The 69,099-nt window shown below is 51.3% G+C and overlaps 3 protein-coding genes across 10 annotated transcripts; 1 reads left to right on the top strand and 2 right to left on the bottom strand.

The window, feature by feature from the left end:
• Positions 1 to 888: 888 nt before the first annotated feature.
• Positions 889 to 4,444, bottom strand: RPL28 (ribosomal protein L28). The gene is made up of 5 exons (XM_029585444.1): positions 4,315 to 4,444; positions 2,431 to 2,521; positions 1,864 to 1,987; positions 1,424 to 1,542; positions 889 to 1,023 (listed from the first exon to the last, which is right to left on the bottom strand). Exons 2-5 carry the CDS (start codon positions 2,509 to 2,511, stop codon positions 934 to 936), a joined length of 414 nt encoding a protein of 137 aa, XP_029441304.1. The 5' UTR covers positions 2,512 to 2,521; positions 4,315 to 4,444; the 3' UTR covers positions 889 to 933.
• Positions 4,445 to 30,906: 26,462 nt separating this feature from the next.
• On the top strand, positions 30,907 to 63,782 carry LOC115080708 (soluble scavenger receptor cysteine-rich domain-containing protein SSC5D-like). Of its 6 annotated transcripts, XM_029585072.1 has the most exons (12): positions 30,907 to 31,200; positions 31,393 to 31,490; positions 34,095 to 34,170; positions 35,183 to 35,209; positions 36,218 to 36,535; positions 36,965 to 37,243; positions 40,027 to 40,062; positions 42,193 to 42,252; positions 43,011 to 43,082; positions 59,662 to 59,697; positions 60,744 to 60,875; positions 62,231 to 63,782. In XM_029585072.1, the coding sequence occupies exons 3-12, from the start codon at positions 34,146 to 34,148 to the stop codon at positions 62,644 to 62,646; spliced, it is 1,401 nt and encodes a 466-aa protein (XP_029440932.1). In that variant the 5' UTR covers positions 30,907 to 31,200; positions 31,393 to 31,490; positions 34,095 to 34,145; the 3' UTR covers positions 62,647 to 63,782. The 6 variants fall into 6 exon arrangements, with proteins under 6 accessions (XP_029440932.1, XP_029440931.1, XP_029440934.1 ...); XM_029585071.1 differs by lacking the exon at positions 31,393 to 31,490; XM_029585074.1 differs by lacking the exon at positions 35,183 to 35,209.
• LOC115080707 (flt3-interacting zinc finger protein 1-like) lies at positions 63,168 to 68,854 on the bottom strand. 3 transcript variants are annotated; one of them, XM_029585068.1, is made up of 2 exons: positions 68,689 to 68,854; positions 63,168 to 65,607 (listed from the first exon to the last, which is right to left on the bottom strand). In XM_029585068.1, the coding sequence occupies exon 2, from the start codon at positions 65,546 to 65,548 to the stop codon at positions 64,070 to 64,072; it is 1,479 nt and encodes a 492-aa protein (XP_029440928.1). In that variant the 5' UTR covers positions 65,549 to 65,607; positions 68,689 to 68,854; the 3' UTR covers positions 63,168 to 64,069. The 3 variants fall into 3 exon arrangements, with proteins under 3 accessions (XP_029440928.1, XP_029440927.1, XP_029440929.1); XM_029585067.1 differs by having other exon boundaries at positions 68,479 to 68,853; XM_029585069.1 differs by having other exon boundaries at positions 68,765 to 68,790.
• Between the last annotated feature and the right edge of the window lie 245 nt (positions 68,855 to 69,099).

Below are 69,099 nucleotides of genomic sequence, written 5' to 3'. Positions count from 1 at the left end.
AGGTTCTCCCCCCCCCCCCCTGAAAAAAGCCTCGTTCCAAAGGGGGATGGCAAACCTTGACCTGTATTATGTGCCTCCAACAGGCCTCACTCACATGGTAACACTGCTGGACACCCAAGTTTGACTTCTGTTTAGTTTTCAATCAAAAAATAAACTTCTCCCCCACACCCCAAACCACTCTGTTTTTGCTTGTACAGATTAGTGTGTGTATGTCCTGCAAATTAAGAAAAAAATACATCTGCCATTTCTAATCCTGGTTCTCCCCCTCTTCAACCGGTCACTTGTTGATGAGCTCAGCACTTGCTTAGTAACAGAGAATAATGGACAGCAAAGCGCCGACAGCAACTCGGCCACTTCTGCCCTAAAAACCGGCCGCGGGACGGGATGTGGGATGGGAGCGGTGCAACTAATGCCATCACCCCAAACACGATGGAGGAGACCGTACGAAGCCAACTGCACCCCGGTAAATCTGGACAGGATTCCTACTTCCCCACCCTCTCTTCCCAGGAATGGCAGCCAAGGGGGCTGAAGATTAACTCCACACATACACCCGAAAAACCATCTCGTCACCCAGTGCTTGCGTCTGACCTCCTCCCCCACCCCCCACAACCTCATCCCAAGGGCTACCAGATGGCTACAGGCAGAGCAGGCAAGGACCAAGGCTCTGTGATGAGCATCCCCAGAGAGAACAGGGACTGTTGGGAGAGGAAAACAAATGGGAAAGGGAACAGAGCGGAAGGATAAAGCGGGCAGAGGGGAGCTGGAAAGGGGGATGAGCAGCTAAAGCAGCAGGGGGGGACACTTCTGACGGCGCAAGGCGGCAGCGACCCCCCCAAGTTTCTACAATGAGGGCTGTGGAAATGTGGATAAACCCAACCGGAGACCATGGACTGGTACAACACTTTTATTACCAATACATTCAACGGGTAAGGTTTAGGTGGTCTTGGCAGCCCTCGTGCGCTTCTTCTTCACCAAGACGGGCTTCTGGCTCCTCAGGATGGCACTGGCACGTCGCAGAGCCGCCTAGATGTAAAAAAGAAAAAAAAAAAACACGCGCACAGGTGAGTTACCCGAGCACCGGGGTGGGGGATCCTGCTCGTGCCTTGATTAGTGACAGAACCCCACGCAGCATTATTAAAAAAAAACAAAAAACCCAGCAGCGCACGTCCCTTGAAAGATAAGGCTCCCCGAGGGAGGGAGCCAGGGTTACCACCTATCACTCCTCTCCCCCTCCTCGCCATTTACGGCAGCCAGGGAGCGTGCTCTGGAAACACCACTGCCAAGCCGAATTCTTTTCCAACAACCACCATGTCGGGACGCTGGGGGCAGGAAGGTTCCACTTTTCTACCCAAATAGGCTTATTCGCAAAGGGAGACAGAAATGAGTTATTGGGGGGGGGGGGGGGGGGGGGGGAGAGCCTTACCATGCGCATGTCTCTGCGATAGTTATTCTTTCGAATGATGTGACGCAGGCTGCTCAGGGTGGCCCGGGCATTCTTGTTGATGGTGATTTTCTCGTAGGACGTGGCCGGTTTGCGCTGACCTAAGGAGGGAGGGACAGGGTGGCGGGAGTGACAGCATCAACACAGCTTATTCACAAAAACTCAGTGGGCTAGGTAAGCACAAGTGACTCTCCCCATCCCTCCAGGCCCATTTCATATTTAAAGTTATCTTACACCTCAGAATGGTTGAATGAACTGAGCTATGGTCTCCCAACATGGCAACCGCAACTACCACCAATGATCTCCGCTGGAATTGGGGAGCCACGTCAAAACCCTTCCTCTCTGCTCTTTGAAAAGCCAAAGTTATACTACAGAGGCCTTGTCCCCGCTCTCTTGCTTAACACTCTCTCCCTGCCACCCACCTGCCCGCTTCTTCAGTATCACGACAACGCCTTTGCCGTCAGCGGCTGGCTCCACACCAACTGTCTTGCGATGGATGAGTCCATTGTAGCGGAACGAGTTCCGGGACTTCAGGTTGTTGGGTTCCTTTGAAGGACAGAACAGAAAAGGGGAGAGCGATGAGGACAGACACAAAAAAAAAAAAAATCAACACTGGTTTGTGAATCTGTTGGGAGGGGGTGGATGGGCTCAGAGACCACTAGCGGGAGAAGTACATGGCTGTAAATCAGTCACAATTCGGGTTTCCATCCCCGAACGGTAAAGACAACCGGACTCGGTAGCCACCATGCATGTCTCCAAAGGGGACATGGTGCCAGCCATTACGCAATGGTGACCTCTACTGGGGCTAGTGAAGCATGCAATGATGCCAGATTCCTGAGGGAATCATGGCCTGGGCCTTTTAGCCGGCGGTCTATTCCAGCATTGGGAGAGAGGTAATCCACGGGGGGGCCGCAATAAGAGGGCAATGCAGCAGGTTCAGCTGACAGCCCAAAAAGGCTGCGGGGCCATCAAAAGCCACTATGACTTACGGTGCTGTACACCTGTTTGTTCCTTTTAATCAGGAAGCTGGAACAGTTCCGAACGATCATCCACTGGAGATGGGCAGACATCGTCAGGCACCTGAGGAAGACACAACATCCCACCCCCATGACATCAATGGTAGAAATGGATCAGAATTGTCTCAGGAAACATCTCAGAAATGGATAAAGCTCATTCTAGGGGGGTGGGAAGATGGTATTGTGTCTAATCTGAGGTGGCCAACTGACCATTTGGCCGGGGGAGGGGAGGGGGGGGGCCAGGACAGGGAGAGGTAGCACAATATAATTATGAACAATTACAAGCCCTGTGGTGGTGACACCCCTTGCACAGGTTTCCTTACTAACAGGAAGCCAGACCACCACAGGACCTGTGAGCATATGCTGGCTCTCAGAGACCTTGCTGCTTTTTAATTGCCATGGGCAGAAGGTGAAGTGAGGGAAGGGGGTGTATGCCTGGAAGGGGGAGTGGGGTTCCTCTAACTTCAGCAGACCTATAGGTGGTGGTTAAAAACAAAAAATCACCAAGACTGAATCCTTGGCGTTGCCAGGTTGAAAAGGAGTAAACCCAGAGCTGGACCTGCCAGTCTTTACAAACTGCAGCCAGATGGCAAGGCTGGTAGCCGGGCAGAGGAGAAGAGCTCAAGCAGGGTCCCTATCTGCCAAAACACATACTGCATAATCAGCCATATTTCTGTTGCTCCACAAACTGCAATGTGGCCCAATAGTCTGGGACTACACTCAAGGCCCACCTCCCTGGGCTGCTTTTAAAGCTCAAACCCTCACTCTTCCCCATCACAACCATGTTATGTTAACCAGATCCGTTCATTTCACAATGTTTCTCGTTTGGCTTTTGGAAGGCCCGGATAGGATTGTAAGCTGAGAGGCTGTTGCAGTGCTATGGAAATGATAAAGTAGTGAGCAGCAGATGGCACATTACTGCAGGATCATCATAGGATTCCCATCAAATCACAATGCCAAGTATGTGCAACCATGGGAAATTGATTTGCAAATTACTTTTAGAAGCCTTTGGTGGAGACAATTTACCACAAAACGTTTATATGGGGGGGGGGGGGGCAGAGAAATATTAGAAAAATAAAAACCAGGAACTCAACTCTGGCCTACGATAGTTAAAATACACCTGGGCAAGCATCCAACGGATTAACCGCATGCCCGGATAGAAGGACTCAGCTGGAGTGCCACTAATTATTTGTTATAGGATGGCCCAACTCGCCCGAGCCAGCCCTGGCTTTACCCCCGTCCCCATGGTGCGTGCCTGGAGTTGCAGCTCTGATGGTCTAAAGGATTAAAAAAAAATAATTTCATGGGACGATCAGAACTACAACGCCCAGCAGGCAACCCGGATGGGGGGAGGGTTAAAAAAAATAAAACATCTGGACCAGGCCAGCGTGTTTGGGGAGACCTGGATGTGAGCTGGCAAGCCCGACTGCTTAGTCTATTTTTTTTTCTATAAATTTCAGGCATACCGCTGCTTTTCGGGGGCTGGTGGCGTTTTTACACTACATCGCGTTACAGGAGAGCGGGGGGGGGGGATGTCTGGAATTATTATTTTTTTAAATAAAGGAAGAGGGTATCTGGAGTCTAAGTAATCGGAAAATCTGAAAAGCGGAATAGAAAAAAAAATGAATACAACAAAACATGTAATAATAATCTATGATCTATTATTATAGGTTAGCGCACAGCCTCTTATAGTGTCACAGGACTACGCGTGCTGCGCTATACGACGCCTCGCTCTCCCGGGACCGGAATAACGCCGGGCACACGCGGCAGCGTCTGAAGCCCCGACTCCCGGGAAGGGCAGAGGCCTCCACCCGGTCGTCCCCTCCCTTCCCCCGGGGGGGAGCTCCCACATGTTACCTCTCCGCCGCTGCCGAGAAGAGGAAAGAAAGAGGGAAGAGGAAGGGCCGCGCCGCCCTTTACACATCCGCTTCCGGTCCCCGCCTCTTCCGATTCCGCCCACCATATTAAGTGAGGGAAAGGGGGCGGGTGAAGGGGCGTCCACTGAGCTGGCCGGTGGTGAAAACCTGCTTGGCGGCCATCTTGAGGAAGGGCATCTGTAGCGTCAGGTGGCCATTTTGAGTAGGCTGGGCGCGAGGCTGTGGGAGGTGAGTGCTGGGGCAGAAGCCAGGCCCTGGAGTGAAGCCGAAGAGGCGGCCATCTTGGAATTGAGCAGGATTTGACAGCAGTGAGCATCTTGACGAGTTCCCAAACCCCTATCATTTTCACGTGGTCTAAGGTGGCTTGGATGCATGGATTTGTAGTTCTCACTTTTCTACCCTGGGTACTGATGCAAACCTCAATTAAAAAAAAAAACTGTACGTTAAAAATTCAGCACACAACTTTAACGCACAAGCCAATATATGGGGGGCCAATGCAACACAGTCAGGCCAATACTGTAAGGTGCATTCAGCTGAGTGCACTGTTTAACCCGTTGTTGGATGCTTGTTTTCGACATGCATCCATTACCCCTTATACTGTAAGGGGTTTAGCGGGTCAAAAACGCACATCCAACCCCCACCAAAACTAATAGTGCTCATCACAAGGGCAGGCGCTAATTTCTGAGTAGCTGGAAAAAGTGTATGGAAAAGCAGAAAATACTGCTTTTCTGAACACCCTCCAACTTAATATCATAGCAATATTAAGTCAGAGGAACCAAAAGGTTAATAAAAAAATACTGCCGGCAAGTCAGGTGAGGAAAACACATGCTCAATTTTAGGAGCATCCATTTTCCAAACCCATAGCGGTCAGGCTATTGCCCCTAGCACCTCCTTTTTAGCATGACCCCTCATTTAAATACAGGATCACATGCTCAGGAGAGGTGGCTGGGCTCATGTCACTTGCTTGCCCTTTTCCCACACACTTTACAGAATTGGCCTGAGTGTGCTCAGTCGAGCGCGCTATTTAACTTGTGGTTGGACGCGGGTTTTAGGCATGTGTCCACAATCCCTTATTCTATAAGGGGATTAGCACGTCCAAAACGCATGTCCAACCTCCCCCCGCGAAGCTAATAGCGCTCATCACATGCAAATGAACGTTGGTGAGGCTATTAGCTATTTTCCCCCAATTAAAAAAAATGTGCCTGATGCACATTTTTACCCTCAGAAATTAACGCCTGCCCAGAGCAGGCGTTAATTTCTGAGCAGCCCAAAAAGTGTACAGAAAAGTATGTCCTCCGATTTAATATTGTGGCGATATTAAGTCAGAGGAACAAAAAGGACTAGAATTGGTTTTTTGTTTTTTTTTTGAGCATCCGTTGACAGCCACCTCTCCCGGGCACCCGCTGCCAAGGAGACGCTAGGGGCGCACATTTGTCCTTAGTGTCTCCTTGGCTGCGCAACCCCTCATTTAATGCTTTCTGCACCTCTGCACAGATAGACTTGTGCTTAGAGTCTTTCAAAAAAAAAAAAAAGGAAATAGGAGGGGGGCGGCGCTCACCCTTCTCCCATCTATGAAATCACTTGTTTGTTAGTGATTGAGAGGCCAATATTGAAACGCTACATAGCTGGATAAGTAGGACTTATCTGGCTAAGTGGTGACCGCTGAATATCCGGCTACGTTCAGCGGCAGCCACTTAACCGGAGAAGTCACTTATTGGGAATGGCGGCAGTGTTATTAAGTGGTTCGCCGCCTTCCTATCAGAAAGGATTTTCCAATTCAAAATGGGCAACCATATGTCTGACACCTTCCAGATCAACGCAGGTGTCCCCCAGGGTTCAGCACGCTCGGCAATTCTATGCAACATCTACATGCTTCCTCTATGCAAATTATCATCAGATCTAGGAATCGCCTTCTACCTATACACTGGCAGCATCCAGTTCTACATACCATGCACCAAATCTGCTGAGAATACAGCACTGATGCTCTCGACACACACGAAGGCAATACAATATGAACTATTGTCAGTGAAAGTCAGGATATGCTCTGCTCCTATCCTACCTTTTCATAAGGCCCTCCAGCCCTTAGAGATGGCGTTTATTGTTTAGAGATGAGAGTTCCCCAATAGAATTATTTAGAGAAATAAACCAGACTGGATGTATGAAAATAACAGTCTCTTTATTCAGATAAAAGTCATAATCTTTTAAGGCATGTGATTAGCTTATGAGGCATATTTTTCAAATCTTATCTTAATCAAACAGTACCGAGCTATAAGCTTAAGTATGATAACAATAGTTACTGCAACTATAGCAATTAGATAAATATCTACTAAAGACATTTTTCTTGTTAAATAAATGCTTTCTAGTACATGCTTAGCTAATACTAGCTAGGGTTCTCTTATGCAGAAAAATAACTAATTAAAAGGCTTACCAATATCATGAAGCGTTTAGCCCTATAAAGTCTCGCTGGTGCTCAGACAAGGTTTTTCTCGCTGCGCTCCCTGGACTGTTCTTAACAGGGGTTTAAACAGATAGAACAGCCAGGCCGGTGGGGGCTCAGATTTTGAATCCCCCCCCCCCCCCGAAGGACAAAGATAAGAAAGTTGGAAGGCATCCCAACTGAGGAAAGTGAACTTTCCCCCCCCCCCAACAAGGGTAGCCAGGTGGGGGCTCTCATTTTCTAACTCCCCAAGAACAAAGATAAGAAGTAAAGTTTCTTATACTTTTTTTTTTAAGCCTCCAAGGACACAGGTGTCTGAAGTTGGAAGGCAGCCCAGTTGAGGCCCTTTTCTAGTGGAAAAGTGCAGGGCGTATGAAAAAGCAATTCTTATGTTTCAATACTATCTTGGTATAACTGGCTACACAATACATGCGCATGGCTGCAAAGAAACACATTTTCTGACAAAGAAACACTTTATTCCAACACATTTTCTGACACTATCCCAAAACACCAAAACACTGAACTCATACTGCTAAGAAGAAACCCACCCATGGTTACCCTCCCAGCCACTAGACTTGTGTAACTTTAAAATTACACTCTCTGACCAAGTATGGGACTTAGGAATGCAGACAGATGAAAGCCTAACAACGGAAAAGCCCATACATAAATGAATGAAAACAGGCTCTGCGAAACTGCGCCTACTGCATAAACTGAAACCATTGCTGACTCATGAAGACTTCCGCGCAGTCCTGCAAACCCCCATCTTCTCTAACACAGACTATTGTAACTCTCTTTTACTAGGAGTACCTGACTATCTAATAAAAAAGCTACAACTTCTACAAAATGCCGCAGCAAGGCTCTTAATAGGATCACTGATAGCTCTACATTGGCTACCTGTACCGTCCCAAATTCACTACAAAGTATTAACACAAATACAAACAACCATCCATTCTAATTACCCAGGTCTGGCAGCCATAGGACTACAACCATACAAACCACAGAATAAAGGATTATTAGCTGTGCCAACATTACTGACTACTCATCTAACAAAAATAAGAGACTGTGTGTCCTCCATTGCTGGCCCAATACTATGGAACTCACTACCCGAGACACGACGACTGACCCCAGAAAGAAAGAAATTCAAAAGTGAACTGAAAACATGGTTATTTAAAAAATGCCTATAACCTACCTTAAAACTTACCTGAAAATCAGTGCTCAGAACAAGCACCAATAAGGTCAAAGACATGAATAAACCAACAATAGAACTAAATAGCCCATCACACCCCAATGACGCCAACATAAAAAATCTGAAACATATCTTATCAACCACTAACCTTTTATCCCAGCATCTTAGTTAAAACTCTAGAACACATCGTAGATCTATATCTCACACGTAGATCTATATCTCGCGCGATTACATTAAGTCAATGTTCATGCCGATGTATTTTATGGAACTACATGAAGTCATTGTATAAGTCATGCCATAATATGTACGTGATGTTGTAAACCGTTGTGATCTTTATTTGGAACGACGGTATATAAAATAAATAAATAAATACAAATAAAAGTCGCTAACTGGATAGTCAATGGGTGGGGACTTATCCTGTTTATTTAACCCGCTAAGTGCCTGTATTCAGCCTTATCTGGTTAAATTAACTGAATAGGTTAGACCTGCCTGATAGCAGGTCTAAAGTTATCCGGATATAACTTATCCGGGTTACTAGAACTCATTCGGTTATATTCAGCAACATAAGCCGTGCAGCTGAGTATTCCTTCTAAGTTATCCGGATAAGTAATATCTGGATAACGTAGATAACCGGTTGGCCTTTGAATATTGGGCCCAGCATCTTTAACTTGAATAAAGTGTTGTGCTTGCCACGTTAGTCCACTTGAATATGTAGAAACATTTGTCCTCGGGCCGGTGAAGAGGCAGTGCAGCTACACCAGGCTTAAATAGTACAGAGTCAGTTAGGCCTGCGATTGTCGGCATCTGCTGTCACCGCTCCGTAAAGGGATGGAGCTGGTGGGGTGGAGGTTTGACAGGGGTGACTGGGACAGGAGATCTGTATCCGATAAGGGGCCAGATGTCCTTGTCGATGTCCTCTCCAGCAACCGCCTAACCTGAAACAAAGATCGAGGGGACCAACATTCAAAGGCAGTGACAAACAAAGGGGCGCTAGCCGGCCAAACCGGATTTTCATGCTTTGCGATGAGGCCGGCTGCAGACCATCGTGCGCCTGCGCTTACCTGGCCCAAAAAACAGAGGCATTTCAGGCTGTTCCTGACACTTTGCCCAGATATGTCTGATTTTCAGTGCCCACGAAGCAGCCACGTGCATGCAAGGGCGTTTATCTGCCAGCATTTAGGCCGGCTAAGTGGGCCTTTCAAAATCGATCCAGAGTTTTTAGCGGCTAGCTTTTCCCCTCTATAATTGCTGCAGTTAATTTTTTATTTTTTTTTGGCAGTAATGCTAAGAGGTCAAAAACTGCTGCTTTGGTGGTTCTGGTATCGTGGGTGGCCGAGGAGGCTGGTCCAGCAGCAGAGTCTACAGAGGAGGTATCTCTATAGGCCCACAGGGCAAACCTTCAGTCATGCACCCCCCTCCCCCAGCTTCCTTCTAGCAGAGTACACCCTCCTACTGGTGGCAGTGGCTCCAGAACAGTGCTCCCTTTTTTTTTTGGTAGTATTAGCTCTGGCAGCTCTGCCAGCACCAGACCACAATCCCTCTGGGTCTGGTGCTGGCAGGATTTTGCTGCAGGCGACTGCCTAGTTTGCCTAATGGAAGCGTCATCCCTGTAGGCCCAGAATTCATGTATTGTTTAGCCTATCTGAAGAGCAAGTGTCCACTAGATATCAGTATAAAGAAGACACTATTCAACATCTGTATGAATTTAGAGAGTATAACACAGAGAAAGCCATGCCTTTATTGTGGTCTATATAAAAGTCACCACTGCCTTGCCTTTCTTAGGCAGTTTTGAAACAACGGTAGGTGACTTCCCACTGTGTTGACCCAATTAATTGAAGCTCTTCTCAGGAGAACTAAACAATACATTTCCCTTCCTCGAGAAGCAGAGCAGAAACCACAAACAACGACAACGGACTTCTGTGACATAGCTGGTTTCTCATCGGTCCTGGTGGCACTTGAATGCTCCCTTGTGGCACTCTGACCACCATCCAATTATGAGAGAAGTTAAGGATATTAGAAATATAGAAATGATGGCAGAAGAAGACCAAACGGCCCATCCAGTCTGCCCAGTGTAATGAAACCACAATCTGATGGGAGGAGCAATCAGATAGGAGTTAGCAATCTGTTCAATTTGGAGTCTGCTTGGGAGATAGCAATCTGTAGTATTTAGGAGAGTTGTGGGTGGATCCTTGGACCAGTGGCAGATGACCACGCCCACAGGGGAAGATCCCGAGAGGAACCACTGGTCAGGCTCAGAGTTAGGAGACAGACACACACTAGTTCTTTTATTAAACAGTATATAGAACCACCAGAGGTGGCAGTATTTATTTATTTTTATTTATTTGGTTTTATATACCGACAACCGTTTGCACATCGTGCCGGTTTACAGATAACTTATAACATATAATATATAGGCGAGGCCTTTACAAGGAACAGTTTGTAACATAAATGCAGTAACATGGCAATTAACTAGAAAAATAAGTAGGTGAGGGAAGGGTAGGGATATACGAGACAAGTGGAGGGGGGAGGGGGAGGGGGGTGAAAAATGGAGAAACAAGGGGAAAAGATATGTACAGGGGTTCGAGGAACAATTAATATGTACATAGGTTATATACAAAGTTTTTGGTTTTTGTTTTGTTGTTTTTTTTTTTGGGTTTTTTTTGTTTAGATTTGAAGCTTCTTGGAGGGGGTGGGTGTCGGGTGTAGGTCTTGAGGGGGAGTGTTGGTGAGAGGTGGTGGTCGGGTTAGGGTGTTAGTAGGAGATGATGATGATTGGGGGAATGCTTGGAGGAAGAGCCAGGTTTTGAGTTTCTTTTTGAAAGTAGGTGTGGAGGTTTCAGTACGTAGGTCAGGAGGCAGGGAGTTCCAGAGGGAAGGGCCTGCGAGGGAGAGGGCCCTATTGGTGGTGGAGATGAGTCTTGTAGATTTTATTGAAGGGGGGATAAGGGTTCCACGGAGAGAGGAGCGGGTGGGTCTTGTGGAGATCCGAGGGAGGAAAGGTGGGTTTAGCCAATTGTAATGTTCGTTGGCAATACTTTTGTGGATGAGGGTAAGGGTCTTGTAAATAATTCGTGAGTGAATGGGAAGCCAATGGAGATTAATGAGGGTGGGAGTAATATGGTCTTTCTTATTGGCATTGGTTAGGATACGTGCAGTAGCGTTTTGAAGGAGTTGTAGAGGTTTGATGTGGGTAGCAGGGAGACCAAGTAGGAGTGCATTACAGTAATCAATTTTGAGAAGATTATAGATTGAAGTACTGTGCGGAAATCAGAGAAGTAGAGAAGGGGTTTAGTTTTTTGAGGGTTTGTAGTTTGAAGTAACAGCTGCTAAGGATAGATTTGATGTATGGTTTGAAGGTTAGTTGGTTATCGAGAATAACCCCCAGGTTTCTTGTGTCAGAGAGAAAATTGGGGGGGTGGAGGGTGGCGGGAAAGGGTATGGAAGCATGTTTTGAGGAGATGAGGAGGAAGTTCCGTTTTTTGCGGATTAAGGGCTAGGTGCATGTCAGTGAGAAGTTGGTTTATGGAGGTGAGGATGGTGTTCCCTATTTTTGGAGACCAGTGAGTACAGAATTTGTGAAGGGAATGAGGATTTTGCACATCATCGGCATAGATGAAGTGTGTAATACCAAGGTTGGAGAGGAGGTTTGTGAGGGGGGAGCATGTAGATGTTAAATAGGGTGGAAGAAAGGGAGGATCCTTGGGGGACGCCACAGTCGAGATTAACAGGGGGGGATGTAAAGTTGTCGGTTGAGGACTGTGTAAGTACGGTTTTGGAGGAAGGACTTATCCATGAAAGAGCGGTACCTGTGATTCCTATGCTGATGAGAGTGTTGATGAGGATGTTATGATTTACGGTATCGAAAGCGGCGGAAATATCTAGCATGGCGATAAGGTAGGAGTTACCGGCGTCCATACCTTTGATGATAGTGTCTGTGAGGGAGAGGAGAAGGGATTCTGTACTGAGGTGTTTTCGGAAGCCATATTGTGTGGGAAGGAGTATGTTGGCTTGTTCTAGGTGGTCAGAGAGACGGGAGTTAACTAGTTTCTCCAGTAGTGAGCTGGAAGAGCCTGGTTGGGCTGTGGTCCCTCAGTTACTGGAACAGCGATCCCTGGAAGCTGAGCTGAAGAGAGACTGAGATATAGTGAGTAGGCAGGGTAAGCAGAGTACCCTATACTGTTTATATCCTCCCTGTAAATTCTCTCCACCCCCTCCCCCGCAATTGGATCATCTAAGAAAGGGGGTTTCCCTAAAATCTCCGAACTGGCTAGTACTCACGACAGATGCGAGACTCCAGGGTTGGGGAGCTCACTGTCAGGAGCTGATGGCACAAGAGCGCTGGAGTGCAGAACAGGCTCTCTGGAACATCAATCAGCTAGAAGCCTGGGTGGACCGGGTGGCATGCTTGCAGTTTGGCAACAGGTTGCAGGGTCGAGCGGTCTGGATAATGTCGACAATGCAAAGACAGTGGCCTATATCAATCGGCAGGGAGGAACCAAGAGCCACCAAATATCACAGGAGATAGACCAACTTATGGATTGGGTGGAAGTGCATCTTCAGGATATCTTAGCTTCACACATTGCAGGAAAAGACAATGTAAGAGCAGACTTTCTCAGCAGGCAGAGTCTGGACCCAGAAGAATAGGTATTGTCAGACGAGGCATTTCAGCTGATAGTGGATCACCGGGGCCTTCCGTTTCTGGACCTGCTGGTGACTTCTCACAATGCGAAGGTTCCTCGATTCTTCGGTCATAGGAGAGATCTGAAGTCCTTGGGTATCGATGCTCTCATGCAGAAATGGCCAGAGGACAAGCTGCTGTATGCCTTTCCCCATGGCCCATGTTGGGCAGAATGGTTCAGAGGGTCAACAGATAGAGGAATGATGCTTCTGGTGGCATCACATTGACCCAGGAAACCATGGTATGCGGATCTGCGAAGGCTCCTGGTAGACTCCCCCCCTCCGGTTTCCGGCGCTGTCAGAAGCTCTGTTGTTAAAGCTGGTATTTAGCAATCTGTAGTTATTTAGAATAGTCGTGGGTGGATCCTTGGACCAGTGGCAGATGACCACGCCCTCGGGGAAATCCCGAGAGGGACCACTGGTCAGCTTAGTGTACGAGACAGACACACACTAGTTCTTTTATTAGACAATATAGTAAACCACCAGAGGTGGCAGTAGTGAGCTGGAAGCGCCCAGCTAGGCTGCAGTCCCTCAGGTACTGGAACAGCGATCCCCAGGTGGCTGAACTGTAGAGAAACTAAGAAGGTGAGTAAGGCAGTATATGCAGAGTTCTGGAACAAGTCCTTGATGGTAACACTCACACAAAATTCTCTCAAGGCAGCCCAGGAGATGGTATGCATTAGGCCCTCAAGGAGCGAGTACCTGATCCCAGGGAAAGCTCTGAGAGATAGATGGAAACTCACTGATGTTGTAAGCAGCGATGACTTCTTAGCAGAAGTGGTATCCAGGAGCAAGTCCGGGACGTGGGCCCTTGAGGAGCGAGTATCGGTTCCGGACTGCAACCTGAAAAGAAAAAGAGAGAGCGAGGCCCCCGAGGAGCGGGTACCTCTAGTGAAGTCCGAGGAGGCAGAGTAGCTAGGGTTGTGGAGAGCGAATCCCATCCGCAGCGATCAGGAGGAAGCGAAGCCCTTGCTAATTCATCTTGTTAGCGAAAACTGAGACCTTAAAGCTAGTGATGTCATTTCAGGGGGACGCCCCTGAGGTTCACGCCAATGCTGGTACATCATTTGGGACGCGCGCTCGCGCCCATAGGCATTTGGTCAACATGGCGGCTTGCAGCGTCGAGCCGGTCCGGGAACGCCGGAGGAGGATGGCCTGGAGACGCCGCAGCAGCTAGCCTTCTATCAACCCCGAAGGGAGTCGCCAACGAGGTAAGGTGGGCGGAGCAGAGACGTCGGACAGCGACGGACACAACAGGCGCACAGGAATCTGTTGTGGCAGGGACCTGTTCTTCACGAAGATCCGACTCGATTTTGTCTTACGGTATGGCCCTTGAGAGGGCTCGCTTGCTGAAGCCGTGGATATTCCACTGCGGTGATTGCCACCTTGCTGTGAGCGAGAAAGGTCTCCACTTCCGTAGCTTATGTGCGGGTTTGGCGAGTGTTTGAGGCTTGGTGTGAAGATCGAGGTATTCTTCCTTGTTTGGTTAAGATCCTTCTCATTTTGGAAGTTTTTCAGGATAGATTGAGTAAAGGGTTGGCCCTAAAGGTGCAGATAGCGGCGCTTGCCTGTTTCAGGGGTCAGGTGAATGGTGAATCCTTATCGGCTCATCCAGATGTGGCCCATTTTTTGAAAGCAATTAACCATTTCCCTCCTCCCTTGCGGTTACCTTGTGGAGTCTTAATTTGGTTTTGGATTTCTTAGCGGGCCCTACATTTCGACCGACGCGTAGCCTCTCCTTGCGGTTAGTGACCTTGAAAATGGTGTTTCTTGTGGCAGTTGGGTGTGTAAAATATCCGAGCTCCAGGGGCGATACAGCTGCGTAGTGTTCCACTCTTGTTGCCAAAAGTGGTCTCAGATTTTCACATGAATCAGTCCATTTCCCTGCTGTTTCTGGATAGGGAGAGAGATGCGGAGGAATATCGGTGTTTTGACCCTTGGATGTCAAGAGACATATCATGAGGTACTTGGAGGTTTCTAGATCTCTCAGGAAGATGGACGGCCTGTTTTTCCTCCATGGGTGGAGATAAACAGGCCGAGCCGGCTTCGCGGGCTACAAGAGCTGGCTGAATTAAGGAGGTAGTCACAGCCGCATATGTAGATGCTCATTCCACTAGGGCTCAGGCAGTGTCATGGGCGGAGGTTAGATTGTTGTCTCCTGTCGACATTTGCCGAGCTGCGACGTGGTCCTCCTTACTCACCTTTTCCAGGTTTTATCGTCTGGATGTGCAGGCCTGAGAAGACGCAGCCTTTGCACGTACGGTTTTGACTGGACTGCGGGCAGCCTCCCGCCCTATTCGGGAGTAGCTTGGGTACATCCCACTGGTTTTGAATTCATGTGTCTGGACACTAAGAAATGAGAAATGACTACTTACCTGATAATGTCCTTTTCTTTAGACCAGACAGATGAATTCAGCTTCCCACCTTTGGCTGCCGAAAGATTGTGCTATGGTCCTCCTGTGTGGCTACATGTTCAAGAATTTTCTGGTAAGTGTTAGTCCAGTCCTTAGGCTAATGTTGATACACTCTTTGTCTGAGCTCAGAGTTTTCTGTTGACTGAGTACTGAAATGGTTATCTGTTATTAATCAAGATTTTGCTAGTCTATCCGCAGTTGGCTTTTGAAGAGAATACTGGCAGGCTGGGGTCACTGCAGGGTTATATATACTGTGATGTCAGCTTGCTCTGTCGCCATCTGCTGGCAGGGGAGCATAACCCACTGGTTCTGGGTTCATCTGTCTGTCGTAAAGAAAAGGAAATTATCAGGGAAGTAGTAATTTCTCATGAGCCCTTGACTCGCGGATTGACTTAACGCCACCTCCGGGGATGGAGTTAAATTTGCCGCGTTAAAAAGTGTGCATTGGGCGCCCGGCGATTTTCTGCATCGGTGGGGGGGGGGGGGGGGGGGGGATAATAACCAGTAGCCTCATCTAGATGGACTTTACACGTGATGAGTGCCATTGGCTCCGCATTTGTTTGGGCGTGCGTTTTGGACGCACTAATCTCCTCCTTGTTGCCTCAGGTGCTAGCCCAGCGCGTCCAAAACGCGCAGCCAACCGCGCTTAAAGCTGTGCACGACGCCGGGCGCCCCTTGTTGCACCGGCCCCTTGGACTGGGAGCCCCTTTTGGGGACCAGGGAAGTATCTTGCAGTGGCCGAATGCCATCCCACTTTGATGTGCGGAAAGGCAGACTAGAAATGCCTCAATGACAGTCTGCTAGACCGACTTTCTCTGCCTTTACGGGATGTGATAGACTCTGTTGGGATATCCTGGAACTTCTAAAGAAAAGCTCCCGTCAGGACACCCTGGGTGTCCTGGAGAAGGCAGAAGGGACTTTCTGCACATCAAATGATCACCGTGTCAGAAGGAGGCAGGGAAACCGAAGCAGATAAGGGTTGTGAAGCCTTCTTCAGAGCAGGAGAGAAGGGACAGAGAGGCAGAGATTACCGCACACGCACACACATGCTGGTAGCATACAAGCCACTGAATCCGAGGTTTGCAAAGCTCATCCCTGAGCTAAAATCCTTTCTTGCATGGATGCCTGTTGCCCGTTGTGTCTGTTATTCCAGTGTGGTCCACTGCCTCTCAGGGCGGGACCGAGTTCTTCTGAGATCTCTGCTTGCAGGGTGTGCGCGCGTAATTTCACACTCACGCCGGCTGAGCAGTTTTGAAAAGTGTCATTTCAGGAGGTAAAGTGCTGTTTCAGCCACAGCAGTCCCTTTGAAAGTTACCTTCAAATCTAAAGGGGGGGGAGGGGGAGGGGGCCCCGAGGCCTTGCACCTCCACCTCCACCAGGCTGGGAGTGCCTGGTAACGAGTGTGGCCCCTTTCTTGGCGACCGAATTCAAACACTCCAGGGTCAGGAGTCGAGGCAAACGCTGTGCAGAGGACTGGGGCCCTGGCTTCGGGCTACTGGGCGTGCGTCCCTGATGCTTTCATTGTAGGAAAAGTTGGGGCAGCACAGTGTGTCTCTTGTCCTGCCCTACCCAACCCATATCCCATTTGCCTTCTATAGATTGGTTAATAGGGCAATAACCACAATGTTTGCAACTCTGTCCCTGTTTTTTTTTTTTATTTTCATCTATCCATTTCAACTAGATCCTAGGCTCCAGGCAAGAGGGTCCGTCTCTCTGCAGCACTGCCTGCATTCGGTAGCAGCACCAACATCTGGCAGAACCAGAACTACAAGTCCCTGCATGCACTGGGGCTCCAAATCAGGAACTGACTTGGCCTGTTCAGGGAGGCCTGAGCGGTCCAAAAGACGCTCAGCTAGAAAAATGAACGGACCTGCATTCAACCAACAGGTATAAAGTAAAAGAGGAGGGTGAAATCGAACCTGTTGCTATCAAACAAAACACACAAAAAATAATAAAATAGAAGCAAAAACGTTATAAATGGCATATTGTCTCCTAAATCAGACACGAACGCAAACGGCGGAACCTCACACTCAAATGAACCAAATGCGCTGTGACCGTAATCCCATGGCCGCGAAGCCAAGGCAGAGGGAGAGACACAACCCTGAGGCAAACGGAATAAAATGGATCCCAATTCTAGATACCACTCAAAACAGGAACTTGGTGGTCAAACATCCAGTCGGGGAGACTTTCCTTTTGTATAATGCAACCCTCAGCTCCGCTTTCCAAGAAAGGTCGGGTGTGTGACAGGGCCGAGAAGGCCGCGCGTTCCAGAAAGATGGAGCTATGCGTGCCCAGGCCCGGCTTCGAGTTCTAATTGAGCTTGCTGCCTTTAAAAGGAACCTTAGGCCATATTTCTTTACAGTGAGTGTAGTGGATGCATGGCGTGGCCTCCCAGTGGAGGTGGTGGAGACAAAAAATGGTAGCTGAATTCAAGAGAGCCTGGGATGATCCCAAAGGATCGCCGAGGGAGTGACGGGAATTATGAAGCAATATTCACTGGGCAGATGGGGAAGACTAGATGGACCACACAGCCTCTTTCTGCTGCCATGTTTCTATGAATAACCACCAATTCCTTGGTTGAGGAACTCAGAGAGGAGACAGTAAATTGACGGGGCTGTCCGCTTGTGGCAGATAAGCGGGACTCTGGGCCTGCGTATCGACTTCATTCTCTGGAAACAGGGCACTGTGGTGAACGGCGCGTCCGAAACCGGGGGTGTCAAGAGTTTCAGCGGCTGTCCGCTCGCATTCTCTCCTCCACTTTATCATTTCCTTTCGGGGTTCTTATGAACCATCTTGCTGGCCCTAATCGTAAGATTGCCCAAACCGGTGGACGAAAAGCTAAAAAGCTTTTTTTTACGCTGGGTGTTCAGTCTAAGTAGCTTTTTTTTTTGGTTTCCTTGTTTCTGTGGCAGCTGCATCCTCCCCTCCCTTCCTCTGCCAAGCCCAGAACACCACTGAGATGGGCCCTGAAGCATTGGCTGAGGCGTGGGGGCTGGGGGATCTGAGAGGAGGAGGAGAGGCAGGATATAAACTCGAAAGTGAAAGAAATAGAAGCAGACAGGGGGACAGAGAGAGAGAGAGAGAGGGTAGACTGCGGACGGACAGAGGGGAAAGAAGGCAGGCGCAGGCTGCAGGGCAAGATGTACCGAGGTGGGCCCAAGAGGCAACCGCCAGTTTAGCAAGGAAGAAGACCAGGGAGAGTCCTACGGCGAGGAGGATGAGTACGGGAGGCAGAGGCGCCTGGAGGACACCAGCTGGTAATGGGTGCCCTCTCCCGTGTCCCCCATCCAATGCCACTACACCCCGCCCCCCCCCCCCCCCCAAAAAAAAATATATATCTCTTGAAATGTCCTATCTACTGCACAGCCAGGCAGGTACATTTGCATGCATTGGCAACCCAGTATATGCAGATCCCATCTCATGATATTCATAGTGGATATCCTGACCACCCAACAGGATGTGGAGAGTCCACCGGAACGGGTTGGGGAAGCTGTGCTCTGACGTGGGCGCCCCCCACGCCTGCCCTCAGGGGAGAGACTCCAGAAAATGAGGGGACAACAGTGCCTAGGGGGTGCCAAAAAATTCAGTCCATCCCTGCATGGCTGTAACCCTGCCAATTGAAGAGACCTGGGGACGCTGGAGTTCTGCTCACCCTGAGATGGACAGGAACTTTCTCTTTTCCCAGATTGACAGGGAAAGGCATGCGGGCGTCCCTGTGTTTGCAGACACAGTCTCTCTCTCACACACAGCCCTGACCTGGGTGATTCCTCCCTACTCCAGCACTCTCCCCCCTCCTCCCTGACTCCAACTCTGACCTATTTCCCCCAGCACTCTCCACCCACCTGACCCCCCAAATTCTCCCATTTTCTCCCCCCCCCCGGGTCTCTGACCTGTTCCACTTGTGCAGTTAAGGCTGCTATGGACTACAAACGTCCCGTTCTCCTGCTCAAATCTGCTGACCCCTGCACTGTACCCAGAGATTTCCATTTTTCCCTGCACACCTAGCGATTGAAATCAGATCCCGGAGCCTCCAGGGGGTGCCTGGAGCGTTCCCGGGTAAGTCACTGGAACACGGGGGGGTGGCCGGGGGTTCCAGGCTACGGCCTCGCTAGTTTGGGTGGCCGTGTGGATTATTCCCAAGGTCGATGGTGAGACATGGGAGGTTGCTGGGGTGTTGGATGAAATCGAGAAAGGCAAGGCCTGAATTGAGCAGAGCTGTTTGAGCCCAGCACAGTTGGACATTCCTGGGACAGATGCGGAGGACAGGGGTAAGAACAGAGTTGACAGGCTGGGCAAAACACTGTGGTGTGGAGGGGGGGGGGTGTGGAGCTGGTGTTGGTTTAAAGATGGGAATGTATATGGAGGAGAGAAGGGGTCAACATGCCTGAGCGGTCTTAATAATGCACAAAGCAAACCTTTTTTTTTTTTTAATGGGAAGGAAGCTATAGAACGAAGGGGTCACGATAAATAGCTTCAAGGGGGAAATATTTCTTCACAGAAAGGATGGTGGATGGCTGGACTGCCCTCCTGGGTGGTAGAGATAAGAGCCATAAAAGAATTAAAAAAAGAGGGGGCTCCCTGGAGACAAGAGAGGTCAGGAAGCAGGGGGACAATCCTACAACCTGAGGTATAATTGCATCGGGCCTCCAGGAAGGCTGGGGGGGGGGGGGGGGGGAGGACTGCATGGGAGGGACAATGGTTAAACCCCAATAAGCAAGGAGAGGTCGGATTTTAACACGAAAACGGGCCTGGTGTTAGCGTAAATACTGATCTCCTGAGAAGCAAAGTTGATGATGGCAGGGCCTGAAATGGCCTCCTAGTGGAGGCCATCCCTGTAACAGGTTTGGGGACTGCTGGGGGACTGATATGAAATAATAAATAAGGGACATTTAGGAAGAGAACACAAAGGCATATGATGATGTTGTAGGGACCGTTAGAGGATCATGGGTCACCAGTATGAATCCCTGTTAAAAAAATGTTTAATCTTTATTCAAAATCTCAAATTCTGCAATTTATTTCAATTTTTTATTTTACTATTTTTTATTAAATTATTTTTTATGTTTTTTTTTTTTATAATAAAGAGACAAGGCCTCAGAACTGGTATCTTAGGTGTGGACCTAAAATTGTTAAACCAGTAAGTTCAATCACCGGCCCATTTTTGTAAGTCTCTTACTCTACATTAAAATAGAATGCCAATATTGCAAATTGTTTTAAATTCTCAAAACTGCTGTGAAATCAATTTTCTTTACTAAGATTATGTTTGTATAATGGGGATGATGCAAATAGTCCCTTCTGTATATCTTTACCAATGATAACAAGAATATTTCACTTGATGAAAAAACATCTATCCATACTGGTAACTTGTATCCCAATTTGTAAGCCCAAAATCTTACAGCTTGCACAACTGTGTAGTGGTTTCAGAATCTGACTGACTGAAACTTGCCCGATATTGTAGGGGAGCCGTTCATAAACTTGCTTTGATGTGGTTTCTTTTTTCAGCGATCAGCTTGCTACACAATAAAATTGAAGTCAGCAAGAAACTGCTACAATGTATCAAGGAGGCATGTTACAAATTCTCAAAACTTATTGCTGATGTCTAGCCAAAGCAATGCACGCCTCTCTTGAATGGCTGTTGTATCTGCTGATTTAATGCAGCGACCCATGACCCATGATCCTCTAACAGTTAGTATATATAGGGGTTTGGAATTGGATTCTAACTGATCCCCTTTCTATTTTGATGTTGTAGGGACCAACAGGAAATACTCCATTTAAATTAAATGATTGCATGTTTTAGGCTCTCTTCTGGTTGTATTTGTTTGTTGTGGCAGTTTGATTTATTTTATTGTGGCTTTTATCTGTTTAGGTTTATTTGTAAAGATTGTATGATACTTTTCATTGTACACTGCTTTGATATTTGAAAGGCGGTAGAATAAGAAACTAAAGTGATATAAAGCAGTAGGAAATGGAAGATGTAGGCAAGGGGAGTTGATGTTCGGATACATACATCTCAGCCGGACAGGCCCGCAATGCCTCAGTCGCCAGCAAAGCCCCGAAAAACTCAGCCCAGGGCCCTGCCACCGCCCCCCCCCCCCCTCTCCACCTGCGTCCTGTTATCTGGGAGACCCTTGCAAGGGGGCCAGTACTGCAGCAGGGCCTGGGGGACTCACACCCCCCCCCCCCCCCCCGACGCGTCCTTCTGGGCCCGGCCACTGCTCTCCCTGCTGCGGGAGCACGCGATGGCGCAGCTTTGGAACCGGGACGCCCTCCCCGGTCCCAGCACCGCTCCCTGACACCAGCAATGGGCAGATTGTCGGGGACCCGATTGTCAACGCAGTCCTCGAGCCGCAAACCCCCAAGGCCCAGCGGGTTTTCAGGATAGCCGCAACATTTCCAGGGAGAGGGAGAGAGCGCGAGGGAACCAATAAAGGCGAACACGATGACCCTATATACAGCACAGTAAGAGCTCACTTTCAACTCAGGGTGGGTGGGATGGTCTGCCTGATGAATTGATGCTTAATATTAAATATTGATACTGATTATACTGATTGAATAATAGTGATGAATTGGTGATTAAAACAATGATCACGAATATATGAATGATAATTAACGATGGCGGTAAATGGCCGCTCCCCCGTCCCCCGCTAATCTTGAGAAATCTCAGGGTGAGCAGGATTCAAAAGTTTCCCAGGTGTGCCAATGACTAGGAAGGAATTCTATTGCAGGTCATTGGGTCTACGACTCGGTTTGCGCTGAATGTAAATGGCTCTCATGCATGTTCACGAGGGATATCCGATCTGCGGGGGAGAATGCAGGATGCCCAAGAACCAGCTTGGGAGCCACTCAGCCCTCTGGGGATAGGGAACTGCCTACAGTACCTGAATGTAATCAGCTTTGAAGTGCCCCAAAAAAAAAAAAAAAAGCAGAATAAAATAAATAAGAACAATGTATGTTCACCAGTCAATCCCAAAAGGCTGATCCAGTGCATGCAGGGAGATGATTAATCCCTCCCCCCCCCCCCCCCCCCAACAAGGAAATGTTGTGCTGCATCATTGCCCCCTCCTCTGGCACTGAGTCTTAGAGCTGCAGGACAGAGATGACCGAGTATTATTTCTTCCACACACCCACCCACCAGACTCGAACCCTACGTCACCCCCCTACACTCATTCGCTGAGAGCGGATTATGGCAACCATCACCATAACTGGAGAGGGTGACAAATAATGACAGGAAAAGAAAAAAATCATTGTTCCCCATCCAGTTATTCTGTACCTATTCAACTAATTTGGCTGGTAGGACTCCTTTTAAGGGGACCCCCAGTCTCCCTTTGCCACTAACAAACATGGCTTCCAATAACTTTCTTGAGGGGGGGGGGGGGGACGGGACTCAGAACTGCAACCCCATGCACAGAATGGGGGTGAACGCAGGGCTTGATTAGCCTCGCTGGGTAGATCTGGGGGTGAGGTGGCCCATCTAGGGCACGCCAGCCCTCCCCATGCTCACCCCAGCAGCACGCTGGGCCAGCATACCGGCTGCGCGTGCGTGAGAAAGACCTGGCGATGCCTGGCTTGCAGCCTCTTGGCTGCTGGAACGCAGCTGGCGCTCCACCTGCACCAAAGGGAGCCCCTCTACAACTTTCCTCTTCCCCTGGCAGGGAGGCCTGGAAGCGGGCACCCCCGATTCCCAAGGTGTGTGGGGATGCCTGCATGCATGCTGCATGTCTGAGGGCGTGCAGTGTCAGCGTGTCCCCGGTGTATACGTGGGTACCACGTGTGTGTTTGTGAGGGGGGGGGGGGGCTCGTGGATTTTTGTTGTTGGTTTTTTTTTTGCAGAGGGTATGCTGTATACGCACGGCTGTTTTCTTACCCATCCCTCTCCCCTGCCCTCTGCTGCAGGTGTTCCTGTGGCAAATGCCCCGTCATGATGGACCCCAGGGAGTGCATCTGTTGCCAGGTTTTGAAACCCATGCAGAGGAAGACGAAGGAGCAGGGAGTCCATTGCATCACCTCCCACCCCGGCTTCCTGCCGGTAGTGCTGGACCCATACGTGCTGGAAACCGCCTATCACAGTTATCGCAAGCGTTGGCGGCATCCAAACAGGGTCACGTAAGTAAACAACAATTCTGGGAGGGGGTTTCCACAGCACTGATAATCCAGGCAGGGCAAAGGTTTGTAAGGGCAGGCAACAATACTATCCTAGGAGAAACACATTCATATGAAATCACAAGCCTCGGGGGGGGGGGGGGGGGGGGTGCCTGTTTCCCAGGGGTAAACCAACAGCGTAAGGTGGGGAGTCACTTCCTCATCCACTCCTGCTCAGAGCACACGACAACATCCATGCATTAACGTCACACGCACGCACGCACATAATCCCTGTGGCCGATGGCAGCCCAGCTTTAGGACAGTGCCTCTCTGACATCCCGTTGAAGGCTGTACCCTGTCACTAACCTCTCCCCCCCTTCTCCAGCAGCACTGGGAGGTCCCGCTACACCGCCTACCGGCAACTGGTGAGGTGGTGCTGGGGAATCCTGGGGACGAACAGGCGCGTGCCGCTGCCCGCCTGCGCCGTTTCCACAATCCGAGCCAAGTACTCGTACGAAGACGTCTAGAAGATGTGACAGACATCTGCATGGACTTCTGGGGGGGGCTTACTCGCTTAGATATCTTGGCAGCTTTTGAAATCCTGATTAACCTTTTCCTGTTCCAATCGATGACCTTCTTAATTCTCCAGTGCCTTCTGATAAAACTTTCTAGAAAATTAAAAATCAACTCCTCTGGCTGACGTCTGGTTGAACAATTAAGAGCAGTTTTATCTTTTTCTCCCCACTTTGTGGCTGCAAAGTAGCAATGGCAGAGGAAGCTTGGACTGTGTTCTGTGCATCAATGAAAATCGGGCTTCCCAAAAGCCATGGTGGGGCCTCCACCGCCAGTGTGGGTTTTCAGGCTATCGGCCATGAATATGCAAGAGATAAATTAGCCAGATGTCTCCAATACATGCGGATTTATCTCATGCCTACTCAGCTGGCTGTGGCGGCACCAGCACAGGTATGGTAAGCGCTGGAGGATAGGCTGCCCAATGGTCAGAGTCCGTGAATTGACAGTGAACCCCCTACAGGTCCAGCAGCTTTCATATCCACCCTCTTCCCGCTCCCCAATCCCACACCACCTTTCCGGTGCAGTGGAACTGGTGTACAAAGCTGGGGGATGGGTTTGCAGAAGCGGATGTCATCATGACCCATCACTGGGGCGACATCGGGCCCTGAACGAACAGCTGCAGTGGCTTTCGTAAACCGCAGGCATGAAAGAGGTTTACCAACTTCAAATAACAGCTTTCAGACACCTATGGGTGCTCTTGAAATGCGGAGCCAGGCCGCACCTGGGCTTGCGGATGGGCTGCTTTCTGGCTTCCAATTGGCCCGCGGTAGGCAGTGGAATCCAAGGTACACTGCAGTCACAGCAACTCATCCCTGGTATGATTCATGTAGCAAAACACTCCTAAGGCAAAGAATCATTACTGCTGTACGTTTACCCCAAGGGTGATATTCAAAAGAGTTTGACTTATTTAGCTGGCCAGATCCCAAGATGGGACTCTCCCAACCTCTCCACTGGGGTGATTTTAGCTGGGGTATCACAGGGGAACGTGGTCAAAATTAATTCAGTTAGTACTGATATTCAGCAACATTTTATACTTCTAGTTTAGTGAATGTGATTCCCAGATAAACTTAGCCAGGAAAATCTGATCACGGAAAATGCTGTCCTGAATACTTTATCCTGGCAAAATTATCCAAGCATATTCACTCAAGGTGTCCAGGGTCACACACAGAGAGTCAGTGACAGAGCCAGGGATTAGAGCTGAGGCACAGGGAGATAAAGTGACTCCCCCCAGGGTCACACAGAGTCAGTGACAGAGCCGGGGATTAGAGCTGAGGCACAGGGAGGTAAAGTGACTCCCCCAGGGTCACACACACAGAGACTCAATGACAGAGCCGGGGATTAGAGCTGAGGCACAGGGAGGTAAAGTGACTCCCCCAGGGTCACACACACAGAGACTCAATGACAGAGCCGGGGATTAGAGCTGAGGCACAGGGAGGTAAAGTGACTCCCCCAGGGTCACACACAAAGAGACTCAGTGACAAAGCCGGGGATTAGAGCTGAGGCACAGGGAGGTAAAGTGACTCCCCCAGGGTCACACACAGAGACTCAGTGACAGAGCCAGGGATTAGAATTGAGGCACAGGGAGATAAAGTGACTCCCCCAGGGTCACACACAGAGTCAGTGACAGAGCCGGGGATTAGAGCTGAGGCACAGGGAGGTAAAGTGACTCCCCCAGGGTCACACACAGTCAGTGACAGAGCCAGGGATTAGAGCTGAGGCACAGGGAGATAAAGTGACTCCCCCCAGGGTCACACACAGAGAGTCAGTGACAGAGCCGGGGATTAGAGTTGAGGCACAGGGAGGTAAAGTGACTCCCCCAGGGTCACACACAGAGAGTCAGTGACAGAGCAGGGGATTAGAGCTGAGGCACAGGGAGATAAAGTGACTCCCCCAGGGTCACACACACAGAGAGTCAGTGACAGAGCCGGAGATTAGAGCTGAGGCACAGGGAGATAAAGTGACTCCCCCCCAGGGTCACACACAGAGAGTCAGTGACAGAGCCGGGGATTAGAGTTGAGGCACAGGGAGGTAAAGTGACTCCCCCAGGGTCACACACAGAGAGTCAGTGACAGAGCAGGGGATTAGAGCTGAGGCACAGGGAGATAAAGTGACTCCCCCAGGGTCGCACAGAGAGAGTCAGTGACAGAGCTGGGGATTAGAGCTGAGGCACAGGGAGATAAAGCGACTCCCCCAGGGTCACACACAGAGAGTCAGTGACAGAGCAGGGGATTAGAGCTGAGGCACAGGGAGATAAAGTGACTCCCCCAGGGTCGCACAGAGAGAGTCAGTGACAGAGCTGGGGATTAAATCTGAGGCACAGGGAGATAAAGCGACTCCCCCAGCGTCACCCACAGAGAGCCAGTGACAGAGCCGGGGATTAGATATCAGCTAAACTAGATAGCAACATACAGAAACTCCACCTCCCCCATCCAAGTTTACCTTTATTCCTCTTTATTTCCAGTAATTTTCTGATGAACCTAATGCAGGAAAATCCCTGCTCTTAGCACAATGAAGTCCTTTCACTCCACCACCAAAACGTGGGAGAGAACTTCCTCAAGGGGAAGATCAGAGCAGAGACTGAGTGATAGGGAGTTGGGGGGGGGGGGGGGGGGGGGGGGGGGGGGAGAGGTTTGCATGCGGATCCAGCAGCCAGGCAGATCCTGTGGCAGACACTAATCCGGGACTGTTATCGCAGGACAGAAGGGCACGGATGCGTGCCGGGAATCTCAAGGGCAGCAGACATAACTCCCTCCTGCGCTTTGGACCAGCGGCGCATCACGCAGCCACCCAGGCCCCAGCAGGCATGTTCTACCTCCCCCGCCCTCTTTTTATTTCAGATGCTGCCTCCATGGTTCAAAATATTAGTTCTCTTCATCTTTGGGGTCTTATGCCTAGGTCTCCTTTCTTTTGTGTCCTAATACAGTTTATTATGTTTTTCTCACTGTCTTTTTTTTGCACCATTATCGCCAAGTCCCCCTGTTTTTACTTTTTCAACAAATCTTGTCTTGTGGTGCCTGTGCTGAATTCGTGCTTTACCTGTATGAACGTTTACATATCTTAACAGCTTCTCAGACATTATAACAAACATTTATGTAATCAGTATCGATTTTATCTGCCAGATGAATTAGCTAATAGAGGTTGCTATTTTAAACTATGAATATTTACTCTGCTGTGCCACAACATAACTACAAAAAGACCATGTGATATGGTATACTTTGGACTCAGGTTGCGTACCCCTAGAGCTGTGTTTATGTATGGGAGGTGTCAGTCCTGGCATAGCAGGAGGTGCTGCAGGGCAGGAGTGAGGTGCATTGGCAGAGCTGTGTGTGAGGGTCTCAGTACTGGAATAGCAGGGGGTGCTGCAGGGCAGGAGTGAGGTGCATTGGCAGAGCTGTGTGTGAGGGTCTCAGTACTGGAATAGCAGGAGGTGCTGCAGGGCAGGAGTGAGGTGCATTGGCAGAGCTGTGTGTGAGGGTCTCAGTACTGGAATAGCAGGAGGTGCTGCAGGGCAGGAGTGAGGTGCATTGGCAGAGCTGTGTGTGAGGGTCTCAGTACTGGAATAGCAGGGGGTGCTGCAGGGCAGGAGTGAGGTGCATTGGCAGAGCTGTGTGTGGGGGTCTCAGTACTGGCATAGCAGGAGGTGCTGCAGGGCAGGAGTGAGGTGCATTGGCAGAGCTGTGTGCGAGGGTCTCAGTACTGGAATAGCAGGAGGTGCTGCAGGGCAGGAGTGAGGTGCATTGGCAGAGCTGTGTGTGTGAGGATCTCAGTACTGGAATAGCAGGAGGTGCTGCAGGGCAGGAGTGAGGTGCATTGGCAGAGCTGTGTGTGAGGGTCTCAGTACTGGAATAGCAGGAGGTGCTGCAGGGCAGGAGTGAGGTGCATTGGCAGAGCTGTGTGTGAGGGTCTCAGTACTGGAATAGCAGGAGGTGCTGCAGGGCAGGAGTGAGGTGCATTGGCAGAGCTGTGTGTGGGGGTCTCAGTACTGGAATAGCAGGGGGTGCTGCAGAGCAGGAGTGAGGTGCATTGGCAGAGCTGTGGGTGAGGGTCTCAGTACTGGAATAGCAGGAGGTGCTGCAGGGCAGGAGTGAGGTGCATTGGCAGAGCTGTGTGTGAGGGTCTCAGTACTGGAATAGCAGGAGGTGCTGCAGGGCAGGAGTGAGGTGCACTGGCAGAGCTGTGTGTGAGGGTCTCAGTACTGGAATAGCAGGAGGTGCTGCAGGGCAGGAGTGAGGTGCATTGGCAGAGCTGTGTGTGAGGGTCTCAGTACTGGAATAGCAGGAGGTGCTGCAGGGCAGGAGTGAGGTGCACTGGCAGAGCTGTGTGTGAGGGTCTCAGTACTGGAATAGCAGGAGGTGCTGTAGGGCAGGAGTGAGGAGCATGTAAAGCCTTGTTTAATATGTTTCTTGTAAAGCCTTGTTTAATATGTAAAGCCTTGTTTAATATGTTTCTTGTAAAGCCAAGGGCACTGTTTCCCGTCCCGAGGCATTTTTGCTGTTACCTGTAAACCGGATTGATTTGTTTCCTAACAGGAAATTCGGTATATAAAAATTCTAAATAAATAAAATAAATAAATAAATAGCAGGGGGTGCTGCGGGGCAGGAGTGAGGTGCATTGGCAGAGCTGTGTGGGTGAGGGTCTCAGTACTGGAATAGCAGGAGGTGCTGCAGGGCAGGAGTGAGGTGCATCGGTAGAGCTGTGTGTGTGAGGGTCTCAGTACTGGAATAGCAGGAGGTGCTGTAGGGCAGGAGTGAGGAGCATTGGCAGAGCTGTGTGTGAGGGTCTCAGTACTGGAATAGCAGGGGGTGCTGCGGGGCAGGAGTGAGGTGCATTGGCAGAGCTGTGTGTGAGGGTCTCAGTACTGGAATAGCAGGGGGTGCTGCGGGGCAGGAGTGAGGTGCATTGGCAGAGCTGTGTGTGAGGGTCTCAGTACTGGAATAGCAGGGGGTGCTGCAGGGCAGGAGTGAGGTGCATTGGCAGAGCTGTGTGTGAGGGTCTCAGTACTGGAATAGCAGGGGGTGCTGCGGGGCAGGAGTGAGGTGCATTGGCAGAGCTGTGTGTGAGGGTCTCAGTACTGGAATAGCAGGGGGTGCTGCGGGGCAGGAGTGAGGTGCATTGGCAGAGCTGTGTGTGGGGGTCTCAGTACTGGAATAGCAGGGGGTGCTGCAGAGCAGGAGTGAGGTGCATTGGCAGAGCTGTGGGTGAGGGTCTCAGTACTGGAATAGCAGGAGGTGCTGCAGGGCAGGAGTGAGGTGCATTGGCAGAGCTGTGCTTGAGGGTCTCAGTCCTGGCATAGCAGGGGGTGCTGCAGAGCAGGAGTGAGGTGCATTGGGAGAGCTGTGGGTGAGGGTCTCAGTACTGGAATAGCAGGAGGTGCTGCAGGGCAGGAGTGAGGTGCATTGGCAGAGCTGTGTGTGAGGGTCTCAGTACTGGAATAGCAGGAGGTGCTGCAGGGCAGGAGTGAGGTGCACTGGCAGAGCTGTGTGTGAGGGTCTCAGTACTGGAATAGCAGGAGGTGCTGCAGGGCAGGAGTGAGGTGCATTGGCAGAGCTGTGTGTGAGGGTCTCAGTACTGGAATAGCAGGAGGTGCTGCAGGGCAGGAGTGAGGTGCATTGGCAGAGCTGTGTGTGAGGGTCTCAGTACTGGAATAGCAGGAGGTGCTGTAGGGCAGGAGTGAGGAGCATTGGCAGAGCTGTGTGTGAGGGTCTCAGTACTGGAATAGCAGGGGGTGCTGCAGGGCAGGAGTGAGGTGCATTGGCAGAGCTGTGTGTGAGGGTCTCAGTACTGGAATAGCAGGGGGTGCTGCAGGGCAGGAGTGAGGTGCATTGGCAGAGCTGTGTGTGAGGGTCTCAGTACTGGAATAGCAGGGGGTGCTGCAGAGCAGGAGTGAGGTGCAGTGGCAGAGCTGTGTGTGAGGGTCTCAGCACTGGAATAGCAGGAGGTGCTGCAGGGCAGGAGTGAGGTGCATTGGCAGAGCTGTGTGTGGGGGTCTCAGTACTGGAATAGCAGGAGGTGCTGCAGGGCAGGAGTGAGGTGCATTGGCAGAGCTGTGTGTGAGGGTCTCAGTACTGGAATAGCAGGAGGTGCTGTAGGGCAGGAGTGAGGAGCATGTAAAGCCTTGTTTAATATGTTTCTTGTAAAGCCTTGTTTAATATGTAAAGCCTTGTTTAATATGTTTCCTGTAAAGCCAAGGGCACTGTTTCCCGTCCCGAGGCATTTTTGCTGTTACCTGTAAACCGGATTGATTTGTTTCCTAACAGGAAATTCGGTATATAAAAATTCTAAATAAATAAAATAAATAAATAAATAGCAGGGGGTGCTGCGGGGCAGGAGTGAGGTGCATTGGCAGAGCTGTGTGGGTGAGGGTCTCAGTACTGGAATAGCAGGAGGTGCTGCAGGGCAGGAGTGAGGTGCATTGGCAGAGCTGTGTGTGAGGGTCTCAGTACTGGAATAGCAGGGGGTGCTGCAGGGCAGGAGTGAGGTGCATTGGCAGAGCTGTGTGTGAGGGTCTCAGTACTGGAATAGCAGGAGGTGCTGCAGGGCAGGAGTGAGGTGCATTGGCAGAGCTGTGTGTGAGGGTCTCAGTGCTGGAATAGCAGGGGGTGCTGCAGGGCAGGAGTGAGGAGCATTGGCAGAGCTGTGTGTGGGGGTCTCAGTACTGGAATAGCAGGAGGTGCTGCAGGACAGGAGTGAGGTGCATTGGAAGAGCTGTGTGTGAGGGTCTCAGTACTGGAATAGCAGGAGGTGCTGCAGGACAGGAGTGAGGTGCATTGGCAGAGCTGTGTGTGAGGGTCTCAGTACTGGAATAGCAGGAGGTGCTGCAGGGCAGGATTGAGGTGCATTGGCAGAGCTGTGTGTGAGGGTCTCAGTACTGGAATAGCAGGAGGTGCTGCAGGGCAGGAGTGAGGTGCATTGGCAGAGCTGTGTGTGAGGGTCTCAGTACTGGAATAGCAGGAGGTGCTGCAGGGCAGGATTGAGGTGCATTGGCAGAGCTGTGTGTGAGGGTCTCAGTACTGGAATAGCAGGAGGTGCTGCAGGGCAGGAGTGAGGTGCATTGGCAGAGCTGTGGGTGTGTCTGTGTGGTACAGAACATCAGGTCACAATAGTCAAATGGCAGTTCTGCATCACACAGTAATCTCTGATCGAGTGCTTCCCCTTTAAGTTAACCATGCTGGCACTGTGCAGTATCTGTAAACGAAGGTTCCTCTGGCAGCAGGTGCTGGAATGATGGGGAAGTCCCCAGCAATTCTCTCTTTCCTGGTTACTCAGAGCCCAGCCAGTAACATGATCAGGCGCAGAGATCCTGGCACAGCAAATCTCGGCTGGGCTTAGACCGGCACCAAGGAACAGCAAACCGGGTGCTCAACAGCCCATATGCTGGCATCGAGCTGCAGCCTAGGGGCCTCTGTTCCCTGGGGCTCGCAGCCGGGGACAGACAGGACAGAGAGGGATTGAAGCTGCGGGGGCTCACGAGTGGGGGTGGCCGCAGCACACCTGACTTGGCAGGTAGGTTCTTGAGAACATCTCAGCGGCACTTGGGATGGAAGGAAGTCATCAAGCCACTCCTTTCTTCTGCCCTCCTCCTAGCAGAGGCCGATCCAGTCCTGGATTTACCTCTGGTACAGACTGGGACTTATAGTTCTCAGTGACTGCTCTCTCGCCCCCCCTCCCCCTCTCCGTTACTTTTTCAATGTTTAGGTCCAGAACGGACCCTGGATGGGGGGGACACACACACACAGCACTGAGCCTAGGAAATACTACCAAGGATACCATTGGTCAACCACAAAGAAAAACAGGTATTTTTTCTACAAAGCAAATACAATTTTCTAAAGCATTTTTTCCCCTTTCCCCAAGATGTGGGTGGGAGTGAGGATGCTGGGCTTCCGAAAGGGGTACGGTCCACATTCTGCCTCCCGAAGAACCCCTCCTGCTGCTCCTAGGGGCATTGGATGGCCAGGGCGGTGAAGAATCGAACAAGAAGCCTCAAGGAAATGGATCCCCCTGCCCTAGCTTTATTTCCTGCAAATTTCCAGTACTCCCGAGTGATTCCAGCAGTGGGGTTAGCCCCCGGGAGCTCGAAAGAGAGAAACAGAAAGCCTGTTTTTCTCTCCATCATTTCTCCCCTATGGTGGGGGGGATATGATGGAGGTCTATAAAATCATGAGAGGACTAGAGCAGATTCATGTAAATCAGTTGTTTAGTCTTTCACATATTAGAAGGACTAGGGGGCACTCCATGAAGTTAGAAAGTAGCACATTTAAAACAAATCGGAGAACATTATTTTTCACTCAAAATGCACAATTAGGCTCTGGAATCCATTCCAGAGCTTAATTGTGGTGAGTGCAGTTAGTGTAGCTGGGTTTCGAAAAGGTTTGGAGAAGTTCCTGGAGAAGTCCATAAACTGCTAGTGGAAAATAGCCACTGCCTATTACTGGCATTATTTATTGATTTAAAACTTTTCTCTACCGACATTCATGGGAAAATCACATCGGTTTACATTAAACAGGGGTAACCATTAATAGCATGGAATCTGTTTAGTGTTTGGGTACTTGCCAGGTTCTTGTGGCCTGGTTTTGGCCTCTGTTGGACACGATACAGGATGCTGGGCTTGATGGACCCTTGGTCTGACCCAGCATGGTATGTTCTTATGTTAAGACAGGACAGGAAAGACAGCAGCACATAGGAGGCTTCTCACCTCTAGCGCACACCACAGAGGGTTATGTGCAGGCATTCACTGGTGACCTGCAGGACACCAGCCTTTTGGGGAGGTTGCTACATGTCAGAAAGCAGAGATGACAGAAGACAGAGTAGAAGCAAGAAAGACAACGACCAGCAACGTGACAGACGCTACCTGGGGGAACACAGAAACGGCACAAACCTTTCCACTGCCTGCCGCAAAGGACCATTAGCTACAGCACAGAAAGAAAATGCCACCGCGCACCCCAGCAGAGAGGCATAGGAGGGAGCAGGCCCAAATGACCCACACATAAGAAGACATTTGCAGATTTTGGTGCTGCCCAAAATGGGAACTGCAGCCCTCCCAGCGAGCGCCATGAGAGGTAAAGTCAATGAGGAGAATGAGCTCGAGCAAAACGAAAGGAGGTTGGCATTCAGGAAGCAAGTGAAAACCATGGCGTTACCCGGGTCCTTCACGTGGAGGGGGAGATGGCAGTAAGCCAGGGGCAGGATGAGCTGGGACTATTGCATTCTGGATGAACTCGGAGGGCCGAGTTAAATGTGAGAAGACGTACGGAACGGGGAAGGGAAAGGAGGTGGTTGAATTGGTGCAACAAGTTTTTTTTAATGGATCCCAGCTCATCAGGGAATGAGGGCTGGGAGTGAATATATCTGAACAGCTGCAGACTCTAGGGTTGGGCTGGACCATTCATGGTGAGGGGGGGGGGGGGGTGTATTAAGGGATGGTGGCAGAATGGGGGGGGGGGAGGTGTGTTGTTAGACTGGGAATTGTGAGTGGGAAGGTTTATAAGGCCCGTTAGGTAACGAGTTTGGATAGGGGGGAGTTGAATTTGTTTGTCAGGTTGATTACGCTGCTGGAGGATTTACAAGTTCTTGGCGCTGCGTTTCTAATTAGCCAATATTAATTGTGTACACGATGTCCTTACATTGTATGATGCGCACTGCTTTGGTTTATAAAGGCGCTTTATGAAGAAACGTCTGAAACGACCTTCAATGCCCGGGGAAGTGCTCCGCGGGAGGGTCTCCAGCTTCCGTTCTGGTGTCAGAATTTCAGGGTGGATTCCTATTGGCTGAGATCGTTCCATGTGTTTCCAATCTCTATTCACCCCCCCCCCCCCCCAGAAGAAACTGGTGGAACCGCTCAGGAGTACTGGGGATCTGCAGGAAATCCAACAAGGGCAGCGGATCCATTCATTTGTCACTGCCCTGGCCTTGCTTAGGCCCTTGCTGTTTGGTTTTCAGGCCCCCGTCGGGCCACTTGCCTTCTCCTCCTCCCCCACCAGGCCCTGATCAATCTGCCTCTTCCCTCCTGCCGCTACCCCCCCCATCTATGGACTTCCCCCTTCCTTCCTTCCCCAGGCCAATCCTTGGGCCTCTACCACCCCCTTCTTCTCCCAGCCAACTCTGGCTCTGGGCCACAGGTGCCAGCTCAGCGGCTGCTTGGGCCCCGGCCAGTCTCGTGTCCCAGGTGACGTAAAGTTGTGTTGAGTTGAGCATCCCCCAATCGTTTTGAAACGTTGGCTCTCATGTTCTCGGCCGAAGTGTCACCTGCTGCCTCCTCTTGCCAAGTACGTATGGGGTGGTCCCCTGCGGCCTTAGCTGCCACGTTACAGGCCAGGCCAGGCCAGAATACAGAGGGGGCACATGGGTGACGCCCTTAAACCAAGACGGTGACCAATTCTAAGGTCTTTCCTTTTGTGCAGGCGGAAGCCGCTGATCCCATCCTCCCCCTTCTCTCGGGCACCGTGAGGAACATGTTGCTGTGGCTGATTGTGTCTGGTGAGTTGTGTGCCCAGCTCAGGGCGAGCACGGGGACAGGGCCCCGGCCCCCAGGACTGGGGCTCAATCCCCAGGAGCCGAAAACCGAAGGGGGGAGCTGGCAGGGTAGAAAAAGAGAGGAACGTGACAGGAGAGGAGGATACCAGAGAGAGACAGAGGAGAGCAAAAAAAAAAAAACAGTACACGCAGAGAAAGAGAAGAAGCAAAGAGCTAGGAACGGCGAGGAAGAGAAAAAGAGGAACAGGTGGGAGATAAGGAACCAGAAGGCCTGCGCCGAACCCTGGCTTCACCCCCTTGCTTCCTCGCCATCAGGGATCTGCTGGGCCCATTCCTGGACTTCTTGAATTCAGTTGACTGTTTGCTACCCTGCTCCGCCGGGGCTGGGAAGCCGCATCGGGCATCCCACCACTTTGTCTGCTTGATGATCCTGAGCTCCCTTCCTGTGGACCTCTTCTTCTAGAACATTCTCTCCTTCCTCTCATCAGTGTTTGATTCCCGTGCTCCATTTATACCTTCTGAGCTGTCTGAATGCCTCTCTCATATCCCCCCCCCCCCCCCCCCCATCTCGACTCTCCTCTCCTCCAGGGCTTAGGTCCTTAAGGGGGGGGTCAATACCGAAAAACCCACCAAGTAGATAAGATAACGTACATTTGCCCAATTATTGAAGGCCAGCGACTCCACTGCCAAGAACTGGCTGACTGGCCAACGAAACCTAACCATAATGTCATAAAATCCAGCGTACTTTTGTTCGCGCGTGGTGCACGAACAAAAGTACGCACTCGCGCAAAATTATAAAATCCACCCCAGTGAGATGAGGCAGTGGAGGGTTCAGCTTTCACTTGTCAGTGTGTCTGTCCGTCTGTCCCCCCGCTAATAATTTCATCAGGACCCATCTCGCTCCCCAAAGTTCCCTCGGCGCAGCGCACAGGTAGCTGTTGAGAATGACAGGGCCCGAGAGGAACCGGGGCGAGTCAGCTGCAGGCCCCTCAAAGGCTTGTCTTATCTTTTTCAGCTGCTGGCATGGGCTTTCCAGTAACAGGTAACATCAACTATCAGAATGTAATGTACTGCATGGTCCCTCTCTCAACCCCCCCTGAGGTCTTGGGGTACTGCTGTCTCTTCCCCTGAGTCTCTTTCCAGCTGTCCATGCGGTATTCACGGTGCTGCTAGCTCCTCCTCTGAGCTCTCTCTCCACCTTTTCATACTGTATTCAGGTTTTTGGTGCTGTCTCCTCCTCTCAGGTCTCTCTTCATCTGTCGGTGCTGTATTCACGGTGCTGCTAGCTCCTCCTCCGAGATCGCTCTCCACCTTTTCATACTGTATTCAGGTTTTTGGTGCTGTCTCCTCCTCTCAGGTCTCTCTTCATCTGTCGGTGCTGTATTCACGGTGCTGCTAGCTCCTCCTCCGAGATCGCTCTCCACCTTTTCATACTGTATTCAGGTTTTTGGTGCTGTCTCCTCCTCTCAGGTCTCTCTTCATCTGTCGGTGCTGTATTCACGGTGCTGCTAGCTCCTCCTCCGAGATCGCTCTCCACCTTTTCATACTGTATTCAGGTTTTTGGTGCTGTCTCCTCCTCTCAGGTCTCTCTTCATCTGTCGGTGCTGTATTCACGGTGCTGCTAGCTCCTCCTCCGAGATCGCTCTCCACCTTTTCATACTGTATTCAGGTTTTTGGTGCTGTCTCCTCCTCTCAGGTCTCTCTTCATCTGTCGGTGCTGTATTCACGGTGCTGCTAGCTCCTCCTCCGAGATCGCTCTCCACCTTTTCATACTGTATTCAGGTTTTTGGTGCTGTCTCCTCCTCTCAGGTCTCTCTTCATCTGTCGGTGCTGTATTCACGGTGCTGCTAGCTCCTCCTCTGAGATCGCTGTCCATCTTTTCATCCTGTATTCAGATTTTTGGTGCTGTCTCCTCCTCTCAGATCTCTCTTCATCTGTCTGTGCTGTATTCAGACTTTGGGTGTTCGAGTGCTGCTGTCTTCTCCCCTGAGGTCACCTTTCAGCTGATCATTATTCATATTAGAGTTAATGTTGTTGTTTATATTTGCAGGTCAGCCACTGGTCAGGCTGGTAAATGGATCCAGTCGCTGTGCTGGGAGAGTGGAGATCTTCTATAACAATGCATGGGGATCTGTGTGCGATGATGGCTGGGACTCCCGGGCTGGTCAGGTGGTTTGCAGACAGCTGGATTGTGGAGTTGTCCTGTCAGCGCCAGGGAATGCCCTCTTCGGGCAGGGGCTAGGACCCATCTGGCTGGACGACGTGTACTGCAATGGGAGCGAGTATCTGCTTAGCATGTGCCCTGCGAAGCCATGGGGTATAAATGACTGTCGCTACCACGCAGAAGACGCCAGCGTCGTGTGCTCAGGTGACCAATCTCTGCAGAATACACACACTTTCGTGCCCATTCAGTTCATTGATACAACTGCTGCTGTGAATTGGAACAAATAGATACCAGAACGTTATGGGGTCCCTGGTGAAATACAGATGCAAATTTCACAATTTCCCAGTGTCCACCTCAATTTCCTGCTCTGTCCACCTCAATGCAGCTAAAAACCCATGTAATTCCCCTTTGAGAATTGGTGCAAAGCCCGGGCGTTAAAGTTATCCGTAGTTTGAAATTGCCCTTCTCCCCTCTACATGGACAACAACAGATAGCACGGGGGTGGAAGTGTAACCACATCGGCAGTTCATCTCACAATTCCTGAAGATCTCTAAACTGACTCTTAGGGAAATGCAGAAACAGTTGCGTGTCACTAACACTGCTTCCTGTGCATAACTTTCTCTGTCATTGCAGCAGAGCTGCCCAAACCCAACATCTCCACTCTGGCCCAGGCAGAAAGCAGCCAGCATCTCATCTGCAGGATTCCCAAGCTTCACCTGGACACCACTGTTTACTTCTACCAAGAGGGGCCGAGGCATCAGGTCGCAGTGCGGGGGGTGTCCATGCGACAGGACACCGCCCTCTATGCTGCGAATGAGTCGGGGGAATACACCTGCCTCTATGAGGTTCGAGCAAACCGGACGGAGCAAAACTTCCAGTCCTTGCACAGTGACCCAGTCCGGCTATCCATAGGTGAGAGCTTCCATCCGGCAATCACAAAGGGGCCTTCATGAATAGCCCCCCCCCCCCTCTTTTCCTCGTGTAACATTTTTTGTCACTTTTAGGGTGATCGGTTGGCTCCATTATTTGCAGCACAGGCAGCTCTAGTCCTGGTTTTCACTCTATTTGCTAGCAGGGAAGTGTAGCTCCGATTTCCTCTTAGAAAAGCACAAGGGGTCCTCATGTCTGTACAGTTTTGTGTAAAACCAGCCTGTGCCTGATGGCGCTGGAGTCGCCTGATGACCCAATGCAGGAATCCATAAGGAGCAGTGTTTAGTTCTTTGCTGCTCTTGTCCAGTGCCTCTTCCTGCTTACGAGTCAAGCTCCATAGCACCCACCGACAGCTGAGAAAAAAAGGCTGCAGCTCCCAAGGAGCACCTTTATCGAGAACTAGAGCTTTCTGGGTCAACACAAGTTCCCTACCTCATTCTCTGCATGGGCTGTGAGCTCTACCTATGAGGCACTTCAGGCCCATACATGTTCAGCTCCTGAAACCAGCTCACTCTTATCTTCCTGTGCCTCAGCTCTAATCCCCGGCTCTGTCACTCTCTGTGTGTGACCCTGGGGGGAGTCACTTTATCTCCCTGTGCCTCAGCTCTAATCCCCAGCTCTGTCACTGACTCTCTGTGTGACCCTTGGGGGAGTCACTTTATCTCCCTGTGCCTCAGCTCTAATCCCCGGCTCTGTCACTGACTCTCTGTGTGACCCTGGGGGGAGTCACTTTATCTCCCTGTGCCTCAGCTCTAATCCCTGGCTCTGTCACTGATTCTCTGTGTGTGATCCTGGAGGAGTCACTTTATCTCCCTGTGCCTCATCTCTAATCCCTGGCTCTGTCACTGACTCTCTGTGTGTCACCCTGGGGGAGTCACTTTATCTCCCTGTGCCTCAGCTCTAATCCCCGGCTCTGTCACTGACTCTCTGTGTGTCACCCTGGGGGAGTCACTTTATCTCCCTGTGCCTCAGCTCTAATCCCTGGCTCTGTCACTGACTCTCTGTGTGTCACCCTGGGGGAGTCACTTTATCTCCCTGTGCCTCATCTCTAATCCCTGGCTCTGTCACTGACTCTCTGTGTGTCACCCTGGGGGAGTCACTTTATCTCCCTGTGCCTCAGCTCTAATCCCCGGCTCTGTCACTGACTCTCTGTGTGTGATCCTGGAGGAGTCACTTTATCTCCCTGTGCCTCATCTCTAATCCCTGGCTCTGTCACTGACTCTCTGTGTGTCACCCTGGGGGAGTCACTTTATCTCCCTGTGCCTCAGCTCTAATCCCTGGCTCTGTCACTGACTCTCTGTGTGTCACCCTGGGGGAGTCACTTTATCTCCCTGTGCCTCATCTCTAATCCCTGGCTCTGTCACTGACTCTCTGTGTGTCACCCTGGGGGAGTCACTTTATCTCCCTGTGCCTCAGCTCTAATCCCTGGCTCTGTCACTGATTCTCTGTGTGTCACCCTGGGGGGAGTCACTTTATCTCCCTGTGCCTCATCTCTAATCCCTGGCTCTGTCACTGACTCTCTGTGTGTCACCCTGGGGGAGTCACTTTATCTCCCTGTGCCTCAGTTCTAATCCCTGGCTCTGTCACTGACTCTCTGTGTGTCACCCTGGGGGAGTCACTTTATCTCCCTGTGCCTCAGCTCTAATCCCTGGCTCTGTCACTGACTCTCTGTGTGTCACCCTGGGGGAGTCACTTTATCTCCCTGTGCCTCAGCTCTAATCCCTGGCTCTGTCACTGACTCTCTGTGTCTGACCCTGGGGGAGTCACTTTATCTCCCTGTGCATCAGCTCTAATCCCCGGCTCTGTCACTGAGTCTCTGTGTGTGGTCCTGGGGGGAGTCACTTTATCTCCCTGTGCCTCATCTCTAATCCCCGGCTCTGTCACTGAGTCTCTGTGTGTGACCCTGGGGGGAGTCACTTTATCTCCCTGTGCCTCAGCTCTAATCCCCGGCTCTGTCACTGACTCTGTGTGTCACCCTGGGGGAGTCACTTTATCTCCCTGTGCCTCAGTCCCTCCTCTTTGGCAGCTGTCATTTTGAGCTTGTATCCAAATTCGTACTAAAGCCATTCCACCCCAAAAGAGGCAGCACACACACTTAAGAAAATGACAGACGATTTGCAGGGACCCAGTGTGGCTCCCACCCTTCTATAAACCCCAGTTCTGTCAATCTTGCTGTAGCTTGTTCAGAAGCCATTTAAGTTCAGGGTTAAAAGGGACACTGTTCAGTATGAGCTGGTTGGGTTAATAGATATAGATAAACCCGGGTAGATTATCCTGCGTAAAAATGATAAGGCATCAATTTTATAGTGCTACCAGCTGTCCACAGCACTATAAAACAGTGATAACTAGTCTGGTCCCGTAAGTCCCTGACCCCCAAAGCTAACAATCTAAGCAGGTACCCGAAGCAATGGGAGCTAAAGGAACTTGAGCAAGGTCACGGGGGAGCAGTCTGTCCCTGGGGCCTCAGGGCAGCTAAAAGCACCTGCTGGATTTCCTCGCCTGCATGCTTTGAGCTGGATTTAAAAGCAAGCAGTTCCGGGGATATAAACAGTGGGTACACACTTGGATTTGCACAGACATGGCCCACTTTGTGCCAGGCTGCTGACCATGCATATATAGCAAGTGCAGCCCATCGCATTAACAGACAAGTTTGCTCTACTCTTTGTGTGTATCAGTCTCCCACTGGAGGGCTGATTAATACAATCTCTCCCTAGCCGAAAAAAACAAAAATAAAGCCACAAACTCAGTTTCTGCTTTCGCCGCAGGTCCTGCTACCTTCACCTCCGATACTGGGCTACCAGGTAAGACTCTACTCTTCAGCCATCTCTGTGTGTGTGGGGAGGGGGACTTTTCTCTATGGACAAACACTAACTCTATAAAAGGGATGCGGTTTTATTCAGTTTGACATATCTGACACTGGATCTCTCCCTGGTGTTTTCCAGACATTGCTGCGGTTTTGACCCCCCCCCCCCCCCCATAAATAGTGCTAGCCTCCACAGCAGGTAGAACCCCTTTCCCAGACACCTGGCAGCGATTGGCTACTTTCCACGATGTCACAATGCACAGGAAGCACGAGCACAGGGCAGGCAGAAGCAGGCGCTCCTGTTACCGGCAGCAGCTTCAAAGAGTTTTGGAAAAAAAAAAAGTCACGCTGTATCTCAGCTTTGCTATTGCCGCTCTCAATGGGCAGCCACGGTTTTCATCTTTTCTGCATCAATTACCGTTCTGAAAGAAGCAGCCAATCCACTGCGTTCCCCTTCCTGTGCCCGACCCGACATTGAAACATGCCCCTTCGAGCATCCTGCAAAGTGGCATCATGCGATGCATTGTATCACAGGAGCCCGGGTCAGACGGAAATTAAAGTGGTAGGCACTGCCTACAGTCCCCTCCTCTTTTGGTCTTATTCTTAGGTTTCTTACTTTCTTATACTAGTCCATTTTCCTATATTTGTTTATTTAACTGGAATAAAAATGTGCATCATTATTTTGATCTCACCTCCTGTATTTAAATCTCCTTTCTTTGGTCTATTTTTTAGCTATCAGTGCTTTATGTGTATCAGTGTGACACCTTCATGGGTTTCTGATGAAATCAGTGTGACACCTGCTTGGGGCTCTGAGGAAGATCTGCTCTTCAGCTGTCTGTGCTGTATTCATGCTTTACGTATATCAGTGTGACAGCTGCATGGGGATCTGCTGAGATCTGCTCTTCAGCTGTCTGTGCTGTATTCATGCTTTACGTGTATCAGTGTGATGCCTGTATGGGGCTCTGATGAAGATCTGCTCTTCAGCTGTCAGTGCTGTATTCATGCTTTACGTGTATCAGTGTGACACCTGTATGGCGCTCTGATAAAGATCTGCTCTTCAGCCGTCTGTGCTGTATTCATGCTTTACGTGTATCAGTGTGACAGCTGCATAGAGATCTGCTGTTCAGCGATGCCTCTTTCAGAAGCCCATTTGAATTTAGGTTTAAAACCCACAACTTAAGCGTTTCAAGACCCATGTAACTTCAAGATGTGATAAAACGCTCTGCTCTTTGGATGCAATATATTCTCAGTAAAGGGCTGATTAATTCAATCATCTTTTATTTATGTCACACTCTGCCGGAGGGTGCGTTTAAAGCGTGTTACATCACAAAAAAACCAAGGCCAGGTGCTTGGTGAGGCCTCACCTGGAGTACTGCATTCAGTACTGGTGCCTGCAGCTCAAAAAGGATAAAGACGGGATAGCGGCAGTCCAGAGAAGAGCGACCAAAATGGTGAGGGGTCAGCATTGGAAGACTTATGAGGAGAGGCTGAAGGACCTGAATATGTACAGCCTGGAAGAGAGGAGGTGCAGGGGAGAAAGGATACAGACCTACAGATACCTAAAAGGATTTAACTATGCACAAACTTTGAACCTTTTCCGTTGGAGAAATCAGTAGAACTAGGGGGTCACAAACTGAAACTCCAGGGAGGACGACTCAGAACCAAGGTCGGGAAATATTTCTTTACGGAGAGGATGGTGGATGCCTGCAATGTCCTTCCCAAAGAGGTGGTGAAGACAAAAACACTCAATTCAAAGGGGCACGGGCTAAACACTGTGGATCCCTAAAGGCCAGAGAATAGAAATAAAGAAGCGAGTGCATGGGGGTAACTTGCTGGTGTGGCGCTTACTGCCCTTCTCACTAAGCCTGATGCTTTTGAATCAACACTGCTGCTTTCTGCTTTCACGGCAACAGTTAAGGGAAATTGGATTCAAACAGCATCCGAGAGCCTTGACTTTCACAGTCTGGGAAACTGATAAGCGTGGGGGTAACCTGCACAGTGTGGCAGATACCGGCGCAAGCTTGCTGGGCAGACTGGGTGGATTATTTGGTCCTTTTCTGCCGTCATTTCTATGTAAATATAACACACAGGGGTGAAGGAGGATTAAATAAATCTTGTTGACTTTCAGAAAAAACCGCTGGCTCCCTTACCAGTCCTATTTCCTTCACCCATGGGCTGGAGCCCAAAGGTAAGATCCTTGTTAACAAAGATATCCCTACGAGAAAGGGGGCAATGAGGGCTTAGTAATTCTGTGTAATCCTTCTCCGCGCACAGCCAGGCCCCGACATTGGTTCTAGAAAAGGGAAGCAATTCGATTCACAATTTGATTCTTGGGACGTTTCTCCCACACTGGATCTTTTGGTTTATTTTTTTTCCTGGTATTTCCTAGACGTTGCCGCTGTTCTGATCCTCTTCTGTCTTACACTCTCTCCTGGATCCGGTGCAGCTTTCCCTGGGACCGAACGGGGATTGGCTGCTTTTAATGATGGCCACAGAGCCGGCAGAAGCTGGCGCTCGTGGCACCAGCCGCGGCACCGCGGAAATATTATGCCTTAAGTTGATTAGAATAAAGACGTGCATCTTATACTTTGTCACACCAGTGTATTTGAGCCTCCTTTCCATGGATCCATTACAGCTGTCCGTAATGTAATTCATGCTTTACATGGGTCCGGGCCATGCCTGCATGGGGCTCTGATCTGCGCCTCAGCTGTCCGTGCTGTATTCCTGCTTGACGTGTATCAGAGTGACGCCTGCGTGGGGATCGGATGGAGATCCGCTCCTCACCTGTGCCTCATTTGGAAACCATTGGAATAAAGGGTGAAACCCCAAAATAAAAAGATCACGGGACACGTCCCTTCAGCATAGCAATAGGACGGTCTGCTCTGCTCTTTGCTTGTGACGTAGTCCCAGCCGAAGGCTGATTGAATTAATCTCGTTGACTTTCAGAAGAAAATACAAACTCAGGCTCTGGTTCCATGACCAGGCCTAGTACTTTCACCCATGGCCTGGAGCCCAAAGGTAAGACCATTCTCTTAAGCAACATTGCTGGGGGGTGGGTAGGGGGGCCTTCCTAATACAAGACATTCCCAACGTAGGAACAGGTAAACACGGACATTGTTTCTATAAAAGGGATGCAGTCTTTCAGCCTTTTCTTCTTTGACCGAACCTGAGTCACAGCCGAGACTGGCTCTCTTCCTGCTTAGCCCATGTGGCTGCTGCTTTGATCCTATCCTAAATCATGCAGGTAGAGCTTCGCTCCCCACCCCCTTTTGCCAAAGACCCGACAGTGACTGGCTGCCTTCGAGGCCAACACTGCGCACAGCCAACATGGGCCGTGGGAAGGCAGCAGCAGGAGTCTTCGTCACCAGCAGCAGCCGAAGACTTCGGAACCGCCTCGCACCATGCCGCAATGTTGCCCGCTATTTTCTCTCTCTCGGTGGGCGGCTGCTACAGTCACCCATTTCCAGTAGTTTCCAATTGTCTGCGTCAATTACTGGGCCACACGAATCAGCCACGCCCCCTGCTCTTCCCTCCCTGTGCCTGAAATTCAAAAAACATGCCCCTTCTGGCTCCCTGCAGAGTAACAGAACATGACATTCATCATGGCTGCCCAAAAGCACTGGCCAAAGAGTCTTAAATAACAATGGGGGGGGGGGCAAGATGGCCACCTGAAAGGACACTGCGAGCGTGGCGTGCCGATTCCTTAAACTTTGTCGATTATGCCACCTACGGTTAAGGGGAAAGTGAAGATTTTTCCCTCCACGATCTCCCACCTTACCAGCCAGCCCCCGATTACGACCTTTGTGGCGCCGGCTTCCTATTTGACGGGAGGTGCGCTCCCCGTTGCGAGGCTTAGCGGGAGAGAGCTGGACTTGCCTGGGGAGAGGTGCAGCCTGTGCCGAGGCACGATCCCTCCCCGCAGGCTGCGACGGAGCAGAACGAGATCTGCGGTCTTGCTAATGCACTGGAGGGGGGGGACCCAGGAGTGTTCGAGTCTTCTTTCACTTACCAATGTGGCTGAGGAGACCCCCCCAGGGATGACCGATGTCCTTCATCAAACCTTTGCCCTTACTATGGCTTTGGGATCAGCGGGGGGGGGGGGGGGATGTTGGTGAGATCCCAAGCTCTGCAGGCGGCCAGATCGCAGAGGAGATCTCCCAGCTGTTTGAATTCCCTCTGCGACTGATTGCCAAAGTTGGGTCAAAGTTCCTGCTGTGTTTTGGGTTAAGCGTGATTTCCTTATGGCTAAACTAGAGCCTCCAGTTTCCAGTTACGGCTCCACGCTTCCTGAGCACGAATCTAAATGTGTTACTATGAAACGAGACATTGAGAAGATCCAAGGGGTTCAGGCTGGTGGAGCTTTATCTTACCGAGCTGAAGATCTAGAGACTGCTTCAAGACATCTTAACCTTCGATTCATGAACTTTCCTAAAACAAGGGGGCGAATTACCCTTAGTAACTTTCAAGAGACATCTATCGGCCTGGTTTTGAATCTCCCTAGCCGATATTGCTCCTGTCAATAAGATTTTCTTCTCATCACCTTCAGCGCTTTCTAAGTGCACACGGTGCTTCTGTTTCTTGCGTAATGACTTTGCCTCAATTTTTGGAAACTTTGGAGGCTGAGGTAATTGAGCGGGCTACGTTAAAGTTTCTTTTTTTTTTTTGGTGACTTGTCTGCATCCTCCTAACACATGAATGTTCCTTATCATGGTCGAACAGCGAGCGCTTATCCAGCTTTATGCAGGATAACACAAGAGAGGGGCTTTGCTGGCCTTGACCCAGGATACTAGAGCTCTGGCAGCGTCGTTTTTACTGTGATATTCTTGCAAGTGTTTTGTCAAATATCAAAACAATTCTTATATCTTCCTCTCTCTGCCTCAGCTTATGCTAGACAGGTAATAACGTCTTCGCCTGCTCCCATTCCAATCAACTGTCTTAAGGATATGGTGGAGCCCTCTTGAATTCAGGTATTTGGTTTTGCTTGGAAAAGTCATTTCTTCTTATACTCCTTTCTCTTGCTCCCCCCTTCCTGTTACTTATATGAGAACGGAGAAGCAATATTTGTGTTTTCTTAGCATTGTTAATTATTGCTTTGCTTACTTGTTTGTATTACCATACAAAGTTTTGGGCTTTAAAACGATATATCCAAAATTAAGTTTAAAAAACAACAATGCAACTGCTTTTTGGCTCTGTTTCTTCCTCTTTTGATCTTATTAAGAAATTACTACTTACCTGATGATTTCCTTTTCTTCACCACAGTCCGATGAATCCAGATAAAAGTGGGTTATGCACCTCTACCAGCAGATGGAGACAGAGCAAACTGATGTCACAGTATATATACCCCTGCAGTGACATCAGCCCGACAGTATTCTCTTCGAAAGCAACCGTGGACAAGACAATCAAAACGTGATTAAACAGATAACCATTTCAATACTCAGCCAACAGGCGACACTGAGCTCAGACAAGAATGTATTAACACACTTCTAAGGATGGGACTAGCACTTACCAGTATTCGCTGTAACACGCAGTCATGGAGAAGGACCATAAAGACAACCATTTGGCAGCCAAGGGAGGGAAGCTGGATTCGTCTGACTGTCCTACAGAAAAGGAAATTATCAGGTAAGTAGTAATTTCTCATTTCTTAGCGTCCAAACAAGTGGGATGTACCCAAGCTACTCCCAAATAGGGCAGGAGGCTGCCCGTGGTCCACTCAAAACCACACGTGCAAAGGCTGCGTCCTCCCGAGCATCCAGAGGACAATACCAGAAAAAGGTGTGTAAAGAGGATCACATCCAACTCAGCAAATGTCAACAGGAGACAACACTTTCACTTCTGCCCAGGACACTGCCTGAGCCCTAGTGGAATGAGCCCTGACCTGACCAGGTAACTGCTTCCCAGCATCCACGTATGCAGCCGTGACTGCCTCCTTAATCCAGCGAGCTATTGTAGCCCGCAAGGCCGGCTCCCCCTGCCTAGTACTGCTGTGAAGGACAAGCAGTCCTCCGTAAAGGCTTAGTAACCTCTGCATACTGGACATCCAGGGGTTGCAACAGACGATACGCTTCTATATCTCTTTTACTGTCCAGAGACGGCAGGGAGATGGACTGATTCAAGTGAAACTCAGTGACCAACTTCAGTAAAAAGGAAGGAACAGTACACAGCTGTACCGCTGCTGGAGTCACCTGAAAGAATGGCTCATGTCAAGACAAGGCCTGCAGTTCGGAAACCCTACGCACAGAGCAAATTGCCACAAGAAACACCAATTTCAAGGTCAGCAACCACACGTTCAGGCACCGGAAACAAAGGAAGACGAAGACGTGTCACTCCTTTCAGGAAACAGGCCACATCAGGATGAGCCAACAAGGATCCATGATTCACCTGACCTCTGAAACAGGCAAGAGCCGCTACTTGTACCTTTAAGGAATTAAGTGCCAAGCCGTTATTCAAGCCATCCTGCAAAAATTCCAAAATGAGCAGGATCTTGACCAACCAAGGAAGAGTACCTAGGATCTTCACACCAGGCCTCAAAACACTCGCCAAACCCGAACATAGGCCAAGAAAGTGGAGAACTTTATAGCTCTTAGCAAGGTGGAAATCACTACCGCAGAGTATCCACGTTTCAGCAAGCGAGCCCTTTCAAGGACCATACCGTAAGACAAAATCAAGTCGGATCTTCTGGAAGGACAGGCCTCTGCTGCAACAGGTTCCTGTGCGCCGGAAATCAAAGAGGCAAATTCACCAGGAGCCTCTGCAGATCTACATGCCACTGTCTCCTGGGCCAATCTGGAGCAACCAAGAGCACCTCTATCCTTCAAATCAATCTGCCCAGCATGGGCCATGGAAGAAAGGCATACAGCAACTTGTCTTGGGGCCAGGCCTGCAAAAAGGCATCGATCCCCGCCAACTTCAGATCTCTCCTGCGGCTCAAGAATTGCGAAACCTTCGCATTACGAGAAATAGCCAGCAAGTCTAGAAATGGGAAACCCCAGCAATCCAGAATCAGCTGAAGTGCCTCGTTTGAGAATGCCCATTCTCCTGGGTCCAGACTTTCCCTGCTGAGAAAGTCTGCTCTTACATTGTCTTTTCCTGCTATATGTGAGGCTGAGATCATCTGGAGATGTAGTTCAGCCCATTCCACAAGTTGATCTATCTCCTGCGACACTTGTTGGCTCTTGGTTCCTCCCTGCCAATTTATGTAAACCATAGTTGTGTTGTCCAATGTTATCCGGACCGCACGACCCTGCAGCCTGTTGCTGAACTGCAAACATGCCAGCCAGCCTGCCCTGGCTTCCAAACGACTGATGTTCCAGAGAGACTCTTCTGCATCCCAGTGCTCTTGCACTGTCAGAACCTGACAGTGAACTCTCAAACCATAGAGGCTCACATCCATCATCAGTACTAACCAGGCCGGTGGTGCTAGGGAAATTCCCTTCCTTAGATGATCCAGCTGTAGCCACCACTGCAGTCAGGAGGAGACCTCCATCAGCAGGTGGAGCTGAACCTAATAGTCCTGAGACTGCGGGTTCCACCGAGACAACAGGGAGCGCTGAAGAGGATGCATATGCGCTCTCGCCCATGGTACCACTTCCAGGGTTGCCGCCATTAAACCAATTACCTGCAGGTAGGACCATACGGTCGGGCGCAGAGTGTTCATCAATAGACATAGCTGTGTCATCAACTTCTGAATATGAGCTTCCGGCAGGAAAACCTTGCCCTGCTTCGTGTCGAACCAAACCCGAAGGCATTCCAACGATTGAGCAGGCTGAAGACTGCTCTTGGCCAGGTTCACAACCCAACCGAGCTCCTGCAACAGGGAGATCATCTTGCAGGTCACCAGGCGGCTCTCCTCCAGTGACTTGGCTCGAATCAGCCAGTCATCCAAGTATGGGTGTACGAGGATCCCATCCTCTCTCAACTCTGCCTCAACTAACCACCATTACCTTGTAAAGAGGTCCTGGAAGCGGTGGCCAGACCAAAAGGCAGTGCCCGAAACCGATAATGGTGTCCCAGAACTGCAAACCGCAGAAAGCATTGATGCTCTAGCCAGATGGGAATGTGAAGATACACTTCGGACAGGTCCAAATAGGTCAGAAATTCCCCCGACTGTACGGCCATTATCACAGAGCGCAAGGTTTCCATGCGAAAATGCATCGCCCGCAGGTGACGGTTGACACCCTTGAGATCCAGGATGGGATGAAAGGATTCCTCCTTCTTGGGCACAATGAAATAAATTGAATATCGCCCCGCATTTTCTTGAGACGTGGGCACCGGAATCACAGCCCTCAGACTGAGGAGCCTTGACAACGTATCCTCCCCTGCCTGCCTCTTCTGTGGGAAGTGGCAGGGAGAGACCATGAAAACGTCCCGAGGAACACTGCGAAAGTCCAGCGCATATCCTTCTCGTATCACCTCCAGGACCCATTGATCCGATGAGATCTTGACCCACCTCTGATAAAAGAGATGTCTCGGGGATGGGTTGGCAAACCATTGGGAGGCTCGGGGGGGGGGGGCGGGGCGGTTCCAGTACCTGATCCCATGCCCTGTCTGGGACAAAAGAACTGAGACCTACCCAAAGGCCGCTCCTCTGTAGGGTCGAAAAAGCTTGGATCCCTTAGCATGACCTCTCATGTTATAAAGGAGCGCTGCACCTGCTTCTTATCCTCCAGTAAATCGAGGAACTGGTGATTCACCCCACTTACTAGCCAGTTTCGCCCTCGCTCCCAAACAAGAGCGAGCCTTTAAAGGGCAATTTAATGAGGTTAGTCTTAAGAGGTCGCATTGGCCGACCAACTTCTCGGTCATACCTGACGTCTGGCCGCCATTACTGAAGCCACCCCTCTGGCTGAGGTGCGGATCTGCCAAAAAGGCGGCTGCTGGTTCCATCACTGCCCTGGGATTCACTCCAGATTCATCGACTTCCTGAGAGAGAAGCAAACGAGAGCGAGCCACCAGGGAACAACAAGCAGCGACCTGCAAGGTCATCGCCACTGCTTCAAATGCCTGCTTAAGGATGGCCTCAATCCTTCAAGGCCGCTCCTCCCTCCACAGGGATAGTCGACTGCTCGGAGACTGCACATACAAGTGCAAACACCTTCAGAAAACCGAAGCGCTCTCTCACCACCGGATCCAGGGGGGTGCAGACCTTCCAAAACCCGACCTGCTTTGAAGTTAGCCCCTGGGGTGCCCCACTCAAGCTCAATCAATTCTTGAATGGCCTCCATCACAGGGAAAAAAAAAACCCAAGAGGCTTTACATAAGCCACCATATCCTCGAACACCCCCTCCGAGGCGCCCTTGCCTCCTAAGTACTCCCTACCCCCTCCGAGGCGCCCTTGCCTCCTAAGTACTCCCTACCCCCTCCGAGGCGCCCTTGCCTCCTAAGTACTCCCTACCCCCTCCGAGGCGCCCTTGCCTCCTAAGTACTCCCTACCCCCTCCGAGGCGCCCTTGCCTCCTAAGTACTCCCTACCTCCTCCGAGGCGCCCTTGCCTCCTAAGTACTCCCTACCCCCTCCGAGGCGCCCTTGCCTCCTAAGTACTCCCTACCTCCTCCGAGGCGCCCTTGCCTCCTAAGTACTCCCTTCCTCCTCCGAGGCGCCCTTGCCTCCTAAGTACTCCCTACCTCCTCCGAGGCGCCCTTGCCTCCTAAGTACTCCCTACCTCCTCCGAGGCGCCCTTGCCTCCTAAGTACTCCCTACCCCCTCCGAGGCGCACTTGCCTCCTAAGTACTCCCTACCTCCTCCGAGGCGCCCTTGCCTCCTAAGTACTCCCTACCTCCTCCGAGGCGCCCTTGCCTCCTAAGTTACACCCTACCTCCTCCGAGGCGCCCTTGCCTCCTAAGTACTCCCTTCCTCCTCCGAGGCGCCCTTGCCTCCTAAGTACTCCCTACCTCCTCCGAGGCGCCCTTGCCTCCTAAGTACTCCCTACCTCCTCCGAGGCGCCCTTGCCTCCTAAGTACTCCCTTCCTCCTCCGAGGCGCCCTTGCCTCCTAAGTACTCCCTACCCCCTCCGAGGCGCCCTTGCCTCCTAAGTACTCCCTACCTCCTCCGAGGCGCCCTTGCCTCCTAAGTACTCCCTACCTCCTCCGAGGCGCCCTTGCCTCCTAAGTACTCCCTACCCCCTCCGAGGCGCCCTTGCGTCCTAAGTACTCCCTTCCTCCTCCGAGGCGCCCTTGCCTCCTAAGTACTCCCTACCTCCTCCGAGGCGCCCTTGCCTCCTAAGTACTCCCTACCCCCTCCGAGGCGCCCTTGCCTCCTAAGTACTCCCTACCTCCTCCGAGGCGCCCTTGCCTCCTAAGTACTCCCTTCCTCCTCCGAGGCGCCCTTGCCTCCTAAGTACTCCCTACCTCCTCCGAGCCGCCCTTGCCTCCTAAGTACTCCCTACCTCCTCCGAGGCGCCCTTGCCTCCTAAGTACTCCCTACCTCCTCCGAGGCGCCCTTGCCTCCTAAGTACTCCCTTCCTCCTCCGAGGCGCCCTTGCCTCCTAAGTACTCCCTACCTCCTCCGAGGCGCCCTTGCCTCCTAAGTACTCCCTACCTCCTCCGAGGCGCCCTTGCCTCCTAAGTACTCCCTACCTCCTCCGAGGCGCCCTTGCCTCCTAAGTACTCCCTACCTCCTCCGAGGCGCCCTTGCCTCCTAAGTACTCCCTATCCGGCGCCCTGCCTCCTACCTCCTACCTCCGAGGCGCCCTTGCCTCCTAAGTACTCCCTACCTCCTCCGAGGCGCCCTTGCCTCCTAAGTACTCCCTACCGCCTCCGAGGCGCCCTTGCCTCCTAAGTACTCCCTACCTCCTCCGAGGCGCCCTTGCCTCCTAAGTACTCCCTTCCTCCTCCGAGGCGCCCTTGCCTCCTAAGTACTCCCTTCCTCCTCCGAGGCGCCCTTGCCTCCTAAGTACTCCCTACCTCCTCCGAGGCGCCCTTGCCTCCTAAGTACTCCCTACCTCCTCCGAGGCGCCCTTGCCTCCTAAGTACTCCCTACCTCCTCCGAGGCGCCCTTGCCTCCTAAGTACTCCCTACCTCCTCCGAGGCGCCCTTGCCTCCTAAGTACTCCCTACCTCCTCCGAGGCGCCCTTGCCTCCTAAGTACTCCCTACCTCCTCCGAGGCGCCCTTGCCTCCTAAGTACTCCCTTCCTCCTCCGAGGCGCCCTTGCCTCCTAAGTACTCCCTACCTCCTCCGAGGCGCCCTTGCCTCCTAAGTACTCCCTTCCTCCTCCGAGGCGCCCTTGCCTCCTAAGTACTCCCTACCTCCTCCGAGGCGCCCTTGCCTCCTAAGTACTCCCTACCTCCTCCGAGGCGCCCTTGCCTCCTAAGTACTCCCTTCCTCCTCCGAGGCGCCCTTGCCTCCTAAGTACTCCCTACCTCCTCCGAGGCGCCCTTGCCTCCTAAGTACTCCCTACCTCCTCCGAGGCGCCCTTGCCTCCTAAGTACTCCCTTCCTCCTCCGAGGCGCGCTTGCCTCCTAAGTCCTCCCTTCCTCCTCCGAGGCGCCCCTTGCCTCCTAAGTACTCCCTACCTCCTTCCGAGGCGCCCTTGCCTCCTAAGTACTCCCTACCTCCTCCGAGGCGCCCTTGCCTCCTAAGTACTCCCTACCTCCTCCGAGGCGCCCTTGCCTCCTAAGTACTCCCTACCTCCTCCGAGGCGCCCTTGCCTCCTAAGTACTCCCTACCTCCTCCGAGGCGCCCTTGCCTCCTAAGTACTCCCTACCTCCTCCGAGGCGCCCTTGCCTCCTAAGTACTCCCTTCCTCCTCCGAGGCGCCCTTGCCTCCTAAGTACTCCCTTCCTCCTCCGAGGCGCCCTTGCCTCCTAAGTACTCCCTACCTCCTCCGAGGCGCCCTTGCCTCCTAAGTACTCCCTCCCTCCTCCGAGGCGCCCTTGCCTCCTAAGTACTCCCTTCCTCCTCCGAGGCGCCCTTGCCTCCTAAGTACTCCCTTCCTCCTCCGAGGCGCCCTTGCCTCCTAAGTACTCCCTACCGCCTCCGAGGCGCCCTTGCCTCCTAAGTACTCCCTACCGCCTCCGAGGCGCCCTTGCCTCCTAAGTACTCCCTACCTCCTCCGAGGCGCCCTTGCCTCCTAAGTACTCCCTTCCTCCTCCGAGGCGCCCTTGCCTCCTAAGTACTCCCTACCGCCTCCGAGGCGCCCTTGCCTCCTAAGTACTCCCTACCTCCTCCGAGGCGCCCTTGCCTCCTAAGTACTCCCTACCTCCTCCGAGGCGCCCTTGCCTCCTAAGTACTCCCTTCCTCCTCCGAGGCGCCCTTGCCTCCTAAGTACTCCCTACCCCCTCCGAGGCGCCCTTGCCTCCTAAGTACTCCCTACCGCCTCCGAGGCGCCCTTGCCTCCTAAGTACTCCCTACCCCCTCCGAGGCGCCCTTGCCTCCTAAGTACTCCCTACCCCCTCCGAGGCTACGGCCCTTGCCTCCTAAGTACTCCCTACCTCCTCCGAGGCGCCCTTGCCTCCTAAGTACTCCCTACCTCCTCCGAGGCGCCCTTGCCTCCTAAGTACTCCCTACCTCCTCCGAGGCGCCCTTGCCTCCTAAGTACTCCCTACCCCCTCCGAGGCGCCCTTGCCTCCTAAGTACTCCCTACCCCCCTCCGAGGCGCCCTTGCCTCCTAAGTACTCCCTACCCCCTCCGAGGCGCCCTTGCCTCCTAAGTACTCCCTACCCCCTCCGAGGCGCCCTTGCCTCCTAAGTACTCCCTTCCTCCTCCGAGGCGCCCTTGCCTCCTAAGTACTCCCTACCTCCTCCGAGGCGCCCTTGCCTCCTAAGTACTCCCTACCTCCTCCGAGGCGCCCTTGCCTCCTAAGTACTCCCTACCTCCTCCGAGGCGCCCTTGCCTCCTAAGTACTCCCTACCTCCTCCGAGGCGCCCTTGCCTCCTAAGTACTCCCTTCCTCCTCCGAGGCGCCCTTGCGTCCTAAGTACTCCCTACCTCCTCCGAGGCGCCCTTGCGTCCTAAGTACTCCCTTCCTCCTCCGAGGCGCCCTTGCGTCCTAAGTACTCCCTACCTCCTCCGAGGCGCCCTTGCCTCCTAAGTACTCCCTACCTCCTCCGAGGCGCCCTTGCGTCCTAAGTACTCCCTACCTCCTCCGAGGCGCCCTTGCGTCCTAAGTACTCCCTTCCTCCTCCGAGGCGCCCTTGCGTCCTAAGTACTCCCTACCTCCTCCGAGGCGCCCTTGCCTCCTAAGTACTCCCTACCCCCTCCGAGGCGCCCTTGCCTCCTAAGTACTCCCTACCTCCTCCGAGGCGCCCTTGCCTCCTAAGTACTCCCTACCTCCTCCGAGGCGCCCTTGCCTCCTAAGTACTCCCTACCTCCTCCGAGGCGCCCTTGCCTCCTAAGTACTCCCTTCCTCCTCCGAGGCGCCCTTGCCTCCTAAGTACTCCCCTACCCCCTCCGAGGCGCCCTTGCCTCCTAAGTCCTCCCTACCCCCTCCGAGGCGCCCTTGCCTCCTAAGTACTCCCTACCTCCTCCGAGGCGCCCTTGCCTCCTAAGTACTCCCTACCTCCTCCGAGGCGCCCTTGCCTCCTAAGTACTCCCTACCTCCTCCGAGGCGCCCTTGCCTCCTAAGTACTCCCTACCGCCTCCGAGGCGCCCTTGCCTCCTAAGTACTCCCTACCGCCTCCGAGGCGCCCTTGCCTCCTAAGTACTCCCTACCGCCTCCGAGGCGCCCTTGCCTCCTAAGTACTCCCTACCGCCTCCGAGGCGCCCTTGCCTCCTAAGTACTCCCTACCGCCTCCGAGGCGCCCTTGCCTCCTAAGTACTCCCTACCGCCTCCGAGGCGCCCTTGCCTCCTAAGTACTCCCTACCGCCTCCGAGGCGCCCTTGCCTCCTAAGTACTCCCTACCGCCTCCGAGGCGCCCTTGCCTCCTAAGTACTCCCTACCGCCTCCGAGGCGCCCTTGCCTCCTAAGTACTCCCTACCTCCTCCGAGGCGCCCTTGCCTCCTAAGTACTCCCTACCTCCTCCGAGGCGCCCTTGCCTCCTAAGTACTCCCTACCTCCTCCGAGGCGCCCTTGCCTCCTAAGTACTCCCTACCTCCTCCGAGGCGCCCTTGCCTCCTAAGTACTCCCTACCTCCTCCGAGGCGCCCTTGCCTCCTAAGTACTCCCTACCTCCTCCGAGGCGCCCTTGCCTCCTAAGTACTCCCTACCTCCTCCGAGGCGCCCTTGCCTCCTAAGTACTCCCTACCTCCTCCGAGGCGCCCTTGCCTCCTAAGTACTCCCTACCCCCTCCGAGGCGCCCTTGCCTCCTAAGTACTCCCTACCCCCTCCGAGGCGCCCTTGCCTCCTAAGTACTCCCTACCCCCTCCGAGGCGCCCTTGCCTCCTAAGTACTCCCTACCCCCTCCGAGGCGCCCTTGCGTCCTAAGTACTCCCTACCCCCTCCGAGGCGCCCTTGCGTCCTAAGTACTCCCTACCCCCTCCGAGGCGCCCTTGCCTCCTAAGTACTCCCTACCCCCTCCGAGGCGCCCTTGCGTCCTAAGTACTCCCTACCCCCTCCGAGGCGCCCTTGCGTCCTAAGTACTCCCTACCCCCTCCGAGGCGCCCTTGCCTCCTAAGTACTCCCTACCCCCTCCGAGGCGCCCTTGCCTCCTAAGTACTCCCTACCCCCTCCGAGGCGCCCTTGCCTCCTAAGTACTCCCTACCTCCTCCGAGGCGCCCTTGCCTCCTAAGTACTCCCTACCTCCTCCGAGGCGCCCTTGCCTCCTAAGTACTCCCTACCCCCTCCGAGGCGCCCTTGCCTCCTAAGTACTCCCTACCTCCTCCGAGGCGCCCCTTGCCTCCTAAGTACTCCCTACCTCCTCCGAGGCGCCCTTGCCTCCTAAGTACTCCCTACCTCCTCCGAGGCGCCCTTGCCTCCTAAGTACTCCCTACCTCCTCCGAGGCGCCCTTGCCTCCTAAGTACTCCTACCTCCTCCGAGGCGCCCTTGCCTCCTAAGTACTCTCTACCTCCTCCGAGGCGCCCTTGCCTCCTAAGTACTCCCTACCCCCTCCGAGGCGCCCTTGCGTCCTAAGTACTCCCTACCCCCTCCGAGGCGCCCTTGCGTCCTAAGTACTCCCTACCCCCTCCGAGGCGCCCTTGCGTCCTAAGTACTCCCTACCTCCTCCGAGGCGCCCTTGCCTCCTAAGTACTCCCTACCTCCTCAGAGGCGCCCTTGCCTCCTAAATACTCCCTACCTCCTCCGAGGCGCCCTTGCGTCCTAAGTACTCCCTACCTCCTCCGAGGCGCCCTTGCGTCCTAAGTACTCCCTACCCCCTCCGAGGCGCCCTTGCGTCCTAAGTACTCCCTACCCCCCTCCGAGGCGCCCTTGCGTCCTAAGTACTCCCTACCCCCTCCGAGGCGCTCTTGCGTCCTAAGTACTCCCTACCTCCTCCGAGGCGCTCTTGCGTCTCCCCTCCCTTCCATCCTCCACCTCCCCTGATCCCTATCCCTGCGTATCTTTCCCCTGCCCTTTGTGTCCGTACTACCCCTCCGTGTTCCCCAGAACCCTCCCATCTCCATCTATTAGATTTTCAGCTTCCCAACTCCGGCTGTTTACATTACCTCAAGGCATCTGTTTAGAATGCTGTTTCTGAATTTTTTACTCCCTGTACCATGTACTATAGTGTCTTGTACACTGCTTTGCTATTTTTAGCATGATGCCCTGTATTATATCTCCTCACATTAATATATAGCTAGTTCTCTTGTAGCTGTTTTTTGATACACCTTTACGTAGCCCCTGTTACTAATACATATTTATCCCTTGTATATATGTTTCATTGTTTTGCTATTGTTCTATGTAAGGGCCATGCCCAACAGTTCTTAGTTTTATGTAAACCGATACGATGTGCAAATGGCTATCAGTATAGAAGAAACTCCAAATAAATAAGGAAACCAAAATGAGATTTTTCTTTGGCTCAGACATGGATTCAGCCCCCGGGACTCCCAGCATCGTCAGTGTCAGGGAAATCAGGGCCGACAGTTCATCTCTATGGAAGAGCCGTAGCACAGTCCTATGCGGTTCTAATCCTGGAGGAATTTCACCATCCTCAAGAGTCAGGATCGGCGTCCTCATCCGTGCCATCCGGATCTCAATCGGGCAGTCCCGCTACCGCTTTAGGTGTACCCGCCAGCGCTTAACAGTAGATCCAGGCAAGGTGTGCACCTGCCACTCTGCCCTGGGAGCACTGGACAGGGTTGAAGACTGCGCCTGAAGAACATAAGAAGTTACTCAAAATAATGATCCAGATAATACCAGACACTTGTGTACTCAACAAAAAATATTAATAGTCTGGCTGGAAATGGATTGTATATGTTTGAACTGGGGAAACCTCATAAAGTGCCTAAATTGGGCTATATGGATATGCCCAATGGCTACTAACGAGATTCTAGCTCCAACTTAGTGGTTGTTAGAGAAAAATTATTTATAATCATTGGAAAACCCCAGAATGTACAAGTTGCTCAATCTATTATTCTGATGGCTAACTTGATAGTCCAGTGCGAGTCAGCTGTGGTGGTATACAAAAATTAAATGTTATACCATAAAAGACTCACAGTTATGACGCCAAGATATTGTATACATAACTTCATGCAATAAGTATTGTAATCCCAACAGTGCAGTGTTTCGAGTAAATCCTCTTCATCAGGGAGTGACTCTTAAGCATGGAATATACCTCTATGACCATAGAGGCTATTCCCTAAGGAAACTTGATTAATAGCCGTTAATGGACTTCTCCTCCAAGAACTTATCCAAACCTTTTTTAAACCCAGTTACACTAACTGCACTAACCACATCCTCTGGCAACAAATTCCAGAGCTTTATTGTGCGTTGAGTGAAAAAGAATTTTCTCCGATTAGTCTTAAATGTGCTACTTGCTAACTTCATGGAGTGCCCCCTAGTCCTTCTATTATTCGAAAGTGTAAATAACCGAGTCACATCTACTCGTTCAAGACCTCTCATGATCTTTAAAGACCTCTATCATATCCCCCCTCAGCCGTCTCTTCTTCAAGCTGAACAGCCCTAAGCTCTTCAGCCTTTCCTCATAGGGGAGCTGATCCATCCTCTTTGTCATTTTGGTTGCCCTTCTCTGTACCTTCTCCATCGCAACTATATATTTTTTGAGATACTGTGTACAATTCTGGTCGCCGCATTCAAGGTGCGGTCTCACCATGGAGCGATACAGAGGCATTATGACATTTTCCGTTCTATTAACCATTCCCCTTCCTAATAATTAACATTCTATTTGCTTTTTTTGACTGCCGCAGCACACTGAGCCGACGATTTTAAAGTAATATCCACTATGACGCCTGGATCTTTTTCCTGGGTGGTAGCTCCTAATATGGAACCTAACATCGTGTAACTACAGCAAGGTTTATTTTTCCCTATATGCAACACCTTGCACTTGTCCACATTAAATTTCATCTGCCATTTGGATGCCCAATCTTCCAGTCTTGCAAGGTCCTCCTGCAATGTATCACAATCCGCTTGTGATTTAACTACTCTGAATAATTTAGTATCATCCGCAAATTTGATAACCTCACTCGTCGTATTCCTTTCCAGATCATTTATATATGTATTGAAAAGCACCGGTCCAAATACAGATCCCTGAGGCACTCCACTGTTTACCCTTTTCCACTGAGAAAATTGACCATTTAATCCTACTCTCTGTTTCCAGTCTTTTAACCAGTTTGTAATCCAGGAAAGGACATCGCCTCCTATCCCATGACTTTTTAGTTTTTGTAGAAGCCTTTTATGAGGGACTTTGTCAAACGCCTTCTGAAAATCCAAATACACTACATCTACCGGTTCACCTTTATCCATGTGTTTATTAACCCCTTCAAAAAATGAAGCAGATTTGTTAGGCAACACTTCCCTTGGGTAAATCCATGTTGACTGTGTCCCATTAAATCATGTTTTTCTATATGCTCTACGATTTTGATCTTGAGAATTGTTTCCACTATTTTTCCCAGCCCTGAAGTCAGGCTCACTGGTCTATAGTTACCCGGATCGCCCCTGGAGCCTTTTTTAAATATTGGGGTTACATTGGTCACCCTCCAGTCTTCAGGTACAATGGATGATTTTAATGATAAGTTACAAATTTTAACTAATAGATCAGAAATTTCATTTTGTAGTTCCTTCAGAACCCTAGGATGCATACCATCTGGTCCAGGTGATTTGCTACTCTTTAGTTTGTCAATCTAGCCTACTACATCTTCCAGGTTCACAGTGATTTCGTTCAGTTGCAATGGCCTTATCTTCCCTAAGTTTTTTTTAAACTTACCTGAGTTCAGCCTTACCTGGCTGAGTACAGAATCTGTCTCTGGCTGCGGGGGGAGAAGGCATTTGCCATCACCGCTGTACTTGGCTTCCTACACCCACTGCCTTTTAGGTGCTTAACAGCTAAGTCCATGCCAGCTGAAAAACCGGCACTCATCTGAGGGACCCCAGAAATCACCTCATTCACTGCAAGAGAGCGGGATCAACTTATTTTCCTTATTTCTTTTTAATCAAAATAATTCCCAAATGGAGATGCACATCCACCATCTGCTGGAGACAGAGAATACTGGCAGGCTGATGTCATTGCAGGAGTACATGTACTGTGATGTCAGTTTGCTCCATCTCCATCTGCTGGTAGAGGTGCATAACCCACTTGGCTCTGGATTCATCTGACTGGATGCTAAGAAATCCTAGGTTTCTTTAGCTAATTTTTTTTTTATTTTTTTTTAAACGTCGTTATTGGAATAAAGCATTGCACCTTGTACTTTGATCGTAATTCCTGTATGCCTCCTTCCTTTCGTATCCATTCCGTAGCCGTCCGTACCCAACTTGTGTTATAGGTGTACCAGTTGGACGCTGTCCGGGTGCGCCTCGTGCAGAAGCCATTTGAATTGAGAAAGTTAAGCCTGGCCATTACCACTGCCAAGATGCACATCAACACCTGCTCTTCAGGAGCTACACTGTCTGCCTATTGATTATAGAGCAAAACGTCAAGATCCTGTATTTAAGCTTTTAAATGCTGTACTCGGTTGGCCCCCCCATGTTTGGCTAACCTAGCCCTCCGAGCGCTGGTCAAGGTGTCAGTAATGAGGCAGCGGGTCCCCTGGTTGGGTGCTGCACCTGTGCCCTGGCATTTACTCCAGGTGCAGTTACATTTGGAGAGAACCAGCTCGAGCTATAGGAAACAAATCTTTTGCTTAGGAGCACCCCCAGGTGATGCACGCAGTCCAGTCTCAGGAAGAAAGTGTATTTGGATGTGGGAGTGGAATGCTTTGCTTTTATTCTGAGTTGTGGGGGGATTTGTGGCTTGAACGTTTTATTTGTATGTTGGTGGTGGAACGAGGACCACCCCTATTGGGTCAGCCCGAGGATCCATCAAGCGGCCCCATCCAAGCCCCAAGAACTCGGCAAGATTGCGAACGGCAGAGAGATCGCATGCTAACGCCCTGGGATAAGCGATGGCTTTCCTCGAGTCTCCCTCGTGGTGGGGGGGGTACCGTCGTGGGTTGGTTTTACGCATAGGAGTTTGTATTATGTTCTGACTGCGTAATCTGGTGGAAATGACACAGGGCTGATTAATGGAAGCTCACAGCCTGTCAGACACAAACACAAATTCAGTCTCTGCTTTCCCTGCAGGTCCCGACCCATCCCTCCTGGACACCAGCTCGCCAGGTAAGATCCTGCTCTTCAAAATCATCTCTGGGGTGGGCCCCCGACTAGTAGGCGATCCTTTAGACTCCCTCCCACCTGTAATGTTTTACATAGCCTGGGACACATCTAAGCCTGCATTTTTGTTTGCTTGTTTGTAAGCAGACGTTGCTGCTGTTTTGGGTCCCTGGTAGAGCTCCCTGCCCGCTGCTCTCACGGTTGTCACAGGACACAGGCACCGGGTAGAGGCCGGCATTCCTGTCACCGGGTGGCAATGCAGAGGAATTTTGTTTTATAACAATGTCACAGTGTCTCGGGTTTTTGTTTTTTTTTGCAGGCTTTTCCTCTCTCGGTGGGCAGCTTTAGTCACCTATTTCCATCCTTCCCACCTGTTTTGTAATCATTTACTGCTCCCCCCCCCCCAAGATGCAGCCAAGCCATTGCTTTTCCCTCCTTGTGCCCAATATTCAAATATGCCTCTTCCCTCTCTCTGCACGCTGCCATGATTTGCAGTGCATCACAGGATGCCTCTAGCAATTAAAGTGGCAGCACCCACTAAAGAATTGTCAAAATAGCTGACTTTTTTGGCTTTGATGGGCCCTCTTTTGGTCTTATTCCTAGGTTTCCTCTATTAATCTAATACCCTCTTCCGCTGTCCCTGCTGTTTTCATGCTTCACGGGTATCGCCGCCCCCTGTTCCAGGGCAGCAGGAGGGTTGTTGCTGATAATGATCAGCACAGCAGCACCCCCGCCGGACCCCTAGTCTACTTAAGATTCATAATGGTGGCAGCAGCTCAGCAAGAGGAGCTTTCAACCTGCTTTGTGTACATCAGTCACCCATTGGCCATCGCGCGGCGCTCCTGGAAACCCCAACCCTGCCTTGGCATCAGGGAATAATCCATTAGGTGATGGCGGGGTAGCGCCGGGATGAAAGGAAGCCGCTTGGCGCAGCTGCCCAAGCGTGCAGAAGTAAAAATAATTGAAACATATTTAAGATTTTAAAAAAAAGGCTGCTTAGGCTTTGTGTTACCATTGGAAGAGTTTGTAATTCACTCCCTTTAACTTCACAGTTGTGACAGCAGCTGTGGTCGTGGGGGCAGCGACTGCCTTGGCCCTGCTTGGGGCTGGGCTGCTGGGTTATTACATCCGGAGACGCAAGAGCAGCAGCTCCACTCCAGCGCTGAGCAGACCAAGTGCTAAAGGTAAAAGAGCAACGCCCAAAGCAGTCGTCGTCCCCCCCAAGACAGAGACAGGGACAGCACAGGCAAGGGCAGTGCACGCTCCCCTCCCCCACCCACCTGCCCCCAAGCACAGGCAGTGCAAGCTTCACCCCCCCCCCCCCCCCCCCCCATAGGGAAGGCAGGAGCAGGGGGGAATTTCTGGGTCACTTATTAACATCTGAAGTAATGGAGAAGTTTCTTGTCCCCTCTTATCAGATCTGGCGTGAAGAAAATAGATTTTAATTCCTGGGAACAGGAACCTGCCCAACAGGAAGTGACTGAGGAGCTTCTCCTCTCTACGCCGAACCAGGATTTTCTTTTACCCTTCGCCTCAGTTACGATCCTTGCGCCGCACCCAGCAGGCCCTAGTGTAACTGGGATGGACCCCAAAAAAAAAACAAAACCCCAAACTGGAAGCCGATCCAAGATGGCTGTGTAGCAACCAAAAAGAGCGAGATTGGTAAATGAGGAAAAAAAAAAACAACACACACCCTTTATTCTGACGGTATTCAAGCCCGGGTTTCGCTCTCATACGAAGAGCTGCCTCAGGGGCTACTAAAATTAAACAACACACATATCATTAACATATAAAAACATTAACTGGCGTTTAAACACCACACAGAATTTAAATCATAACATGTCAAAATAAAAATAGTTAAACACACACATTAAAAGCCAATAATTAAAAACAAAATGTGTGTGTGAAGACATCACAATGTCACATAAATAATATGGACAGAAATCAACCTATTCCACGCAGGAACAAGGGATCAAGGTGATAGGATGATGCGTGGTTCCTGTAGAGAATATCCTCTCTTTCCATTAGATGACGTGGGTCACGGATCAGCAGTGGGATGTGCTCATGTTATAAAACAAATCTAAAATGAAACAACTTGGTGCCAGTATAAAACCTATGGACTCAGCAGAGTGGTACTGAAGGGCACGGATGTATGGAAGGACAAACAAAGGAATGAATAGATGGCAAGCCAGTGCTAAAGTTGTAAAAAACCAAACCTATATAAAGCACTAGACATTCTATCACCTTGATCCATCGTTCTATGTACCAACCTCGCTCTTTTTGGTCGCTGGGGCCACTTGACGCCAATAACCTCAGATTGTTCTGCCAGCAGGAAGATGGAAGTCATCAGCCTGGGGCAGCCTGTTCCTGGTTTTCAGGCTGGGGAGATTAGCGGAGTGAATGTGAAACCCTCAAAAACCAGCAGAATTTCACAGCACGTCTGCATGCATGACGTGGAACCGGCCCGATATTTAGGTTTGGAAAAAAAATATAGTGTCATTATTTATTTTATTTTTTTCCTCCGGGGATTCTGTCCTAGAGCCTGATGAGAGCAATGGCAGCTCAAGGACCAGCAAGCACAGCACTGGGATCGATGACCAGGGCTATGCTACCATCCCGGCGACCCAGCAACACCCCAGCCTCTACGAGAGCCTCAAGCTGCCCGGCGCCAACCACTACAGCAGAGATCCCAGGGCAGAGACCGTGCCGGGCGAGGGGCTCTCCGGGCAGCCCGGCGCGGAGGGGGGGCATCACGACTACGAGGATCTTCTGGTGCAAGGAGCCAGACCCGAGGGGGGCCCCTATGAGAACGTGACCCCAGTTGGGCAGGAGGCCAAGCCCGAGGAGAATCACTACCAGCACCTTAAGATCGACCCACTGCAGGAGAACGAGTACGAAACTCTGAAACTTGCACCAAAGGGAGAAGGAGGGCTGGGGTCCAGACCCGGGATGTAGGATCCGGGCTGCTCCCTAGGCCTCCGGCGTGCGAGCCGCTGTAGTCGCAGGAAAAGCCTGCCCGAGTAGAACTGCATCGCCAACATTCAAATACAGCTTCAAGGGGAGAGGGTGGGGGAGAACACACGGCGTACAAGATGCCAAAGAGCCGGCTCCTAGCTCCGGTGCCCATTTGGGTATCCCAAAGCACAATTAGAAGCCGCGCACACCCGGTGTTTCATGATTTGGGGGGGGGGGGGAGGAGAAATCCTACTGGCTCAGTCGATAAAAGGGGAGAGGAGGGTTACAACCTGCCCCCTCCCCCACATACATTAATCGTCACCCCTGCAACAGTTTAATGTCTGTCCCGTTAGATGGCAGGAAGGGGAGAGAACCCAAAATGGGGCGTATTCTTCTCCGGCCTGTGGGTATTTCCAGACCAGGACGGGGTAGTGAACCCCAAAACCAGGCACACAAAGTCTCGTCACAACCAGCATCAGGGCTGTTAAATAAATACATACAAAATGCACACCCCCAAAGCGGACCATGAAATCTGTGTTATTTAATTCATTAAATTCACTACAAAGTTCAGCAACAGACTCTCAAGACCTCTGATCATTTGTCTGAGAATTACGCTAGGAAAAAGAACACAAAAAAAAACAACCCAACCCAAAACAAAACCAGAAAGAATTGCTAAAAAGACTATTCATTTGGTTAATCCGAGGCCTTCTGATCTGGCGTCTGCCTCTGCGAGCGTGTTATAGTGCTGTGAATCGTTTGAAGAGTGCCCAGGAGTAATCCTGTACTCACCATGCAAAAGGGCGAGAGTTTACTGCAACAGCGAGGAGCTTTTTCCCCATCACATCCTGCATGGGCGAAAGCCTGGAACCGGAATCCCAGAACCTAGAACCCAGAGGAAAGTTGAACTCCCTTCCCTCATCCAAACCCTTTGACAAGGACTCCCTCCCTCCCTCCCGTTTTATACGGGGCTGAGGAACTCAAAGTGCCGCTAGCACCAAGGTTCGACCATGGCGGCCCTCAGGCTGTATGTCCATAGCTCGGGGCTGCTATTAGGTCCCTCCGAGGCAGCGAAGTGAAAAGGCAGAGGGGTTGAGCACCATCAAGGAGGGGGGGGGGGGGAAAAAAAAGGGTAAGAGCCAAATCTGTTAAAAAAGTCATTTGTTCCTTCTTAGGATGTCTCGTGCTCCAGGAACATTTCAAAAGTGGCCCAAGACTATCCCACTGCAGTCAGATCACTCGGTACCCCACCCAGCGTGGCAGAAATGCTTCTCCGAGCTCGATGGGCGTGTGGCACCGACTCATCAACGTGGGGGCCCACGTAACGTCCCAGGACAGCCAGTGGACTTTTAGCCATGTTCTTGCACTTTGTGGCAGGGCGGCACCCTTGCCAGGTGGTCTGCGACTCGTGAGGGAGGGGGGCGCTTCAGTCCAGGCCCTGATGCAGCTTCTCGTGACGGGACAAGTTGCTCAGCGTGATGAAGCCTTTCCCACAGATGCTGCAGGGGAACGGCCGGTCGGCCCCGTGCAGCAGCTGGTGGTGCTTCAGGTAGGTCTCCTGCCGGAAGAACTTCCCACACTCCTTGCACTGGTAGGGCTTCTCCCCAGTGTGCACCAAGAGGTGGCGGTCCAGGTCCCGCTGCTTCCGGAAAAGCTTGTCGCATTCCGAGCAGCCGAAGGGCTTCTTGGGAGGTCTCGTCAAGGCAGGGGGGAACACCTGGAGCTGCAGCAAGCGCAGGAGCTCGCTGCCGGCGTGGCGAGAGGGCGCGGGGTGGGCCGAGTGGCCGCGCTGGTGGTCCTCCAGGGAGGAGAGCGAGGGGAGGCTCTGGCCGCAGGTGCCGCAGATGAAGGAGACGTCGCTGGCGTGCGCGTCCAGGTGCTGAGCCAGGGCCGTGGCGGTGGAGAAAAACGTGCCGCACTCGCACTGGTAGAGGCTCTCGGGCGCGGCGCAGGCGGCGCACGGCCCGCCCGGGTCCACGGCGCTGCCGGAGTCCTTCCGCGGTTCCCTGGCGCACAGCTGACAGCCGGCCGCCGATGGCTGCTGCTTCCTCTGGCCGTGGGTCAGCCGGTGCCGCTCCAGCAGGGACGGAGTGTTAAAGTTGCGCTCACACTCAGGGCACTTGAAGGGCTTGGCCCCGCTGTGTGCCAGCCAGTGCCGGCGAAGCTCCCCCAGCCACTGGAAGTGCCGGCCGCAGGCCCCGCAGCCGTAAGGCCCCAGCCTGCCAGCACAGACAGGGGCCGGGGACTCCTCAGACTTCTCCTGGTCAGAGGTCGCCTGCTCCACAACCTGATGCTGCTTGTTGAGGTGGCGGCGAAGGCTGTTCCTCAGGGAGAAGCGGAGATGGCAGACGTGGCAGATGTAGGGCTTCTCTCCTGTGTGCACTACCTGGTGCTGCAGGAGGCTGGTGGAGTCCCGAAAGCTCTTGGGGCACTGGGTGCAGAGGTAGGGCCGCTCCCCCGTGTGGCAGCGGATGTGGTTGGCCAGGTTGAAGGAGTGCTTGAAGTTCTTGCCGCAGTGCGGGCAGCCGAAGGGCTTCAGCTGGGTGTGACTGGCAAAGTGACGGCGCAGGCCGGAGCGAAAGCGGAAGCTCTTGTCACAGGCGCTGCACTGGAAGGGATCGGCCCCCTCGCCTGGGGGCTGGGAGGGGGTGAGGGTGGTGGCAGCGGCAGCCGCCGCCACCACCACCTCTGATCCTACTTTGGCCTGCTCGTCCTCCGGATCGGACTCCGCGGTTCCCAGCAGCGTGCAGCTGGCCCACATCCGGCCGGGCTTGCTAGAGTAGCTACTGTTGGCATCAATGCCCTCTCCTCCTCCTGGCGGGACACTGTCCAAAGAGCTCTCGCGGGGCCCTCTGATTTCCAGCAGAAGGTCCTCCTCCTCCTCCTCCACAAGAAGCTCCATCATGCTCTTCCTGTGTCTGGCAGAAAATCCAGTCTAGGGCATTGGAAGCAGGATCCAGATTTCTGGAAACAAAAACAAAAAACAAACAGAGAATTCAATAAAAAAGAATGGTACATAAATATAATCAAAGTGGCCAATCCGAGTCCACCAGGGCAGCGGGCATGCAACTGGCATTCACCCTGGAATTTTCCGGGTGAAAACTCCTGGCCAGACCTGTTTATTTTTGGTTTTAAAACTTAGGGCCCCAGGACGGCCCTCAAAGCTTCCCCTTCAGGAACCGCATCACTAAGGGGGGATTTATCCAAACCAGCTAAAATCAGGAATTGATCAAAGCACCAATTTTGAGGAAGATTTTGCCGGCTACGTTTAGCCACCTAAACGCACATGGCACACCCGTTTTGACACTGGGACATGGAGTTATGGGGGTTTAATAAAAACCCCTATAACTAGCCAAACAAATTGCAGGATACATTTTTAACCTGCTAAGCTAGCCAGGTAGACTGGGCTGAAAGTGCGCCTTAAGCTTAACCAGTTACCTTTGCCGCTCAGCGTCATTGAAAACCGACCCCCCCAGAGAAGTTCCTGGAGTGCGACAGATAAAAGCATTCAGTTCCTACTGGAAGCTGAAGAGTGCTAGCAACCATCACTCGTTAACTTTCACTGGTAGCTCCTCCCTGGAAACTTAACTTCCTAATAGTCACTTCCCCCCCCCCTCACAAGATGCGAAAAAAAATCAACAAATAAAACCCCACAACCTAAGCTGTGACAGTTTTTCAGGCAACCTGAAACTGGTGAGGACAGGGCCCAACACAGGAGAGTGAGGGGAAGCCATCCTACAGGATTGTGAAAACGCTCAGGCAGGGAGTTGGTTTTATTTACCAGTCACAACCCTACTCGTGGTAGGAACATGCTGCAAAGACTTCTGCACCAGTGCATGCACTGGTAGGCATCAATACAGTCCTGGATAGTTTACAGCCCTACCCCCAACACACACTTCCAATAAATAAATATGTGCATGCCCAAGGGATCTGTGCTGGGACAGATTCTACTGCATTTACATAAATAGTCTGGAAAAAGGGAACAAGTGAGGTGATCAAATTTGGAGATGACGCACAAAGTAGTCCGTTGTTAAAACATAAGCAGATTGTGAGGAACTACAGAAGGACCTTGTGAAACTGAATGGCAGATTAAGTTGAATTTGTAGGTGCAAAGTAATGCACATAGGGAAAAATAATCCCAGTTACAGGTACACGGAAAAGGACCTTGCAGTCCTTGTGGACAATACATTGAAATCCTCAAGTCAATGTGCGTCAGAGATTAAAAAAAAACAAAAAAACAAAAAAAAACCAAACAAAGAGCATGTTGGGAATGATCCAGAAAGTAATGGAGAATAAAATGGAAAAAATGTCACACTGCCTCTGTATCGAGCCATGGTGCGACCAGAACTGCACATATCGCAAGAAAGACAGAGCGCCACTAGAAAAGGTGCAGAGGAGGGCGACAGAAATGATAAAGAGGTAAAACATCCCCCCCTATGATGAGAGGCTACGCAGGCCAGGGCTCTTCAGCTTGGAAAAGAGACGGCGGAGTGGGGACATAGTAGATGTTTATGAAATCAGGAGTGGGGTGGAGTTGGTAAAAAAAGGCTATTGCTATCTCTGGGCATGAATAACAGGAATTACATCTCATTTATGGGATCTGCCAGGTACTTGTGACCTGGATTGACCATAGTTGGAACAGGACGCTGGGCTCGATTGACCTTGGTCTGACCCTGCATGGCAGTCCTTATATCCTTTCCCACCTGGCTTAGAAGGGAGAAGGGTGGGGGAAAGTTTGTTGCAGCAAAGTGATAGCAAATGAAATTTAACGTGGACAAGTGCAACCCAAATTATAGCTACAAAATGTAAGGTTCCACATTAGGTGGCACCACTCAGGAAAAAGATCTAGGTGTCATTGTTGAAAACATGCTGAAATCTTCTGCTCAGTGTGCAGCAGCAGCAAAGAAAGTAAATAAAATAGGATTATTAGGAAAGGAATGGAAAATAAAACAAAATAGCCTAGTGCCTCTATCGCTCCATGATGCAACCTCATCCTGAGGTCACATCTCAAAAAAAAAAAAAAAAAAAGCTATAGTAGAATTAGAAAAAGTACAGAGAAGGGCAAACAAAATGATGAAGGGGATGGAACAATTTCCCTATGAAGAAAGGCTAAAGAGGTTAGGACTCTTCAGCTTGGAGACGAGACAGCTGAGGGGAGATGGGAGATAGGATAAAGGTTTATAAAATAATGAGTGGAATGGAACGAGTAAATGTTAATTTGCTGTTTACTCTTTCAAAAAAGTACAAAGACCACAATGAAGTTACTAGGTGACATTTAAAACTAATAAGAGAATTTTTTTTTTTTTTTTTTACTGAACGCATAATTAAGCTCTGGAATTCGTTGCCAGAGGATGTGTTGAAAGCTAGTAGTTAACTGCATTTTAAAAGGTTTGGACGAGCTCCTGGATGGAAATCCCATAAACCATTAAGGAGGAGTTGCAAAAATCCACTGCTTACTGTTGGGATAAGCAACTTGGAATCTATCTACCCCTTGGGATCCTGCCAGGTACTTGTGACCTGGCTTGGACACTGTTGGAAACAGACAGAATTCTGGACTTGACGGATGGCAAGCCTTATGTTCTTATGATTTCAGTTTCCTCCCACGGGCAGGCGAATCCACTCCTAGGTTTAGTTCTCCAGTGCACGCCCGGGTCTACAGTTCCTCTGCTTTACTAGGAAAGGGGGAGAAAGTGGGAAACGAACTACAAATCCCAGCATGCATTCTAGGGAGAAGAAGACAGGCGAACAGGTAGAGAAAAAATAACCCCCGGGCCCGAATTGCTAAAAGCCTGAACAAGCCATGGATAAGAATACAGGATCCTACTTCCCCCTTACCTTTCTCAACAGGGCACAAAGGAGCACGCCGCAGGGGGCGTGTCGCGCGCTGATGACGTCACAGACAGCCGATTTCGGTCCGCGGGTCGGTGACGTCACGACGGCAGCTGGGGCAAGGGAGATGGAGTCGGGGAAAACAGGGCAACCGGACCGTCTAACCTTAAATCGCCCGCATGTCCACCAAAGTAAGAGAAACATCTCAAGACCCACCCAGCGCCCGACCACCGGCGCCTGAAATTTCTTCTACACGCCCCCTTCCGAAACCCCCCCTACGTCACGGCGTCACCTGCCACACGTCTTGCCGCTTCCTTCGCAACGTGGTGGCATCATTCCACCCCCCTCCCTAAATACCGAACGTGTCGACACCAAGGCGAGTGGGCGTGGCTCGCTCGTGTCTGGGATGGGAAGGTTAGGTGGAAGTGATGCAAGGACGGACGCGATGGGCCAATCGCCGGATGTGCTAGCGCACGTGACCGGAAGAACGGCATTTCCTATGCTTTTAAAGGGGCAGAATGGCTGTGTATTTCTTTCAAATGTTGGATGTATTTTCTCCGTAGATCCATTAAGCTCTCATAGAACTTGCATCACATGTACAACCTTGACTAATTATAGTTGTACCAA

This window comes from Rhinatrema bivittatum, chromosome 19 (genome assembly GCF_901001135.1).
Source record: "Rhinatrema bivittatum chromosome 19, aRhiBiv1.1, whole genome shotgun sequence".
Lineage (NCBI taxonomy): Eukaryota > Metazoa > Chordata > Amphibia > Gymnophiona > Rhinatrematidae > Rhinatrema > Rhinatrema bivittatum.
Note: the sequence above shows the minus strand (reverse complement) of the source record. Positions and strands in the feature narration are given on the sequence as shown.

What these genes read in the sequence shown, in the direction of transcription:
- RPL28 (XM_029585444.1), bottom strand. Translation starts at nt 2,511, where the DNA reads ATGTCTGCCCATCTCCAGTGGATGATCGTTCGGAACTGTTCCAGCTTC. An exon ending in ACAAACAGGTGTACAGCACC is followed by an intron (nt 1,988 to 2,430) that starts GTAAGTCATAGT and finishes TGTCCTTCAAAG; the next exon opens with GAACCCAACAACCTGAAGTC. An exon ending in ATCGCAGAGACATGCGCATG is followed by an intron (nt 1,024 to 1,423) that starts GTAAGGCTCTCC and finishes TTTTACATCTAG; the next exon opens with GCGGCTCTGCGACGTGCCAG.
- LOC115080708 (XM_029585071.1), top strand. Translation starts at nt 34,146, where the DNA reads ATGTTGCTGTGGCTGATTGTGTCTG. An exon ending in CGCCAGCGTCGTGTGCTCAG is followed by an intron (nt 36,536 to 36,964) that starts GTGACCAATCTC and finishes CTGTCATTGCAG; the next exon opens with CAGAGCTGCCCAAACCCAAC. An exon ending in CTCCGATACTGGGCTACCAG is followed by an intron (nt 40,063 to 42,192) that starts GTAAGACTCTAC and finishes GTTGACTTTCAG; the next exon opens with AAAAAACCGCTGGCTCCCTT.
- LOC115080707 (XM_029585068.1), bottom strand. Translation starts at nt 65,548, where the DNA reads ATGATGGAGCTTCTTGTGGAGGAGGAGGAGGAGGACCTTCTGCTGGAA.